General features: G+C 36.0%; 7 protein-coding genes across 9 annotated transcripts; 4 read left to right on the top strand and 3 right to left on the bottom strand.

The window, feature by feature from the left end:
• The first annotated feature begins 5,036 nt into the window (after window positions 1–5,036).
• LOC144439255 (monocarboxylate transporter 13-like) lies at window positions 5,037–8,662 on the top strand. Its single transcript, XM_078128530.1, has 4 exons — window positions 5,037–5,304; window positions 6,132–6,275; window positions 7,505–8,368; window positions 8,499–8,662. The coding sequence occupies exons 1-4, from the start codon at window positions 5,037–5,039 to the stop codon at window positions 8,660–8,662; spliced, it is 1,440 nt and encodes a 479-aa protein (XP_077984656.1).
• Window positions 8,663–12,888: 4,226 nt separating this feature from the next.
• Window positions 12,889–19,742, top strand: LOC144439254 (hyalin-like). Its single transcript, XM_078128529.1, has 7 exons — window positions 12,889–12,991; window positions 14,491–14,613; window positions 15,104–15,349; window positions 16,105–16,350; window positions 17,345–17,590; window positions 18,262–18,507; window positions 19,738–19,742. The coding sequence occupies exons 1-7, from the start codon at window positions 12,889–12,891 to the stop codon at window positions 19,740–19,742; spliced, it is 1,215 nt and encodes a 404-aa protein (XP_077984655.1).
• A 44-nt stretch (window positions 19,743–19,786) lies between these two features.
• Window positions 19,787–20,731, bottom strand: LOC144439253 (QRFP-like peptide receptor). The gene has a single exon (XM_078128528.1). It carries the CDS (start codon window positions 20,729–20,731, stop codon window positions 19,787–19,789), a length of 945 nt encoding a protein of 314 aa, XP_077984654.1.
• Window positions 20,732–21,053: 322 nt separating this feature from the next.
• Window positions 21,054–30,431, top strand: LOC144439252 (hyalin-like). The gene is made up of 12 exons (XM_078128527.1): window positions 21,054–21,078; window positions 22,640–22,882; window positions 23,357–23,599; window positions 24,148–24,390; window positions 25,059–25,301; window positions 25,678–25,920; window positions 26,535–26,777; window positions 27,256–27,498; window positions 27,903–28,145; window positions 28,617–28,850; window positions 29,268–29,370; window positions 29,768–30,431. The coding sequence occupies exons 1-12, from the start codon at window positions 21,054–21,056 to the stop codon at window positions 30,429–30,431; spliced, it is 2,970 nt and encodes a 989-aa protein (XP_077984653.1).
• Window positions 30,432–33,899: 3,468 nt separating this feature from the next.
• On the bottom strand, window positions 33,900–36,665 carry LOC144439089 (uncharacterized). The gene is made up of 3 exons (XM_078128346.1): window positions 36,553–36,665; window positions 35,418–35,600; window positions 33,900–34,612 (listed from the first exon to the last, which is right to left on the bottom strand). The coding sequence occupies exons 2-3, from the start codon at window positions 35,563–35,565 to the stop codon at window positions 33,900–33,902; spliced, it is 861 nt and encodes a 286-aa protein (XP_077984472.1). The 5' UTR covers window positions 35,566–35,600; window positions 36,553–36,665.
• A 2,618-nt stretch (window positions 36,666–39,283) lies between these two features.
• LOC144439543 (uncharacterized protein SYNPCC7002_A1628-like) lies at window positions 39,284–43,793 on the bottom strand. The gene is made up of 6 exons (XM_078128851.1): window positions 43,688–43,793; window positions 42,802–43,117; window positions 42,230–42,423; window positions 41,073–41,340; window positions 40,663–40,805; window positions 39,284–39,391 (listed from the first exon to the last, which is right to left on the bottom strand). Exons 1-6 carry the CDS (start codon window positions 43,775–43,777, stop codon window positions 39,368–39,370), a joined length of 1,035 nt encoding a protein of 344 aa, XP_077984977.1. The 5' UTR covers window positions 43,778–43,793; the 3' UTR covers window positions 39,284–39,367.
• Window positions 43,794–43,854: 61 nt separating this feature from the next.
• LOC144439545 (phosphoglycerate kinase-like) lies at window positions 43,855–53,778 on the top strand. 3 transcript variants are annotated; one of them, XR_013481113.1, is made up of 13 exons: window positions 43,855–44,052; window positions 44,685–44,735; window positions 45,684–45,836; window positions 46,504–46,648; window positions 47,084–47,187; window positions 47,630–47,749; window positions 48,208–48,322; window positions 49,405–49,584; window positions 49,838–49,914; window positions 50,318–50,418; window positions 51,331–51,429; window positions 52,115–52,221; window positions 52,491–53,778. XR_013481113.1 is itself a non-coding variant. In XM_078128853.1 (12 exons), exons 1-12 carry the CDS (start codon window positions 43,991–43,993, stop codon window positions 52,153–52,155), a joined length of 1,248 nt encoding a protein of 415 aa, XP_077984979.1. In that variant the 5' UTR covers window positions 43,855–43,990; the 3' UTR covers window positions 52,156–53,778. The 3 variants fall into 3 exon arrangements, 2 of the variants coding, with proteins under 2 accessions (XP_077984979.1, XP_077984981.1); XM_078128853.1 differs by having other exon boundaries at window positions 52,115–53,778; XM_078128855.1 differs by lacking the exons at window positions 51,331–51,429; window positions 52,115–52,221; window positions 52,491–53,778 and having other exon boundaries at window positions 49,838–49,925; window positions 50,318–50,408.
• Window positions 53,779–61,566: the final 7,788 nt, after the last annotated feature.

Raw genomic sequence — 61,566 nt, 5'->3', positions numbered from 1 at the left:
TATTTAATTACAGCCAACAATTAAATGTCCATCTGACTAAGTCAGATAATAGGCACCATTTTCTATTGTTGTAGACAAATACACAGCCATTGATATTCCAGTTTATCATGTCAATACATAGCATGTAATATTAATTTCCATTTCTACCAGACATATGGCAAACGAATAGTGGTCTGAATCATGTCCAGCGACATGTTAGAGGAATACCATATCGATAAACATGCATGAACACGTGTACATACGCATGCACCACTAGCTATTAATTTCAAAGAGCTCCACCAACGAACCATTGTGAATGTAAATTAATCTACATGACGATTCACCTCCAAATATGGATTGGTTATTCAAAAGCTTACAACTACTTCAACCAATTAATATGTTCTCTATGGTCACATTTTGGTAGTTTTACCAACTAAGTTCTAACATTACTATCAAGAACCTCCTTTATCAAACCTCACAAACCTCTCAGCATCGAAGTAAGTGATTATTTTAACTACTTTATTTTAGGGTAGTAATCCTTCGAACTCAAAGTTGAATTTTTCAATCGTTTTGTTCATGGTACATACTTGACATGAATTACGTTATTTTGAATAAAAAAAGGCGTCGTTAAGGTTTGAAAATTGAAATATATATTCATAAGACAGAAATTTCTTCAAATCTGCTGTGCGACTCCTCTCAATGAGTGATTTGCGTTCGACCTCTAGACAATGCGCGATTGTCATGTTTTGAATCTGTTTACAAGTACACGTAAATTAATCGATTACAAAAGTGTTGTATATGATTACAAATACTGTCATAACTCAATGACACAAGTTCCATAGGTTTGCGCCTCCGCGAATCTTACATTGCGTCGAACTCGCCGAAAGTCTAGCCAACTTAAATCTTATTTTGTACTCCTACAAGCCCTACACGGGATGATTTTTCCACTCATATTTGTCTACGTGACAAAATCATGGTGATATTACAATGTAAAAGATCTTGCATTTAAAAATTATAAAATCTTGTCTTTACTCGATTCGGTTTGTAAATTTTGAGCAATTATAGTTTTGTTTTCCAAAATAAGGTAAATTTTGTATTTGATGGAGACGCTGTATTTCTTACAAGTGTTCGTGTCGCTGTGTTCGTTCTGTTTAGTGCCATGTAGCAAACACTACACAAAGTCGAACATATGAATTCTTCGTACAATGGCCTGAACGATGACGCCCCCTCTAGATCTAGGAGGATAAACTCAATAGTTATATATGGCATTGTTAAACCTGATAGCGATCGCTAATAGGCGTATAAAAGACTAGTGAAATTTATCGAAACAAATTGTATCAAACAAATCAGTGACCACAATTACATTTTCACCAAGAGCGTTGATCTGTACGTTGTATAAATGGTAGTTTTATGATAGCCACGGTGACCGTGTCGGTGACAAAACACTGCATTGTCTACATAACCTTCAAATTGTCCACCATCTTAATGGTCAACACTACAATTTTATAAATGTGTATGTGGTCAACTACTTACACTATGGCTCGCATTATAGTAGGGAGTGTTAATGATAGACATGGCATTTAACCATAGAACCTGGAGTTAAGAATTCCACCAAAGTACATGCAATACTCCCCCCCCCCCCAACTAAATTCGTTACATAACTCGAAAATGCCAACCATATTTTACAGAATCTATATTTAGACCTGTGTATTTACACCAATTTGGTTATATATGAACGACGGTTGTTTGAAATATTATCTGTTTTGGTCGACACTGCACTCTGATGACGCCAGGAGCCATGACACGTGTCGTTCAGTTATGATTGGTGAACAGTTACGATTGATGTAGTCTGCTCTAATTTTCATATATGGCAAAGGGCGAATACATTTGTCAAATTCTTGTCCAAATTATTCACATGACAGTAATGTAACTGATGGATAAAGATTAAAAAATGCTCAAAATGCATTTGGGGGAGGATCAAAATGATATTAGTCATTTTAGTGCCCAATATGGTCCCTGAATACTTTATTAACACTATTGAAAATATAAGATTGTCAATTTCCTTGACAACAAGACGGTGAACCCAAAAATCTTCTTTTCTTATTCCTCCAAGATATAAACAAGATTCATAAGACTAAGTTTAGAAAGACTTTGAAGAACTTTGATTTTTGGAGAATTTAATATTGGCCGTCTAAGAGAGTTCTACCTTAACATATTTTGAGACACTCTAACTTCATTGAATAGTGTATTTAATACCACGTCACGTTGCCCCTGACAACGAGTTATGACATGGATGTGAATGTGGGTGTGTATATGAAAGTAAGAGATTAGAATGGAGTTGTATGATAAATATCATCAAGTCATCACCACAAAAAAAACCGCGGTAGTTATATTTGCATTAACTACATTTGTCCATGATTGCGTTGAAATATTCAATTATATATATAGTTCTCTCGTGAAGGAAGGTCGTAGATGTAACCATATTTGTAAGTTAAAACTACCTGCATCTATTCCTGATGAAGGTCCTCTATGGAGGACTAAAACGAAGAATTAAATCTAAATTCAATTTAAAGTGGGAACACGACCTTGTCGTATCGAACTCATAGACTTTCTCACAAGTTCTAGCTACCAGACGCAATATGCAATCTCTGATCTCCGTATGTATTCAGCAAACTCATATTTGTAAATGTGTACTTTCCAAGCGCACTTTGGACATTCATATCACATACCTGTGATACAGAAATCGTTTTGGTTTTCTTATACTCTGTACATGTTTTGTCTCGGTGAAAGAAATGTAGATTTTAAAACATTGATTGCAGACAAAATGACCGAACAGAATTTACAGCAAGGAGGCCGAGGATAAAATATTTAATTAAAAAATGTCATTGCCCACATGTTCCATATCAATAAACATTCCATGAAAACATGCATGCGCATGTGTTGGATCACCTGTGGGTAAACGTATTTGTGTAGCTGTATACACGATAAATCAAGTCAAATTGATTTTTGGGCCCGCACCCAAAAATCAGTGCCCTCATGATGATCTGGATTTCAACCTGTTTCTGTTCTGCGTATGGATAATATCGACCACTGATTAACATATAAATGTCTAATTATTTGTAATTTAAAAATTTTCAGTGAATATCAGGGACGTATAAATATGCTGTGGTCGTCTGATCGAAGCTAAGTGCAGTTTAAACATGGTGCTAGATTCAAAATCAAACTTTGAACTCGTCACTACACTACCTACGGATAATATTGACCACTAATTAATAGATGCAATGTCTGTAACTGACCAATTTGTAGTGAATATAGCTTTGGTCGTTTGATGAACAAAATGTCCCAGTTGCAACTGGTGCAGGTTTTACTACAAACATCCCGACTTCATGATGACTGTACCAGGTTAAACCTAGTTTATGGTATCTTAAGTTTGATTTATTTAATCTACAATTGTAGGTAATTAATCAAGAGAAAATCAACATTGTTGGAAGACGCATTGTGACCGCCACTTGATAACAGCACTGACAGAATTTTAACAGTATAGTTCCTTCGTTACATTCCCGATATAGATGTGACGCCGTCGTGTAAGTGTGGGTGGATTCTCGCACGCCCTTCAACAACCTTCAACGGCTATTAAAGATGAATGCCACATTCCTTACCGCTAAAAAGAACAATAGAAAGGCGTTTTTAAGCTAATGTTTCAGTCCCAGGTTCTCGTATTAGTGCATCTTATAAGTTGAATACTGAGGATTACATATGATCATTTTCTAGTTCTGGACCAACTTTCCCCACTGTTCTTCTTGATAAGTTCTTTTCCCCAGATGTTAATCCAAATCCGAACTTGGACTGTGGGAAAACACGAGCTTACACGGTCACTCTCAATTAAACAAGGCGTCGTAACTGTGACAACAACTATCATCCATTTTCAGACATTCCAAGCCCCCCCCCCCTCCCCGCATATGTTTAAAATGTGTGTCGTCCCTCCACCTCGCCAAATGCGAAATAAGTATAACTGCATTCAACAATGATAATACCGTACAGCGAAAATCATTTTGACACCCTGTGTTTAATATGATTGATGTGAAATCCTAGTGCAAAAGATATAGGTAATACAAACCCTAACAACTTTACAATCATCGATGTTTCGAATCAGAATTCTTTAACGACAGGGGGAAAGGGCAAGATCAGTAAACATGCTAAACGAACACTTGTCAGAGGACAAGTGCTTAAGTGACATTCCATTGTATGATAATACAATCTCAAAAATAAATCAACGATAGAAGTTCTCACTATTTGATCAGGTTTTGTAAACACTTGTGGGGTTTTGTAATACTCAAATCACACAAACTTGTCACCGTATATCACCTCGATGAGACACCGTGTATTGTACTGACTTATAATTTATAACTTTTAATAACCAGACTACGGTGAACTAACATTGGTTTATAACATGTCTGGGAGCATTCTGTCGCCGCGCTGGTCGCATAATTACACGGCGACAGAGTGAAGTAGGTATTTCGTACTAGGTTTCACTTTAGAACGGTGGGCTAGGCTAACGACACTAGAATGTCCAAATTGTCGTCAAAATTGAAAAGGATACGATAAATACTTTTCTCCACAATGATCAAAAATCGTCCCGGCTGAAAATTATGAAATGTGCGCTCCACTTGTACCGAACAACAAATACAACAATTATCATTTACGAGTTACAGCTAACAATAAAACTTGTAATCACAAGTAATCAAATTATTAATACATGCCTTGGTAATGTTATGGGAAGGGACAGATGCATGCTCAGACAGGCTGGATATACATACTGATGGTTATGTTTACCCAGTTTTTACTTCCTTATGCACAATAACACACTTTTTTTTTTTTTTTTTTTTTTTTTTTTACATATTTGTATAGTGTGGTTTTTGCAATTAAAGAGTTACTGTAATAAAAATGGACTGTTCGCGGGGTTTTTTTCAAGTATAAATAATAATAATTTATTCCCAAAAATGAATACCCATTTCTCCACTTTAAGATCAATCCTGATTGGTTACCACCGTAGGAAAATGGAACAGTACAACGAGCTCGAGAGGATGGAAATTCAAACTAGTTCCACATACAGATCTAGACCACGTGCACGTAGCCTTCTGCAGATTATTCGTGGTGGAGGTTGGGGTTTGATGATCGTTCTGTCGGCTGGCACAACCGATGCTCTCATTTCAACATTTGGATATGGGATGAGTCCTCTTTTCCTGGAACTTAGAAGTCAGTTCAAGTCAACAGCAGAGGAAACGTCATGGGTTTTATCATTGCAGTATATATCCTTCGTTTTCGGTAAAACATAGCTATTATATTCTAATACATATTACGCAATTGATATTATATAGTATTTACATCATGAAAATTATAACAAACAAATAAATAAATAAATAAATAAATAAATAAATAAATAAATAAATAAATAAATAAATAAATAAATAAATAAATAAATAAATAAATAAAACAAAAATAAAACAATCAAATTACTCTAGGAAATATCCTAAAGTGACCCTCTAGAAAGATGCACGTTTCACATTAGGAAAAAGGGAATTATTGTCGCCTCAGACATAAAATAGACGTTCAGGATGAACAAGGTATAAATTAAATACCCCTTAGCCCCAGAGAGTAAGCTATTTTGATAACAACATGGAACCGAACGATACTGATTGAAAGAAACCATTCTTACTACCAAACCAGAGAGACTGTAGAGTTTCAAAATACAGGCACTGATAGCTCACACGCACATGAAATGTCACGTTTTATCTCACTGTGAACACAAATAAACAGTTCTGTGTTTGAATATTCCCTGTTCCACAGGACGACATGATGTTGAGTTGTGTTCACAATGAGATAAAATGTATCTAAATACATATCTATTTACTTATTTTTTTAATGTGAGAAGTTAAACAAACATCATGATTTGTAACTGAAACTCTATAGTCACTCTGGTCTGGTAGTAATTTTGATATGCCCTAAGTTCACTATTCGTCAGGCAGGTCACATATCGATAATTAATTGCTTGGTCATCACAATCTCAACTTACAAGTGCAAAATTCTGTTGTAATATTGCGTGTGTTTTAAACTGTTGTGTTATTTTTTCTTTCTTTTGATTTTCATTTTAGCGTTTATTGGCACATTTTTAGCTCGTGCTATTGGAGCTCGTAAAACAGTGATGATATCTGGAGCTGTGGCAGCCATTGGAACATTCGTTAGTTCGTTTGCTACAAGTATATACTTTCTTTATGTAACTCTCGGGCTGGTAACAGGTATGTATCTTTAAAAAAAACACGATGAGTTGATGATTATTCTGTAATTTTGAATAACATAGCATGGAGTCATATCTGAAATGAGAACGATCATAGAAGCAAACAAGTGTTCACCCTCAAAACAGAGGGCAGTCAGTAGGGCAGTCAGTAGGGCAGTTCGTAGGGCACATGCCTTTGCCAACGCTAAGTAGTTTTTTCTAATAAAGAAGTTATACCTTAAAAATGGCGCCCCCAATAGTTGGACCTCGATGGCTAATGTTAGTTATGCAAATTCATGGTACCATATTTCATAACAAATTGCCTTGTTTACTAACATTGGCACAATGGACATCTCCATTCACAATTTTGATTTACGCTACTGACAACTGCAATGGCTTTATTTATGAGCAAGAAGAAACATAAATTTCGGCAGAAGTAATACTTAGGTTGATATAGTAACCATAGATTTTTGGAGATGCTATTGGATTCTTCACTCACAAAAACAGTGGATGCGTTTAATTTTGATAACATTTTGGCGAAAAGACGTGATTTTTTTCTTTGATGTTTTGTTTGCCATGGTAATCTTGTTATACAAATCTTAATGATACCATTGCATTGGATCTGACATCTTGTGTAACTGTGACATAGTTTGACAAAGAGGTCGAATTTCATATTGTCTTCATACATTGTCACCATGACAACAATAAAACTCATTACTGGTTATGCATGTGAACCTGCTATTATGAGTAACGTAGACTCGTTTATACACGTCAGTCACTTGACTCATTCTGACATGTTTATTTTTTGTTGTTAATTTGCCATCATGGTAAACGTGGGTCTCTACCAAAATCCATTGAATTTATTAATGCCAGGCAATCATTCCACAAAGTGTCATCTAAATCGAAAATATTTTGTAATTAACAGGAAACGTTCAACTTTACTTCTTTTTAGTTGCCACTATAGCCATGGATCTCCACCAAAATCTGATTAATTCGTCATTGTTTCATGGACCATTTTTCCACTATGAGTCTATGTTTCATTAAAATCCATCTACATTTACAATTTTTGAGTCATCTTGCTGGCAAAACAGACAGACATACTGGCAGACAGACAGACAGACAGACAGACAGACAGACAGACAGACAGACCCCCACCGTCCACCCCATCCCCATCCCCACCCCCTTGGCTGAGGTACGTGCTTTAACACATAATTAATCGGCTCATGACGTCATGTGCACCTCTTTCAACAGGACTGGGTTTTGCAGGCAGTTACTCACCAGCCCAAGTCACCAATAAGAAGTATTTTCCGAAGGAGAAAGAGTTTGACCTAGTCAACCGAATCGCCATGTTAGTGCCTGGTGTAGCACTTTTTATATTTCCACCAATAACACAAGCCTGTGTTGACCAGTTTGGTTGGCGTGGAGCTTTACTAGTTGAGTCTGCAGTCATCGCCAATCTGTGTGTGTGTGGAGCCCTCTTGAGGCCCGTTAGTAAGAACTTGAGATCAAGGGAAGAAGAAATTGAATTAAGAGAAACAGCGACTAATGTCCCAGAAAGTCGCAGAGAGCAAAAACAGTCGTTGAGTAAACGCTTTTCTGCATTATGCTGCTCACCGATATTTGTCATGTACCTCATTTCTGTACTGTTTGTTGCACTCACCGTCAGTGGAGCGACGATGCATTTACAATCACGGGCAACTGAAGCTCAAGTTGGCACTTTGCAGCAAACTGCATTTCTTGTGTCTATAAGTGGAATATGTAGCTTAGTTGGCAGATTTTTTAGTATTTTCCTCGGGAATTGGTTGAAATTTTCCTGCATCACGACGTATATATTGAGTGTTTTCGTTATTGGCATTGCTTGTTTTATACCCCAACTTGCATATACGTACACAGGCTTTGCTATTTTGAGTGGGCTCCTTGGTTTAGGTTCAGGGATGTGTTTTTCTGTGTTCTTTTCTTGTGCTTCCTATCTGGTTAGCCCTGAGAAACAAACTACTAATCAGCAACTCGACGCTGAAGTTGATCAAGTTGAAGCTAAGGCTGAAGTTGATGATTCTTTCGCTATGGTGATGCTTTTCTTTGGGATTGGTTTGGTCATCGGGGCACCCGTTGCAGGTGAGTAGCATTAACTAGTCAGAGCTTGCATTCTCTGTGTTCAAATCTTTTACAAATGCTGTATTAGTGTAATAGTGCTTCTAAACTGAAGACAATACTTAATTACATGAAATTACACTGTTTTTTACAGGACGAGTTTATGACGCCACCAACAACTATGACTACGCCTATTTCGTATTTGGAGCATTTGGTCTGCTGAGTGGAGTCATCCTCGTTCCGGGATATATTTGGACCAAAGTAAATAAGAAAAGGAAAGGGAAAGAAGACGAGACACAAAATGTTGAAGAAGAATAAACAACGTTGATGGATTAACGCAGATTCTGAATCAAGAAACAGTAGTATTTTTGCTGGCAGATCCAAGCCTTAAATTATTTTATACCAACTTCTAATTCTACAGTACTATCATAAGCTGTATACAGATTTTGGAGATTTGATATATAACAACTCCATTTTTGCTGATTTTTCATTTGTAAGAATCGAATTTCAAGTCTGTTCCTATTCTGAAGGTTTTGTCAACTATAAGTATGCGAAAAAACTATCAAAACGTAGTGCCCTCTGTGTTCATGTTCTCATATTAGTTTTTAGGCTGTCTTTATTTCATTCTGTAGGCCTTCTGTGTTGTTATTTGTTGAATAGTGTTTTCAATGTGTAGTTTCAGTTTATTATACGTAACATATTAACATGAATTTGTCAAAAGAAAATATGAAGAGCTGAGTATATAGGCATAGTATGTGTTAGCGGTTGCATGTATGTGTATGTGTGTATGTATGTATGTATGTATGTATGTATGTATGTATGTATGTATGTATGTGTATGTATGTATGTATGTATGTGTGTGTGTGTGTATGTATGTATGTATGTATGTATGTATGTATGTATGTATGTATGTATATTTATTATGTTAGTGTAAAGATTCCATTCCCTATTCACAATTACTTCGTTTGCATCGTATTTGTACTAGTAGTAGTGATTTGGATTTCAGAGAAAGGTCTGCTGAATTTTGCACGTACTTCCATCAACGTGGTTATCCAGTGTCGGTTACCAATGCGGCTTTACATAAGGTGTCATCTTTGTCTAGGGAAGCTTGTATCAAATGACATGATCAGAAGAGTAACAACAATCGTCCCATATTGGCTCTAACACACCATCCCTTTTCCACTAGAGTTAAGAACATTATATACAAGCATGTTAATATCTTACGTTCTAATAGGGTAACCAATTCGTTATTGGCTAAATGTGAGATCAAAATATTTTCAAAGCTCTGTTTCATTAGAATGCCCAATATAAAGGCTTACACACTAAAAATACTTGTTAGAAACTGAAAAAGCTAGGTAACATGATTATCAAATAGCGCCCCTATGGTGGGAGCATAATAATATTTGTTTTCAAGAATGTACTCCTATATTCTAGAAGAAGAAGAAGAAGAAGAAGAAGAAGAAGAAGAAGAAGAAGAAGAAGAAGAAGAAGAAGAAGAAGAAGAAGAAGAAGAAGAAGAAGAAGAAGAAGAAGAAGAAGAAGAAGAAGAAGAAGATGATGATGATGATGATGATGACAATGATGATGACAATGATGATGACAATGATGTATGCATGCGCACGCACGCACACTCACACACACACACACACACACAGATATATAATTTTGTTAAAGTGCATTATAGAAAACATAGACAAATCATATAGCGTATTCACACTGACCAATTGTAGCATTTGTCCTTCAACAGTACTTATGTACTTATAACAACAGTCTTGTCTGTTGGTGATAACGACTTTGTAGATATCACGTGACTCGCTTTATTTCATCAACCACCATGGTTGGAATTCCTTGTTGGTCTGAGTACAAGATTTCCGGCCTCTTCTCATATTACTGTTCTTATTTCCATCAACTGCCTTGTCAGCAGTGCCACCAACCTCAGCCCTTGTAGAACTTTGCCTTACAGTCACGCCCTCAGTGACGGGTTTGATAAATGATGGGAATTCACAGGCTTTGAAGTAAAGGAAAAAACAATGTTATTATTTATGATTATTTACAGATTCGTTCAAAATCGACCAAGATATAGTTATAGAAGTTCATTAAGATTCAATATTTTCCAGTACATTACACAACCAGCCTCGATCGATGATAAACGGCTTCTATCGCACCGCTACCACCATATCAATAATCTGGTTGTTTCCCACTACTAACACCAAATTGAATATACGTGAGGGTCATGCACGTGCTTGGATCTAATACTTGGCGGAGATAGAGCTGAAGGCTATACCCCAAAGACTAAACGGGTGCTCTACTGATATTACCTTGACTAAGACCATCATTCCCGCTCCACCACATCTAACCTCACCTTCATTACACCGACCCAACGGTTTTAATGATGATCATCACAGGTGTCTTTGAAATATCACGAACGCCCTATTACATGTAACATCCATTAGTTCTATTCGACCTTACAAATTCATAAAATACTTAAATTACTCGCATAACCGTTATTAGCCAGCTTCGATGTCGATGGTGGGTGTAACTTCACTTTGTACAAATTACACGTACGGGAAAACTGAAATATCACACTGTTCCCGAATCACTTTTATATTTCACGCACGGTTCTATTACCGTGATTTGAATATTGCCATGGACACACAATAAATATACAATTAATTTACTATTCCTATGGCCAAATCATTTATCGCATTCAAGTAATGATCAAGTGATAATGTTTGTAACTGAACTTAAGAAATCTATACTGGTTAACAGTCACAAAGGTGATTCAATCAATGAACGGGTCGCATAACAACAACAGAACACACACTACTGTAGCATTGTTGCCTAAAGTCTACAATACCGTATTCAGGCAAAGTTTGTTTCCCGCCTTAGTTACTCCGAGATCTTGAAGAAAATGTCTTTTGTGTGTTCCGTGCTCTAACCCCCTTTTCTAGTGTACAAAGAATGCACAAATGAGAAACTGTAATAAAGGCTGCAGTTTTTTGGGAGTCGCCTTCGCAACTGTGACGCGTCCCCGTGAACGCTTTTGTATCAATGTTTACAGAACTTTCACATTACCGATTCTTTCTAATTTCATTAATTTGTCTAATACGATAGGTCGGTAAACAAATAAACAACAGGGTACATATTTCTTTATTTTCAAGTTTTTAAAAGACCTTCATAAATTCAATGATGGAATGCCTAGTGTCATTGCAATGAAAACAACGTTAAACAAACATATCAAGAAAGAATCTCCCTGTAACCATGATATCCATGTGTGCGTACATCGACCAAACTTGAGTTTCACAAACTTACGTTTTCACCAAGAACTCTAACACTTGTATCTAGCCAGTGAGGCTAAAAAGTCGCAATATAGTGCCGTAACATCGGACAATTACTTTGTTTGGATATTAGGCGAGGAATACTCAATGCTTTCGCGACGGAAAATAGTTTTACGTTGGTATTTGTGTGGTATCGATGATTAGCGGTCAACAAGATCTAGAGATCAACCGACCAGACTAGCAGTGATCGATTTGTGACATTACATGGTACAAACGAAGCAGTGGTCATTTTCCAAATTTGACTTTTATATTTATTCAAGTACTTATTCATCACTTCAATTTCTCCACAAATCGAAATATACTAAGACACGGACATCGTTTACTGTCTATTCCTAGGCCTTGAGGCAAAGAAAAAACCCTGTTTTACACTTAAAGCAAATCTATCTGTCAGTATGTTCTGTAGGAACGAAGTGATATCACTATTTTTCTTTAGTTTGTGGATTAATTTCGATTGCTTACTGGGTGCATTAAATCCATCAGGGTAAGTTTACTTTTCCATTATGTTGTCTTGACAACGAGTTAATGTTGTATATCTCTTGTGTATGAGATTATTTGCGTACATATGTATAAGTAAAAACACCAAGTTTAATCATCCTGATTTTTATATGCTAAATGTGGGTTCTAGCAGGATATTTTTACATCATTCACAACTTTGGAAGTTTATTGTCAACCGTTACGGTAACAGTTATCTACATAGTTCACAACTTTGCAAGTTCCGACAACCTTTACGGTAACAGTTAACAACAGCAAGTGAAAATAACGGTGATTCCTTCTCTCGTTGCGGGATCTGTCATTTTCCTCACGGTCACAGTTCGTATTATTTTCTGAATCTCTCTGCCAAATCGCAGAAGTATTTTAGATTTCAATGTTAGAGGTAACCGCCGGTCATGAGTGCATTGCGTCAGTCACTTAATAGTTTCTTGAGTTGCCCTTGGGAGGTAATAACGGGAGGGCGAGACAATTTTCCCGCCAGAATAAATACTGATAACAAGAGGACGACACAATTTTCCCGCTCAAATTATTTGAACACGTTTTGCCATGATTTTTTGGCCACTATAGTTTAATTGTCAAAGGACTGATAATTATTTACAAAAAAATTCAAAACTGTAGTTTAAAATGAAAGCAATCACTAAATTATGTATAAAAGTGTTGCCTTGGAAGTCTTTGGAATATTTTTTGGCTATTAAATACTTAAAGACATCAACCATGATTTCAAAATACAGGACGAATGTGTGTGATGCTGGTGGAGGGTTATACGAATGTTGTACTGGATGGGACGAAACTCCAGGCGGAGACGACTGTACGCTTGGTAAGTATAGAAGGCCATTTTGAAGTACCAGAGAATCATAGGTATAATGAAAGTTTAAAAATGACAAGGGGACCTTTCATTAATTTTGTTCTTGAGTGGACGGAACGTTTTAAACAACCGCTTACGACAATACACAGTTACAGGACTAACTGCTAACATAAATAATACTGAATTAACCTACAAGTCCTTCGGGCGGATAAACATTATACATATAGCAGTGTTTGAACTCGTAGTCACGGCATCTTCAAAACTAGCAACACAGAGCACTTAGTCTCATTCTTTCAAATGAACGTGAAATGCAAAGTGTTATTGTAAACTTTTAAATTACCCTTCATTATCGTATTGGGGCACAATGCTTTACGATCAAAGTTATAAAAATGTTTGGGTCGTCATAGTCCCTTCACATCTAACGCACATATACTGACCATTGGTGGCCCTGGTATGGAACCTGTCGACAACCCGGAACGAAGAAAAGTAAGGTCCCCATTCACAGTGAACAACAGTTTATCGTGTCGGACAGTCATATCAATATGTCAGATGTGCAATCTATGCTGTGTAAATAAGGGAAGTTATGACGTTTGGTTTTCATGACATGCAATGTACCTATCGATGGAGGAATACAAAATACGAGACAAAAACAGAGAACATGCTAAGGGCAACGATTAACAACGTTCGTTATATATCATAGTGGTGGTTCTACTGTACGTATGTTTCATGTACAAAATAACAAGCTTGGTTGGCTAGCTAATAGCAGACTGAGTGCTCAAATAACTTTAAAGGGACACAGACAGGTTAAACCTCCAGTGAACTTCATTCAACTTTTACATAAGAAAATAAATTTTCTCATTTTGTATTTCTCATTTTTTTTTGTTATTTTTTTTATTAGAGTGATTCGATGATAAGAAGTAATATTTTAGAGCATGACAATCAGTTATGGTGTTAAATATTTGTCCTGTTTTCGTTTAATCAGCTGTTAATATTTACTTTGAAAAAATCAACAAATTGCTAACTGTAAGATGCAGTCGTTGGTGGCGCTTTACTTATGAAAAAATGAAGGGCAAAGACAGATCATAGGCCGTTATACGGTTTACGAAATGATGACATTATTGAGCCACGGGTGACAGTGAACTCTGTTGGCAGAAGCTAACTGCTAGCAACAACAATGATTAATTTAGATTGCAAAAATGATGAATTGACTTTTGGTATTTGATGCCCAATACCCACAATGCATAGTGCGCTTGTCAACTGAGTCGCAGTGCATGTGACAAACTACACAATACAATGTACAAATACGAAAACTCACGTCATAATTTTCGCCTTCGAAATTCATTTTTGTTGTTTGGTTGCAGTTAATAGTTTCTGACATCAAAACCCACCGTTGCCTAAGATTGAACCTTCTCAACTGTGTGATTCAAAGTTATTTCAGGTTATCCAAAACCAAACAGTTGTAAAGTTATTTTCTTTAAGAGTTCAAGATATTATTTTTTTTGCATTCGCAGACATTGATGAATGTAGCCTCTACACATCAGGGTGTGTCCAAGTGTGTACCAACAACCCGGGAAGTTTTACATGTTCTTCAGTGTGTGGTACAGGATACATGGAATTCTCATCCATTTGTTTTGGTAAGTTGTCTTAAAGTAAGTCTTTTCTCAGAACATATTTGAATGTCCAGCACCCTGAATCATTTATTTGTGAATACTTTGTACAATTTCCGTCTGTACTATACGTGGTACATGTGATATATAAGTTTCTGTACTTTCATCAAATCAAGTCAAGTTTTTGACTCGGAGAGAAGGCCTTAACTGTCACATATATTGCCACCATATCGCTTTTTGTTTTCTTCTGGAAATCGAGTGACTACACTTAACTAGTTCGTTTGAAATATTATCCATTGTATTGTTTTGCTAGTTTGGGAAAACGGAATGCAATTCAATTCAATGTTAATATTCAGGTTCAAAATTGCAGTGTCGATGTTGTTGTATTCATTGTACTTGACAAGTGTTCTGTATAGGGCTACACAATATAAATCACCACGGCAACGACAACTTAACAACAGAACCAAAGAAAAGAACAAGCCCCAAATATTCGCTCTTTTTCATTCGAATTTTACAGACGTAGAAGTTCCTGTGATCAGCCCAAACTGCCCCACGGATATAGACACAGTAAACGACCCAGGTCTGCCGTATGGTACTGTAACGTACACCCCTCCAAGTGCCACCGATAATTCGGGTTATGTATTCGAGTCAAGTTCTCATAACTCGGGGGACACTTTCACTATTGGTTCGACAACCGTAAGCTACGCGTTTTTGGACAACGATGGTTTGGCGTCGAACTGTGACTTTGCAATAACAGTTTGGGGTAAGTGATCTTTCGACTATATTAAAGTGTATCATGGGAGAGGAGCCTCATAGAACTCGAAACCAACGCATCAAACCGCATTTTACGAAAAAAAGGAGATCATTCTGTCTCAAACCAAAGTCTAATGTCTTTGTATTTATATTGGTTGTGCTTTGTAGGACCCTGCTTAACATGAATTGCAAAAAAATGGTTACAATTACCTTATAAGATTACTCATAGCATATATGAGTGTACTGAGCAACTTTTAATCGGGGAGGGGGGACCCAGGGTTAATATTTAAACTAACGTTGATGAGAAAACCGTAAAATGTATACTATTTCTCAAATCTGAGGTCAGGAAAAAGGACTGCTTCCACGTACACCTGCTCCATTTTGCCGTGTGTTGCCCCCCCCCCCCCTCCCAACTCACGATGTGGCCGCCATGGCGATCTAGTCGCCGCCGTGTCCCTTATTCAAATTCGTGAATGTTTTGATTTAGTGCAAACTTAACTGAACAAAAATGCTTCGCTTAAAAGAACGGCTTACTGAGTTACGGTTTATATTGTATTAATGTTATATGTAATACAGAGTATGTTTGTACACCAAAAGGAGATTTTGGGATGTTCATGACATTTTACTACTCTAGGGAGATGTTCTTCATCAAGACTTGTACTAAGTTGTACTATACTATTACAACATTATTTGTTTCTTATTGAAACTTGAACAGTTAATGACTATTATAAGAAATTCACACGTTATTCTGACTGATTTTCTCAGATATCGAAGCACCAGTGATTGGTACACCTTGTCCAAGTGATATAATGACAGTGACAGACGCAGGGGTAGCTTATGCTACACAGACCTACACACCTCCTGATGCAACGGATAATTCTGGCACCGTGTACACAACCAGTACTCATAATTCGGGAGATACTTTTAATATTGGGACTACAACAGTGACGTACACCTTTACCGATGATAGCGGAATGTTTGCAGACTGTAGTTTTGACGTTAACGTCTTTGGTAAGGAATTCTACTTATTTGATTAATTTACACTCGACTGGACGTAACAATACACTACACTACAATAATACATTACAATACTACACTACACTGTAACGTTAACGCACAACTGCATTATACCGCATTGCACTACACTACACTACACTACACTACATGCATTGCGCTGTATACATTGCACTGCACTGCATGGCATAGCACCGCACTAAACTACAACACTGCACTACCCATTACTACATTATACACTACACTACACTGCACTACACTGCACTGCACTGCACTACACTACACTACACTACACTGCACTACACTACACTGCACTGCACTGCACTACACTACACTACACTACACTACACTACACTACACTACACTACACTACACTACACTACATGCACTGCTGCAGTAGATGACACTACTCTATAGCTACTCAAAGCAAGATTACATCACATCACCACGACGCGCTATACTAAACGCCACTACATTCCAAATACAGTTGTATGATGTAAAAGTACTCTTGTCTCAACATAGCAGCCATGAGAGAAAACATTAATCAACTATGAAAAGAAAAATATATTTAAAAGAGGACTACTATATGTCCCACGTGATAAGTGAAAAGTGTCAAACAGGACTTGAATAGTTTTTATATCCAAAGCGATATAAAAACTATGTGTTTCTTGATTGGATACCATACATTGACGCTCTCTTCAAACAACCCTAGTTGTGTCATTTGTATAGTTCAAGTTTATGGCTCACCTATAAGAAAAAAAAACTACTTGTACCGTATTCCATGCAAGTGCATTCAAATTGCGGCCAATGGGATCAGTGGACGTGGAACATTTCTAGGAGACGAATGCACTAATTGTAATGCTTGCAAGTGACTATAAACATACTGTGGAAATCTACGAATGTTACAAAATTATTTTCGCGCATTTACTTCTTACAATTTGAAAAATAACAATATCCCCAACCCATATAATTTGTTTCGTTTTATTTCCAGATATCGAAGCACCAGTGATTGGTACACCTTGTCCAAGTGATATAATGACAGTGACAGACGCAGGGGTAGCTTATGCTACACAGACCTACACACCTCCTGATGCAACGGATAATTCTGGCACCGTGTACACAACCAGTACTCATAATTCGGGAGATACTTTTAATATTGGGACTACAACAGTGACGTACACCTTTACCGATGATAGTGGAATATTTGCAGACTGTAGTTTTGACGTTAACGTCTTTGGTAAGGAATTCTACTAACTTGATTAATTTACACTAGAATACACTACAGTACACTAATCTGCATTGCACTGTTCTGTGCTGAGTTGCATTACACTGCACTGAAGTACACCACACTACACTATACTACACTGCACTGCGCCGTTGTGTTGTGTTGCATTACACTGCACTGCATTACGTACACTGCACTACACAACGCTTCAGATCACTCGTAACAGTAGTCCGAGATTATACTACCCTACACTGTACTGTACTGTACAGCACTACACTACACTGCACTGCACTGCACTGCACTGCACTACACTACACTACACTACACTACACTACACTACACTACACTACACTACACTACACTAGCTACAATGCACTAGTATTACACTGCGTTGCACTCAACCCTACAATATCACACCACATCACACCACACCACACTGCACTGTACAACACTACACCATGTTGCAGAGAGTGGGATTGGATTATTAGCAACAATTTCCGGATGATGTAATTTGTAAACTACGGTCGTACACGTACACTTGGATAACATCAAAATTCTTTGTATTGTTCTTTTTACGCCTAAAAACACACCACACGCTCATCTTTACGTTTTGTTGAACTTTGAAGAGTTTAGAGATTCGTCGAAAAGTTTCGTTAAACCGATAATTTTCCATAACTTTCCAGACTCCGAAGCACCAGTAATTGGTACATCTTGTCCAAGTGATATAATGACAGTGACAGACGCAGGGGTAGCTTATGCTACACAGACCTACACACCTCCTGATGCAACGGATAATTCTGGCACCGTGTACACAACCAGTACTCATAATTCGGGAGATACTTTTAATATTGGGACTACAACAGTGACGTACACCTTTACCGATGATAGCGGAATGTTTGCAGACTGTAGTTTTGACGTTAACGTCTTTGGTAAGGAAACTCAACTTTTGTGTTTGTGTTTGTGTTTGTGTTTGTGTTTGTGTTTGTTTGTGTTTGTTTGTTTGTTTGTTTGTTTATTTGTTTGTTTGTTTGTTTAGTTTGTTTTGCTGTTGTTTGTTAGTCTATATGTGTGTGTATGTGTCTGCGTTTGTGGCTGTCTGTCTGTCTGTCTGTCTGTCTGTCTGTCTGTCTCTAACTGACGGTCGGTCGGTTGGATCGACTGAAATAATAAAAGGTGTTATTTTAACCACTATCACTGAGTTGTCTATCATGGACGGCATTTTGTATAATATTATGTTGAATTTCGAAAAATGAGAGATAAGCTTGCCAGATGACCAGTTTGTAGTTTTATGAAATGTGTTCCTTTCCCACATCACCTTGCGGGGTTTTTTTTATGTCACGGTGTCTTTAATTTGTTGTCAATCTTTAATTGACAACTTAATGTAAAGGAATATATATATATATATATATATATATATATATATATATATATATATATATATATATATATATATATCTGTGTATATATATCTGTGTGTGTGCGTGTGTGTGCGCGCGCATACCTAGGGAGCTAAATTTAGACAAACTGAGGATAGATTGGTTTAATTGGTTTATTGTGATAACATGACATGACATCACAGAAAGACAAATCCTCTATTAAATTCAAAAAGTTTCAAACGTATCATGTTTTTAAAATTTACACCCATTTCAATGTAACAAAAAGTAAAAAAAAAAAACTTATTATCTTAAATCGTTATGACATGTTTGTTTTGAGTAATTATAGTCTAAAATTATCTTGCAATCTATATTATATATATATATATATATATATATATATATATATATAATATATATATAAACTCAGTATATGTAATATGTCTATACGTACTGGAGTAAACAGTGTTCGATATATATGCATGTAGAGCGGTATAAATAACACAGTATCAAGTAAGATACACATGAGCCGTTACACGGGGTTTCGTGTATCACTGCGTAACGGCTCCTGTGTATATATAACACCCAACCTGTCTTGAAATATCCCGGTATGTAAATAAGCAAATATAAATGTTTTTTCTCTCTCTTTAGAAGATAATGCAGTTTGTACATTTCTTGAACAAAATGAAACACAAATACATGTATGTTTTAAAGATAAGTTACGTAGATGGTGAAGAATCACAGTTTCAGTAAATTACACATCTTAAACATCGTGCTGTTTTGCAGTGTGACACGGGACTCAATATAAATCTACATTTCAAGCAAGTTGTGCTTACTATCCAGGGTGAACTAAATTACGTTTCATCCGGACAAGTTGAATAAAAGCGCGACGAAAATCCTTCCTCAGAATGGTATAAATGAGAGGATTGGTGGCACTCGCCAAATAATAAGTCAATGACGACACACTACATACAAAACGTGTATCAGGGTCCATTAAGGGTTTATACTGCAATATTTTAAATATCTTGGTGACGCAGAAAGGTGTCATACAAAGGAAGAAGACCACAGAAATAACCAAGATACTGACAATAGTACGAACTTCTCTCTTCCGTTTAAATTGATTGGAGATAAAAGACTTGCTTTTCCATACATGGTAACATATGCGAGAGTAGGCAAACACTAATATCATACCAGGAATAAAGAAGCATATCACAAATGCACATATAACGTACGTTATTGGTCCACTGTTCCCCGCTGACCAATCCAAGGCGCATGTGAATTCTCTAGAGTTATACAAAACCCAAGAACCTATGATTGGGATAGTTCCAATCACTATACCCTGTATCCAAGTGTAGGCAATCATGGTGTGAGCTACTCGGAATGTCATCAACGTATTGTACCGGAGTGGATAGGTGACAGCAATGTAGCGATCAATGCTGATCATTGTCATTGTTAACATGGAGACGGTAATAAAAGAATAGTTGAACGCACATTGTAACCCACACAACACTGGTCCGAACTTCCAGTCGTCCAGGATTATTGAAATTAAACTATACGGGATGACCAGTACACTGCTTAGTAAATCTGTGGCAGCCAAATTGATAATCAACCGATTTGAAACATCGCACCGTAGTTTGGAGCAATTTGATAGGGCAATGATAACAATAATGTTGCCAATCAATGCTGAGGCAAATATCAGGAATAAAAATATAGCTTCCAGTGATTTCTCAAGCGCCGATCGAAGCATAAGAATCTGGCCGGTGTTATTCAGCCCCGTCATATTTACTTCAAATTCGGGGTCGTTCGTTATAGAGTCATTCATATTTGATCACTCAAGTTAGACTGGGCTAGGAAAAAAACACATTAAGTACTCAAAAGTTCTTGCCTTCTAGCATGCCCATTTTCATTCATTCCCGGGTATTGTTCACGAGTTGACTCACGTCTCACCCAATCCAGTTTACGTCAAACGCACAGAAACAACCTCAAGCACCACAGTTGTTGGAGGTCAATGTTTTCTTCCGTAGTTGACACCCTAGATAGTTGATGATGTTGGGGTGGATCTACACCACTCACAAGTTTATCAAATCCAAGGTATTTTAGCGATGAAGTCAACAGTGATGAATTCCAGTGAGGGTCATCGGAAAAATTGTACATGTTGCTGATCAGTTTCACTTTTATCTTGGAGCCTCAATTTACATTGTTTCCGTAACGACATATATCTTTGTTCAATATTCAGCGTGAAGTAATTGCCATGAAGTTAATTGTTCCATGGAAGTATCACCGTGGGTGATAATTTCATGGTTCTATTTTGGTTTAATGACATTCACTCTATTGAGATAAAAATAGACTTCACTGACAAGTACAATTGCAAGCAATTGTTGCGTGTCAAGTCTAGTATAAAAAGCTTTCAAAACTGTCATATCTAAAAACAATCAACCTCTCTCCATTGTCTATGATGTAACCATGGATGTATATCCCATAATACATCCATGACGTAACCTCAGCTAGACCACTAAAGTAAGTATAATTGTCTGAGCCGTAACCAAGTGACGTCAAATATAATTTGTCAGTGACAAGTCACAAGACTTCGTTTACTTTACTAAAACAGAGATTTTATTTTGTCGAATCACCTCAACATTTTGGTGTGACGTAAAGAGTCCGAACTTGCGCCATTCCTAATTATCCGGACGAGAATAATACGTAATTACAAGTTATCACACTTTCTTGACACTGTAACGTACGCACGTGCACATGGTCTCAACAAACACTTACGATAAACTTGTCACGTGGTAAAGTGATCTTTTCTGGGTCTTAAAGTAATGGTGTGTTTTTCTAAATCAATTTTAACTTGTTGTTTTGTTGGTTTTAATAAATCAGCTCAGTTACTATGACTACCTTATTAATTACCCCTGACCCTTCCTCGTCCCCACTCGGTACATGGTAAGTGGGGACGAGGAAAGGTCAACGGTCGAGGACGTTCAGTAAAACAAACTCATATATAAAACACAAAAAATGAGGTCACCATATTAAACACAGAGAGCAAGGAGAAGTAGCCTGTACTGTGGCGTAGCGTGACAGAGCACGCAGAATTTACTGCGGATGGGGGGGGGGGGTAGTGAGCGGGCCACAAGGTCCAGATGTCAAACAATTTACTTTATTTCACACAATAAATAAACTTGTACAGGGTTTGATGTACTGTCTAGAGAGAAATCATTCTTGTTATTAAATATATAAGCATGGAGATACAGAACAAGTATTGATCGTTACTGCAGTCTGTAATCTATTTATAATCGATGGCAGACATTAGATCAAAACATTCTGTACATCTCAACCTGAGACCAGACCGTTCAATGTTTTTTTCAAGGAACCTGAATTTTCGATTTGTAAATTAGTTCATTTCGTATCAATATACAACACACGTTATAGCAAATACCCCTTTTTAAAACCATAGATGTCGCTCCCCAACGTCTATGTTTATGCATATCATTGTCTTTTTTTACAGATGAGGACCACCTTACAAAATCTTATCACGGCTGACATGATAGCGTGCGAATTACAGTCTTCATATCAAAACTACACGAGTTCAACGATTGGTTGAATTTATATTTGGAAAAATAAAGTATATTAAAAATATTTAATATTATATCCCTGTTTTATAAATGGATTTCGCTATGTTTTAACAATGCAGATACTCAGCCACCAGTACCAACGTGCCCCAGTGACGTCACACAGAATACTGATGCTGGACTAGCTACTGCTAGTGTTACATGGACTGCTGCTACAGCAACTGATAATTTAGGAGTGACACCAACTTCAACTGTAACTCATAGTTCTGGGGATAACTTTGGTATCGGTTCTACAACTGTTACTTACACTTTCCTAGATGGAAGTAGTAACACAGCTGATTGTTCATTTACAGTTACTGTTAATGGTAGGTGTGATTACAAATTTATTGCTGTATGTAGGAAAATCCGACATATAATCTTGCTTGTTGTGACCGTTAAGTACATGGTCAATAGTGACGATGAAACACTGTGTGTTATTTTGTATTAACAGAAGCCACGTATCTTTCTATGCAATTTGTGAGTGTTCATTTCTCCAGTGTATCTTATAGAGGTCACTTGAACCTGGCTAAACTTACCACTGGAGTTCCTCACAAGTTTAATTCCTGAGCCGAGGTGAACTAGAGGGATCCGGGGGTAGTGCATATTTCTGCTTTTCCCCCATTATCATTCGTGAATTGTGAGTTCATCCCTTCCTTATTATCACTACATGGACCCCCCCCCCCCAATTTAATTTATATACTGTAACATTGATTTACAACAGATTCGACAATTGAGTGAAGAAAGTGCATTGCATGTCTCTGTTTCTTGGAAATAATGATAGTTTATTTCATGGAAAACAGATGTTGAGGCACCAGTACCAACGTGCCCCAGTGACATCACACAGAATACTGATGCTGGATTAGCCACTGCTAGTGTTACATGGACTGCTGCTACAGCAACTGATAATTCAGGAGTGACACCAACTTCAACTGTAACTCACAGTTCTGGGGATAACTTTGCTATAGGTTCTACAACTGTTACTTATACCTTTCAAGATGGAAGTAGTAACACAGCTGATTGTTCATTTACAGTTACAGTTAATGGTAGGTGTGATTACAATAAGTGCTGTATACACAAAAACTACAGCATAATGTTGAACAGGTCGAAGTATTAATTTGGTTTTTTTAAAGGTAACTGTATTGCCAATATTTACTGTTCAACACCCTGTGTTATTTTGTATTTCTGAAGCCTTGTATATCTACAGGTGTATACCATGTGTATGCAGCCAGTTCCCTACTGCCTGCATAGGGATCACTTGAACCTTGCTCAACCTACAACTGCCATGGAGTTCCTCACAAGCTTAATTTTTGAACCAAGGTGCACTAGAGGGATCAGGAGTAGTGCTCACATTCACCTTTTCCATTCTCATCCCTGAACTAATGAGTTGCTCTCTTCTTTGTTATCACTACATGTACTTCAATTTCTCTCTCCTTTTATTATCAAGTATTGACAGCATCTCTCCTAACATTTACATAACATATTGGATTGACTACTAATATCATTCCATATCACGAGTGAAAGAAAATGTATTGCTATGTTTTTGTTTTCTGGAAATTTAAATACACTTTAAGTTTTATTTCATTCAAAATAGATATTGAACCACCAGTACCAACATGCCCCAGTGACGTCACACAGAATACTGACGCTGGACTAGCTACTGCTAGTGTTACGTGGACTGCTGCTACAGCAACTGATAATTCAGGAGTGACACCAACTTCAACAGTAAATCACAGTTCTGGGGATAACTTTGCTATAGGTTCTACAACTGTTACTTATACTTTCCAAGATGGAAGTAGTAACACAGCTGATTGTTCATTTACAGTTACAATTAATGGTAGGTGTTGCTATGCATGTCAGTCTCTGTACAGAAATTCTAATTTGAGAATCATGGTTGAAAAAACCACCGTATAAATTTGGTGGAGCATTCATGTTGGAAACACCTATACATACATGGCTAATAATTACTGTTCAGCTAGTGTGTTATTTTTTATTTCTGAAGCCTCATATACCTTTCTATAGTATGTCGGGTATTTGACAGCATCTTTACCATTTCTCTGTAGTTGTCTTTAGTATGTATTGTATGCCGTATTCCTGAGCCTCTAGGCCATGTGGCCTTTCATGCAACAAACCGACCTGTATAATGACTATGCCATTTGGGTGTCACTAGATCTCTCATGCCTATTGTAGAGATCACAGACATCTTGCTAAACTTACAAATGAAGTTTGCCGCAAGCTCAAATCGTAATCTCAGGTAAACTAGAGGGATCAGGACACATCTACCTTTTTTCCATTTCCATCCTTGAACTAATGAGTGTTCTCTTCTGTTTTATCACTACATGTACTTCGATTTCTCTCTCCTGTCATTTAAAAGCTGTAACATTTACATGAAATATTGGATTGAATACTAATATTATCCATATCACAAGTGAGTGAAAGAAAGTGTATTGCCTGTATTGCCATGTTTTAGTTTTCTTGAAATAAAGTTTACTTCATTCAAAATAGATGTTGAGCCACCAGTACCAACATGCCCCAGTGACATCACACAGAATACTGACGCTGGACTAGCTACTGCTAGCATTACATGGACTGCTGCTACAGCATCTGATAATTCAGGAGTGACACCAACTTCAACTGTAACTCACAGTTCTGGGGATAATTTTGCGATTGGTTCTACAACTGTTACTTACACTTTTCAAGACGGAAGTAGTAACACAGCTGATTGTTCACTTATAGTTACAGTTAATGGTAAGTGCTAACATAAATGATGCATAATTTTATTCAACAAACCAGGTATAGGAGTCAATCTTTGAAAATCTTCTGTCCAGACATTATCACACTGCTTGACATAGTGTAAGCAATAAATGATGTTGAAATAAGTTCAAGGCATTTGCAATGTTAGTTTTTTGAAAAGGTCAGCTGTCATCAATATCAACTGTTTTGATATAATATCCTGTCCAGTGAGTAATTTGAACTTATATTGAAACCATGAGTAGACACACTTCAAAACTGATAGGCTAATCACATATAAGTGTGATTCCCAACCAATTCCCCTCTATTACTTATCAGTTTAATTGTACATATACGAGTACTATGTGTATATAACACCTCTCATACAAAATAGATGTTGAACTACCAGTACCAACATGCCCCAGTGACATCACACAGAATACTGATGCTGGACTAGCTACTGCTAGTGTTACATGGACTGCTGCTACAGCAACTGATAATTCAGGAGTGACACCAACTTCAACTGTAACTCACAGTTCTGGGGATAACTTTGCTATAGGTTCTACAACTGTTACTTATACTTTCCAAGATGGAAGTAGTAACACAGCTGATTGTTCATTTACAGTTACTGTTAATGGTAGGTGTCATTAAACATGTCAGGCTCTGTACAGTAATTCTAATTTGAGCATCGTGGTTCAAAAGACCACCTGGTTTGTTGGAGCATACATGTTGGAAATACCGGTACATGCATGGCTAATAGTTATTGTTCAGCTAGACTAAGTGTGTTATTTTCTATTTCTGAAGCCTCATATATCCTTCTATACTATGTCAGGTATTAATTGACAGCATCTTTACCATTTCTCTGTAGTTTTCTTTTAGTATGTATTGTATGCTCCCCGAGTCTCTTGGCCCTGTGTCCTTTCATCCAACAAATTTAAACCGACCTGTATAATTGCTATACCATTTGGGTGTCACTAGATCTCTAGCGCCTATTGTAGAGATCACAGACATCTGCTAAACTTACAACAAAGGTTTGCCACAAGTTCAAATCGTAATCTCATGTACACTAGAGGGATCAGGACACATCTGCTTATATTGATGAACGCAAGAGTGGACACTCTTCAAAGCTGAGAGGCTAATCACATATAAGTGTGCTTCCCAACCAATCCCCCTCTATTACTGATAAGTTTAATTTTACATATACTAGTACTATGTGTAATATAATAAAATAAAACCTCTCATATAAAATAGATATTGAACTACCAGTACCAACATGCCCCAGTGACATCACACAGAATACTGATGCTGGACTAGCTACTGCTAGTGTTACATGGACTGCTGCTACAGCAACAGATAATTCAGGAGTGACACCAACTTCAACTGTAACTCACAGTTCTGGGGATAACTTTGCTATAGGTTCTACAACTGTTACTTACACCTTTCAAGATGGAAGTGGTAATACAGCTGATTGTTCATTTACAGTTACTGTTAATGGTATGTAGGAATGCATATTCTGACCATTTCCAGTAGCATATTATTGCATTTTTAATCGATAGGTCAAATAAAATGACATACCTTCCATCATAATCCATCATGAGGTAGATGTAGTGTCAATTTTGTTATAAATGTTACCCCTAATAGTTCATCTATTCTACGGCAAAGCTTAAATGGCCACAACAACGTTGTTATATATTCCAGTGAAACTATTGCATCAACTTAAAACGTTAATTTTTGTAACATTTTGATATGCTGTTAAAATGTAATATTAGGTCAAATGGAAAAGTTTATGGATGAAGTTATGTAAATATGATTGTAAATTGATTTGAGACTGTCTGGATATCAAATTACATTCAATAATTACGTCATTAATATTTACAACATATTCCTTATGAGTGACACCTAAATATAAATCATTCAAGCATTTAAATGTAGTTTATCATTAAATGGAATATATGATTTGGCATACCATCAGATGTTGAACCACCAGTAACAACATGCTTCGGTGACGTCACACAGAATACTGATGCTGGATTAGCCACTGCTAGTGTTACATGGACTGCTGCTATAGCAACAGATAATTCAGGAGTGACACCAACTTCAACTGTAACTCACAGTTCTGGGGATAACTTTGCGATTGGTTCTACAACTATTACTTACACTTTTCAAGATGGAAGTAGTAACACAGCTGATTGTTCATTTACAGTTACTGTTAATGGTAGGTGTTAACAGTTAATGATGCATAATTTTATGCAGGTTTTTATCTGCACGTAGAAGTCAATCATTGAAATTCTTCTGTCTAAACATTGACTGATATTACTAATGGGGTATAAGTGATGTATGAAATAGATTAAAGACATTTATAGGTATTCGTGGGCTTTATGAATAGATCGTATGTCCACATTAAGAGTCATTCTTTTGTCATAATAATAGATATTTGAACATTTTAAAATCAAAAGTGTACTACTTAAAAGCAAGTTGTACTTTTTCCCCTTTTAAAATTTAAAACAATAACTACTTATATCTTTCGATCAGTTTACATGTAGTAATCATTCATTTTATCACAATTTACATCATGTACATGTATAATGAAATATATGTAACACATTTCATATAAAATAGACATGGAATCCCCAGTACCAACGTGCCCCATTGACGTCACACAGAATACTGGTGCTGGACTAGCTACTGCTAGCGTTACATGGACTGCTGCCACAGCAACTGATAATTCAGGAGTGACACCAACTTCAACTGTAACTCACAGTTCTGGGGATAACTTTGGTATCGGTTCTACAACAGTTACTTACACTTTCCAAGATGGAAGTGGTAACACAGCTGATTGTAAACTAACAGTTATGGTTAATGGTATGTTTGAGCAAGTACTTTACTTTCCTCGATGATATGACAACACTGTTTTTATACTGTATATAAATACAAACTTTAATATTTGATAACCAAGTCCTTCTGCAATGTTATGGTATCTACAGCGCTATGTCAAATCAGAATGGGTGATACAAAATATATTGGAAATGTTGGAGTATGCAAAAAATTGCTGAATTATGAGTTATCTTTATCACCATGTATGATATTTGGATTTCAATAATTTCTCACCATTTTCAAAATTTGTTATTATCTGAAAATTGAGTCATTAATCATACAAAGATGCATCAAATCAGCATAATGTAACAGTTCAGATCTGTTACAATCACAGAGGAATTGTTTATGAATATTGATATACAAGTGTCACTCCAAAAGTGGCAACATTCAGAAACATCTTAATATAACCTTTTTTTCTAAGTTTAAAAACCTATGTGTATGACTTACTACTTTTGGTAGATGCTGAACCACCAACTGTCAAGTGTCCTGCAGATATTCACGTGGGAAATGATGTAAGTAATATAACCTGGGCCATTCCTACAACAACTGATAATTCAGGTATAGCCCCAACATTGATATCTTCATCTCATAGCCCAGGTGACAGCTTTACTTTAGGACCTACTAAAGTTACTTATAACTATCAAGATTCAAGCAGTAATGTTGGTGGCTGTGATTTTGCTGTCACAGTTTATGGTAAGTATATCTATGTCGTGGTACTTTATAGTTACTTACAATTGTCATGATGCAATAATACTTTCAGAATACTACAGTACTTACTAATGGTTATCATTTACATACAAGTCAAAAATGTTGGTCACTTTTATAATTATATGCATGATTCATTGACTTTGTATCAAGTCAAAATGTAAATTAAAAAAATTGCAAAAACTAAATAATAATATTTCATTCAATCGTTATTTGTTACTTTAATTTCCAAAGATAACTTGATAGCATAAATATAACACACAATCACATAACACCCAAAACAAGTATATTTTAATACATTCACCAACAAAAACACTGGAAAAGATATCAAAAATATTGAAAACACGTTGGTTTTGTTAGCATAGACATGACAAAGTGATTTTCTTTCTCTTTTTTTTGTATCAGCCACATCAGGGGGTCCTAATATTGCTATGATTGCAGGCATAGCTGCAGGAGCTGCAGTGGCACTAGTAGTTGCAGCTGTAGCAGGAGCATTACTATATAGGAGGTGAGATTGAGTTATAAAGTTGTGTCAAATGCCTGTACTGTGAGCAGTGTGCCTCATATCAATCATGTCACAAAGACTGTCTATTTTTCCAGTAACATATGTGGTTCCAATGTAATTTGTTGATCTTTTAAATACTAAGATTTTAATGTGATCTATATGTCTAAACATTAAAATGCTGACTTTGTATGATGAGGTGACTGCTAGAAGAAGGGGAGACATTTGACTTTTAGTAACTGCAAACATTAAAACATGACAATTTGTAGCATTTATTACTTCTTTGTATCTGATAAAAGATAAGTTGTCTTTTTGGGCAGAGTCATTCATTACTTTGTACCCAGAAGACGTGGTGACCATGGTTATGAAATTAATGTTATGTTTCCGCATTCTCTACTTGTAGATGTACAATGAGAGAAGGAATATACAAAAGACAAGACAATTCTCCTTTCTCCAGTAAGAGCAGTATTGACAACAATGATACAGCTACAACAGAGATAGAGGATGGATCTTCAAACCCTTCACAAGAAGACAAGATAGAATCAGAAAACACAGCTGAAGATGCAAAAACTAAAAGTGACCATGGAGACTTTGATCCTGATGACTGGAGTCGTGGTATTGATAATCCTCAAGATAACAACATGCAGCTACAATTAGCTCTCCTTAAACAGAAACTAGCTGTAGGGGAGACAGGGGCAGAGCTGGCACTGCTACAGTCCCAGCTAGCTCTCCTCAAAGGTAAAATGGCTGCAAAGCATGGCTTACCTCTGGCTGAAGATCTAGGGTTGATTAAAAAGGCAGCAGCTGATAAACTATCTCAGTCTAAACCAGGTGGTTCAGAGCTGAAACCAACACCATCTGTGTTTGAACCAATCAAAATGTCTCCTCGAGCCAGTCCACATCCACACAAAGCGTCATATGTAGAAGTACAGCCGTATAACCCGAACACTCTAAAAACCCATAATGACACTATGCTGAGTGTTCGACATTCACCAGAACCACCAACAATGCCCTCTGGTGTTCAAGTTGTAAATGATGCCGACATACCGGTCGATATCCACATCTAATAGCAAACATGTACGGTTTATTTAACACATGCAATGAAGAATACCTGAATATATTAGTATCCAGAATTTTGTTATATTTTGTTATATTTCCAGGATAACCAACTGGAGCAAGTCCCATATACTTAGGCTGATTAAAATTATATTATGAAAGTTGTATCACTTTTTTTGAAATTGAATTGCAATTGTATAAGGCCTATGATACATTCATTCCTTTTTTTATTTGTGGAATCCTTTACTTTTATAAATTGTCTTTGTTATTTCCAATCATGTTTCTTTTTCACTGAAATTGCCCCCATACCAGTGTGAATACTAAAATGTAAACATACTATAAATGCACCTTAGATTAGTTTTGATAAGATAAACGACATGGATGTTTTCATTTAAGGAGTAATCCATAGAAAGATATCATACATTCAACATGTGTTTGAATCCAAGTAGAAATGATTGTGATTTGTCATAAATTTACCTGTGTACATATATTTGATGTTATGTATTATATTAAAATGGTTCTATGACAGAGTACAACAACCTCATATCTTATGATTATTAATGTATAATTCTTACATATTTCATATATTATATTTAATGTACATTGTACCATTATTTACAGAGTTTGAGAAAATTCATACATGCATTGCAATTCAATAAGCAGTGTAAAATTCAAATAAGATTATTTATAATTTTGAATGTTATCATGATATATGGCACTGTTCAAATATACAATTTGTTACTCAGACTCAGGGCATAACACAGACCATCAGTATATAAATAGTCTAAGAATAGTTCTACAAAGAATACTTTGTGTGTTTACTTTGACGAGGGCTTCAGGAAAAACGCCTTGAGATTTTAATTTATAGATTAGATGAAAAGTATTTTGTGTGAATTTGGTTCTTTTATGCAATGTCTATTTAAAAGATAGTATTTACATGTATGACCAAGGTTTTGCATCATTTACAATGATTTATTATCAGGGACTAACAAAAACACGACGAAAAAGAGCTGGGCCAATGGCAATTCATTATATGACTAAATGTTAACACATTGTACATGTTTATTGCAGGTCAATCAATAAATCAATCAATCAATCAATCAATCAATCAATCAATCATCATATGGTATTTATATTATTTTTGAGTAGACATGATTTTCATTAATCATCTTAAAAATACTCAGATATGATGATAGCCATGTGTCGAATGATAAGGAATTCCAGAGTCTGGGAGCATAATGCATGGTCACCATATCCTGTTCAGATGTATACACTTACATATGCTAAGTACACATCATGTCCTTGGGTCCAACTTGTTTAAAGTCTGTACTTGTGTAAATGACTCATTGTTATTTTTCTGTTTGTGCTTTTGTATTTATACTACAGCAGTTGTTTATATTGTATTTATACTACACTATTATATTAAATTGTTTGTATTTTTGTAATAGTATTTCATTTACATTTTAATATTGTGTATGTATGACCTGTATAGATGGAAGAAAGGTCAATACATATTATGACACTATAAATGCATTTGTAGCGGTTTAGCTAATATGAGTGACTCGTTAGGCCTTCAATTTTTTTTTGAGAGCTTATTATCATGCATATGCATCTCACAGATAATGTTTTCAATATCATTTGCACTTCCGTGCCATTGGCATGGTCTTTTAAACCATGACACATACATACATACATACATACATACATACATACATACATAAATACATAAATACATACATGCACACATACATACATACATACATACATACATACATACATACATACATACATTATCTATATACACATGCACAAACAAAAATTCACGCCAACACCACTTATTTTGTAAAGCATTCTGCAGTTGTACTCAAAATAACAACTATTAAACACTGTAATTTGTCCATGTGTCAATCAAATTTTATTCAAAAACTTTTTTTTTAAATCTATTTATTTTAACTTTACTTTTTACAATTTTTGGTATTTGATAATATCAGTGATACTTATGATAATGATTCGATCTTCAATTTTCTACTTTGATCTAACATACTAAGAACAAACTGAATCATTCTCCTTTTAAAAAATAACAAAATTGACAATAACAAACTACAATCATAAGCTTTAAATAATAACATTTGAAATCATTATGGCCAACAAAGGGCATCAGGCAACAATTCTGGTGCATGTCAAGAGTGGAATAACATTAATAAGGACAATAGTCGCCAATGTACTTAGTGTTTTCTGACACAATATTACAAAGAATTATTATATCCTAGCTATGTTACTTCGCTTCTGAAGTTCAGAATAACACTTCGATTGGGCTTGGCATCTCAAATAATGTGCTGTTTCCGTTGTAATGTCCCATAAACTCCACAATGTACTGCAACATGCAAAACACATTATATCACAACAACAGGGCAACAGGTGATAATGAGAATTAAGCGTCCTGCTGATTGGTTTATTCAATGCAGTGTCGTACCACTCTGTATACTATAGATGTATAGCGCTAGCACATCAGCTGATATCGATCGTTCAAGCGAGAGCGCACTATGTGTATCGACTTTGTGCCTTGATTATGTTCAATAATCTTGGCTACAGATAAGCATTACAAAAAGACTGAATCCATTAGTATACTGCATTGTTGTTTTTTAGAGTCTGTCATATTATAAACTAATATTCTGTGATTAAAATGTTTTCATTATTTTTTACGACCAGAAAGTGTACATGTACATCATCCAGTTTATTTATATGTTTTCATATTGTATTTCTGGCTTTATCCATAATCCTGAATATGTTAGCATGTTATAAAGTTTATAGGAACAAGGAACAAGTACGATGTAACTGTGACTCATACATATTCATATGCTTTGGGCCTTTATGATAATCATTTTCGGATTTCACCAGAATTGTTGCCTCATGCGCACCCCTGGGCCAACCTGACCAAGATCACAGAAAATATACAATGTTGATTCTTAAAAAGTAATAATCATTCATATTCCACTTACATGGGAATCCAATAGGTCAAATGACACTAAGGTCCAATACATATACAAGTACATTTTAACTACAAATACATTGTTGATATAATTCAGTCATAAAATCAGTGAAAAAAAGTATGTTTGTTATGTGTATCTGACTGTCTGGGATTGAGTGAGTGTATGTAATATGTATGTATGTATGTATGTATGTATGTCTGTATGTATGTGTGTACGTGTGTATGCACATATGTACGTATGTATGTATGTATGTATGTATGTATGTATGTATCATCATTATAGTATGTATGTATGTGTATAATGACACATGCTTTGACTCACAATTCGTATCATTTTTTTCATAACATAATTAAATATCATTTCTTAATGCTAAGTTTACATCAACAGTATCTCTAAAGCTACATAACTGGTAAAGAAGAAGCCCCCCCCCCCCCCCCCCCCCCCCCCCCGCCCCCAATACAGTTTATTCATGATCCTGATGGTCTTTCTTTATTCTGCATTTGAATATAGCAGGTAACCAGCAAAGGTTGTGTATTCATCATGATCACTGTACAAAGCATAACCATCGCCAAGTCTAGCCCAGATTTCATCTCCTTGTTGTATGTCTATGATGACACTGTTAGATGAAGCACCATTAGCCCAGCCACTATTTGCACTTATCCATATACAGGGCAATTTTGTATTATTCTTCATCAAACATACATAGATGCCATTGCTGCCACGTCGCATTGCAGATATCATAAAGTAATACATACCACTGACAGGGCATGTAAATTTACCAGTAGATGCATCATACCCATTTCCATCATTAGAATACACTTTATTATAAACAATCACTATATGACTAGACACAGGTCCAAGGGATGTTGTCTTGGAAACTGAGAATGCTACTCTAGTTTGTTGTTCTCGTTGCCCAGTTTCACCCTTGTCTCCTTTAGGTCCTTGGATACCTTGTGTACCTGCTGTTCCTGTGTCACCCTTGTTACCCATTAGACCTTGGACACCATCCGTTCCATTTTGCCCCTCTTCACCTTTCTTCCCTTTTGGTCCTGGTTTACCTGTGGTTCCTTTCTGACCAGGCTGACCTTCTGACCCAAGTTCTCCTTTATCACCCTTTTCACCATGCAACCCATCCAACCCTGGCAACCCACTCTCTCCCTTTGCACCTACAGTGCCTGGTGAACCAGCAGTACCAGGAATTCCTGGAAGATTCAAATAAACACATATATAAAGTTCAGTGACAACAACATTCAAATACATGTAAAAAAAAAAAAAAAAGAGTTAACAATGATCACAAACTACATAACTATACATTTTGAAGTTGTGAGTGATAATGATAATCACATCAATGGAAATCAAGCTATATGCAAACTAAAACTATTGTTGCAATGTGTGGTAGATTATACAAGTCTTCATAGAAGATACATTTCCCCCAACCCCCATATCCTTTGGCTGGATTTGACAATTTACCCTGAAGGTCAAGGTCAATGGTCAAAGGTCTTGGAAAAAAGCTTACTCCAAATTATATGGAATGGAATCTCTATGTATTCATTACAAGTTTTTTGTGCTAATAGGTAAATCATGATTATTCATTTTAAATATGGTCACTATTCAATACAAGTGACATGAGCACCAAAAGTATCCAAATGGGAACTATAGGATTTATTTATGACACACACATTTCTGTCCGTCTGTATACAGCCATAACTAAACACACACAGGTCGATTTCAACCAAACCTGGTACAACTGGCAAAAAAGAACAAACGACAATAAAAGTAAGGAACAGAGGTAATAAAGAAATCATGCCCAGTTCACTACATCAGATTATAATCTGATTTCCTGAAATGATGTTGAATGGGCGGCAAATTGAGGAAAATTGATCTAAGAGAGGCCACCCTACTGTGAGTGTAATTCCATCAACATCCATTGATAGCACATGTCACATCATAGTTTCAGTTTGTATCTATCTTAGTTTGCCTATAGCTTGATCTCTGTAATAGTATTACCTGGTATGCCAGGGATTCCATTTCCACAGCGTTGAGATACATCAGTCTGGACATCTTCATTTTGTTGCTGTGCAGCCGCCTGGGATATTCCCACAACAATAATAGCAATCCAGCAGTTCATAACCAATTTGAAACTATTGGTCATCATTGTTGATTTTCCACTATATATATATACTTTCGGTACTGAAAATGAACGAAAGGTATTTGAGTCTAAGTATGGCTGAGAATTATTTATACTATTATCATTTATACATGTGTGTTGGTGAGTTTTACTGTATACACAGTGGGAGTGTAATTAACAAGGGATACTTGTTTAAGGTTTGGCAGGAAGCTCACAACAGGCTGTACTGAGAACAAGAATGTGTTAGGTGTACCTTCACAAACTAGTGAAGTGGGTGTCTTAAAAAATAGTACGTCTTAAAAGCAGATTACATAAATGTTTGTCTTGAAATAGATGGATTAGTGATTATCCATCACCTTGGGTATTTTTGTTCTCTGTGCAGTGTGTAGAAAAGAGCTCAAGCTGTCTGTCTCAACAAACACAGATATCTACTCAATGTAAACAAGACTCCAAAATCAACTGTATATTTCCCATTGTGGTCTGCTAGACATATGACACACATACACCCAGGCAGTAAACTTGAAGTGTCTGATGCATAAATTAAATACAATTACAAGTGTGCCATGTAATCTGTATAGACCACCACCTAGCCTTGTCCTTATCAACAATTTGTTTCCATTTAAACAGGAGGGCGTGAAAGATTACACTTGTGATCAATAGGAAAAACTTACTGTTAGTAGGTAGTTTTAGCACAGCTTGAGACAGGCTCCAAGCTTCATTCGATCAAATTTCACTATAGATTTGTTTATTACATAGCATACATGGCAATCAAATATCACTATAATACTGGGAAGGCATAAATACTGAAGCAGGAAATTTAGCTTAGTTTGTAATACAGAGTATCATCAACTTTCTGGAGAAATTCTTTCATACACATGATATAAACTTTTAGCTAAAGTACTGAGGAATTTTTATATTGACAAATCTACTGAGGAACTTTATATTGACAAACCTGAGGAACTTCATAACATTGACACTTGAAGGATTGCAAAGGGATAAGAATATTAATCATACCTGTATTGAACTTGAAGATTGATGAAGATATCAGAATTTGTCAACCACTTTACCAGAGTTGTCAACATGAAGAAGAACTCCAACGTCTACTGTATATGCTAGGTGGTGCAATCAGACCCTGGTGTAGAACAGTGCCTGGATGTACAGCTCATGCGTACTGTATCCTCTCCCTCTATTTATACATTCCATCAATAAAATCTAATGATGTTTGTGGTGTGATTCACCAAATAGACTTCTTGATGACCGTATATAGTCACAAAGAAGCACTGGGCAACCTATTTTGACATTACTACTTTCCCAGGGACCGTTTTTAATTGTTCCAGGGTCTTGGATATCGTGGGAAATGTACGTACAAAGTTGACTCATGCACTGCACCTACAAGTCATGATATGATGTATATCTTATGAGCTGTCATGACATCATAAAGTTAAAAACAGAACGATACATGGCTCTCAAAATAAATGCAGTGATTGGTTGATACAGATCATTTGACCTCTGTATTTGGTTGTTGACATGGTGACAGATTTGTAGATCACTTGGATTGAATTGGGCAAGTCTAACTATTACTGTATACCAGTAAGGAAATATGTTTTCACATGCTAATGAATTTTATACATTGCAGGGTATAAAAATGAACTATTTTGTATCTATCCATTGTACATATTACGATATTAATTTTAATAATTAACAGTGAGCATATTCTTTTACTTGTTCTGATTGACAGGTGTTGAATGGTGGTGAGGTGAGCTGAAGTAAATGATCCCCAAATGCTCATTGAAGTAGCCCTTGTGCTTGATTTGAAAAATAAATTGCTAAAAAAGGTTTGATTTTCATATATAAAGACTATGTATATTTCTTTCATAATATAATGAGGGACTGCGACATATGTAAATTGTATATTATTAATTCACTACACTGTAGAACAACACAACATGACACCATCTCACTTAATTCATATCACACCACGCCACAATACATGAAATACCTCACACTACATGTATGTATCCTCTAACAAGTTGTGAAACAAAACACTGCATTGCAACATCGATCCTTTCCATTGTGGTGAATGAGTTTTAAGTTTCATTAAATTTATATGAGTTACGACGCAGTGTGCCTGCTAAGCCAATTTGACGCACCACTCATGCACACAATTTCTAGTGATGTACCAAAATTTGGTATTCCGTATCTCTTACTATGTGGTGACTCACAAGAAATCCCAGTTTTTCTCATTTGACTCACACCACCAAAATTTAGCAATCATTAGAGGGCACACTGGTTATGAGATAAAGACAAATGAAATCAAATCTTGACAAAACCATAATGACTGATGATTGAAGCAGCTTGTCTTACAAACATACATATGCCGTGGAGTATTTTTGTTATAAAACTGATACCCATTAACGACTTTAATGGTAATACCTTCTGTAGATCTATGTAGTTACACCCTACATATAGGGTGTCCGGCTTTTAAGGCTTAATTTCTACAGTATATACTACAGTGGATTATCATATACTTCTAAATCATGTATCTGCTCCATTCTGGTAATGACTATTTATATATGAAAGGGCTAGTGCCATACAAACAACTCCAAAAATGTTATTTTGACAAAAATGTCAACAAAATATTTTCATCACTAGGCTTATGATGTGAAGTCAATTTTAAATTACAATTTTTCTTCCATTATCTGTCTTCACCCACAACAAAAGAAACGGTAAACTATCAGAAAATATCATTAATATTTAAGAAATATGGCTTTTTTTCACTAGGCCCTCTGAGCCCTCTAAATAATGTTTTGGCCCAGTTATCTTTCAGAATAAAGGTTGGCTTTTTGTTAGATTAGAAACCACGTATGAACCAAATCAAAACTGTTACAAGTGGAGAATCACACAAAAATGGTGTCACCCTTATGGCTTAGTTTAACACACGTCTGCTAGGATTTAAAGATGGTAGTGATCTTAAGCTTGTACTTGAGCTTAATTTGCGTGACAGTGAACTTATAAATTAAAATGTGTCAAAACATGTGATAATTGGAATGCGAGCAAATTCTTGTATCATGTACAAAATGCATTTTATTATCGAATTGAGATTTAGCTCATTCATGAATTACTATTCACATTATTCTATTCCTGTTCATCTGCAAAATCACAATTCAAAAGTCATTGTGCTCATATCACATACGTGTAGAGTGTCTCTCTGGTATATACAATATAATAGGTAAGTAAAGTACATGGTACATTGCACAATAAAAACAGTCCACTGTGCCAAGTTGTTGTTTACTGCAAATTCATCTATCATCACACCCTAAAAAATGACATTTTTAAAAACCTCGTAATTTCAGATTTCATGAATATTTAATTGGCAGCCACTAACGAATATCAATGAGTAACCAGCAACCTTGATTTAGGAAGATGAGGACCTAGATAAAATAAGATATCGGTATTTTTCTTTGGAACGTGTATATATTTCCCCTTCTAAATCTTTGTATCTCTTGGACTAGAATTGTTTATAATAACTTGCATATATTATATATGCTTAAAATTTTAGTGTACATGTGTAAATATCAATGTCATCCAAACAAAATGAAATAAGATTTTGTTTAAAGCTGGTGTAGTTTCACTTATTCACAACAGAAACAATAAAAAACTAAAAACCCTGAAAGTCAATGTGACCTTTGACCTTCTAAGCTACTCAAACAGACAGATATTACATCATTAAGTTATACAGAATAGAAGCCAAACAGCGACCATTTTGTGTTATGATGTGATGATGTAGTTGGGTATAACAGTCAACCAGTAATATTCTGATGGCATGTATTTACATACTTCTGTCTTGCCACACCTAGAAACGTAACACAGAGAAATGAAAAACATTAAGGACTGGTGAAAGAGTTTAAAGCAGCAACGGGAAACTGAAAAATATAACAAATTTGCTGTGTAATTTGATATGTAGCAAATTTGATCTTTTGGATGAGACCAACTTGTCACTGATAGATTGCTTGATGATTCCCCCCTTTCCCCCAACTAAAAAAGTAAAACAATATGAAATAAAGTAAAACATGTGTTTTCAATATTGAGGTCACGTAGGGCCTAAATGTAATTTCTTGAAGATATTTATCCACACACAATCCAGATGCAGCACTAACAATGTAAGGGTGTTGCATATTGTGACAGAACAAACAACTTAGATTGTACACATCATATGCTTAGACTGTGATAGAAGATGTATCATGAAGCACATGTAGAAGATTTTATTATTAAGATATAATATCTCATTTCTGACAAATTATTGATATGCTAACAATATCAGTGATCTTGCTTGGCTAACCAATGTCATATCAAACAAACAAACAAACAAACAAACAAAACAAGAAGAAACATAAATGGTTGTCAATCCGATGATAATAAATTGGGCATTTCCAAATCAATTCCACCCCTACCCCCATGCTCCAAGGATCATGTAGACCACATCATTGTGTCGGCAATTTAGGAACTATCCTGATTAAATTCAAAATTCTTTACATACAAGTTCTTATATATTATGTACATGTTTTTGAATACCACACGTGTATTCTATGTCCGGTACACCATAGACTGTCGACAGTCGCTTGTGCCTTTTTTCCCTACGTTTTATCTAAACTTATGTCATTGCGGCACTACGATCCGGTGCAATACTACTATAATCGCATACTGATATTGAGGGCTGAAGGCCTGATCCTTCGGCCCTCGATGTCAGTATGCGATTATAGTAGTGTTGCGTCGGATCGGAGTGAGGTGACGACCTAAGTTTAAATAAAACATAGGAAAAAAAGGCGCGAGCGACTGTCGACAGTCTAGGTACACCACTGATGTGCGAAATTAGCAAATGATAGGTACACCACTGATGTGCGAAATAAACAAAATCAAATGATTGAGTTATCATGTCTGAAACCTACATTGTGTTTTTCTGAGACAAAATTATATTTATTCCAGTCAGACCTAGAGATGTCAGTGTTTTATAGGAAGTGGGGTCATTGTCTAACATTAATCAAATAGAAAATAAAGTAAGTGTCAGAAAATAATTATGTCCATCGACCATGACGCACTGAATTATCACACAAATCATTCACCAACCTTGGTAGCAGCTCTGTGCAGTATACTGTGTCTTAATGCCAGTACATCTAAATCCTTGGAATAGCCACCACCAATAACACAAGCACATGGAATTCCCTGAGATACTAGTTTGTCGATGACCCAATAATCCCTAGCAAATAAACCTATTATAAAGAAAAAAACAATGAAACAACACGATAATGGTAGTCAAGATTATTACCTTGAATAAAACGAAACAAGTCTTATACAATGTAACTAAATTTGACAAGGATTTTAATATTTTCTGAAAAATTGATAATCATATATACATTTACTAATAACTGATATCATAAAGGAACCTCGGATAGCAGTATCATGTTTGTTAACAACAAATGTGTTTAAAACAATGTCCATAAAAAGATTAAAATATCACAGTTAATAATCTTTCCCACCTTCATCCGTAAGTTTCAGTTTCCCCAAGAAATCCTTGTGATGTGGATCGACTCCGGCATCATAGATAACCAAATCTGGACGGAACATTTGAATTATCCATGGTAAATGTTGTTTTATGATGTCTAGGTATTCTTGGTCTCCAAGGCCAACATCCAAACTAATATCTAAATCACTCTGTTGTTTACGTAGCGGAAAGTTTTTACCACAGTGTACAGAAAATGTAAAAACACTGGTATTGTCCTTAAATATGAAGGCTGTACCATCACCCTGTTTGATGAAAGATAAACAAATTGTAATGAAACATCAGTATGACGTCATTTTAATTTAGAATAGATAGATAGATAGATAGATAGATAGATAGACAGACAGACAGACAGACAGACAGACAGACAGACAGACAGACAGACAGACAGACATGCAGGCAGGCAGGCAGACAGACAGACAGACAGACAGACAGACAGACAGACAGACAGACAGACAGACAGACAGACAGACAGACAGACAGACAGACAGATAGATAGATAGATAGATAGATAGATAGATAGATAGATAGATAGATAGATAGATAGATAGATAGATACAATGATAATGGCTATAATTTGTTGTGACACTGTAGGCCACAGGTCATAAAGTATACTGTACAAATGTGAAATGAGATACTTAAAGTGAAATAAAATCATAAATGGGAGGACATATGAATCAAAATTAGCTGTTCACATCTGGTACTGTAGCATCACACTTTTTCATTGCACTGAAAATGTATTTTGATAGACTTCTTAAAATCAGAGTGTTGTTGGTTATGAAGTAAAACTAAAGATAGGTAGGTAGGTAGGTAGGTAGGTAGGTGGGTGGGTGGGTGGGTGGGTGGGTGGGTGGGTGGGTTGGTTAGGTAGGTAGGTAGGTAGGTAGGTAGGTAGGTAGGTAGGTAGATAGGTAGGTAGATAGATAGATAGATAGATAGATAGATAGATAGATAGATAGATAGATAGATAGATAGAGAGATAGATAGATAGATAGATAGATAGATAGACAGGCAGACAGCAATCACATTGATGCCAGACCCCCCTTACATCCCCCACCCCCCACCACCCGGCCCACAAATGAAATAGTAATATGTCTTCCTAGTAAACTAGTGTATGAATAATCATGCCCATACCTGATGAACATCCAGATCCACAATCAATACTTGTGAAACTTTTTTCCTGAGAATGAAATGTTTGGCAGCAACAGCCATGTCATTCAGAAGACAGAATCCAGAACCATACGATGGGAAAGCATGGTGTGTGCCACCCCCTGTACTGCATGCGAGACCATGTTGTAAGGCTGCTTCCACAGCTAGTATTGTACCTCCTGTAACATAGAAACCAGAATGAGGTTGATAGAACAACCAAGATTGAATTGAAATCTAAAATAAATTGTCATTATGTATTCATATTTTGGGATTATTCTGAAATTTAAAATTTCTCTGGCAGAGTTCACGTATAATAAGGTAAGATCTGTGCCAAAAATTTGAAAATCTGCAGAGTATTTAAAAAAATAAATTTTTAAGTTTTAATAAGTTAGATTTTTTAATTTGAAAGAACAAAACAAACATTTTTTTCACTCTATTTTATCCAAACCTAACCTAAATGTACCCATAAGTATAAACTTAAAGACATATATGCTTCTATTGTCCATCCACTGTTCTGTATTCTTGCTGCCACGACTGTTTCCATTTCAACAACTCACCTGTCTCATACCTACATCGACTGACAAGTCCCTCACTCCACTCAAAGCCTGTTCTTCTCTGTTCCTTATCACTAGTTCTGCCATTAAAAAACTTGTCTATGTATTCTTCTGTGTGGACAGTGTCTATCAGAACTTGTTTGCTAACCCTTTCTGGTCTCCAGACTTGTTCTTTGCATATTACGCCGTCTTTTATTAGGTAATGATAGAGTCTCTCAAACTTTCTCATTTGAAATCGGTGACCTGGTGGTAGATAGCAAACATATCCCTCATGGTGAATAATGGGAAGTCCTTTAGATTTGCCTCCATGTCTGGCTTCCTGTTTCAAATAGTAAATCAAATAATTATGTCAGTCAGATAGTGCATAGCTCTTGTACTTGTGGTGGCCATGGGGGTGGGGGCTTTGATTGATATGTGCTGCCCTTTTATAGTACTGTTAGAAACAAGATGCACATAGTGTTATCACTTGACACTCATGTTGAAAAAAAATCATAATTTTTGTTGTCTACAAACTGTACAAAGTGTTATTATTTGAAACTAAAACCTGCATGTCGAGTCTAATTAATAAACAATAGAATTTGAAAGAAACATTGTTCCGTCGTAGAGGGCGATATACGATCAAGCGCCAAACGTAAACACACTTTAAGTTTACACGGTTTTAATTAATAACAAACTAAATAACGAAATAATATTCTAACTAATGTGACATGGAAAATGTATACTTGACACGATTTATATGAAAATGTTAAATGCTGTGAAACATTTAAGTCGCTGATTACGTCACATGTTAAATCCTCTCCACAATTTAAAAACACTGGATTGTGAATACCATGGAGGTATAATGTACTATGAAATCGCATATAATTCTAGTAACAAACTTGATCATTACCTGACTAAATCTCCGTAATACAAACAACTTTCTATTGATTAATCTAGTAATACAGACGGTGATGTTCTGATGGAAACATGCTGCTGACATACTGGGTCAATGCCCTTTCAACTTTGTGCTTGGGTCAAATTAAACTGCGCACATAGTCTGCGCAGCTCACCCGAAGCCGACGACCTTGTTGCAGCCGACAGAAGAGAATCCAACACGTATTTCTGTCTGCCGGAAATCTTGCCCTAAGATTTGACATTTGTAAGCTTAGAGAAGAGTTTTTCCGAAAGGGGATTTCACCAGAAGAGCTCTATCATGGCACTGAACAAGCTTAGCATCGATGCGGTGGACTGCAAAGACAAACGTGTGATTATGAGGTAAAATGACCCTGAGTCTGACACAAGGTCATTTATCGGTCACAATAAAATCTCACCCGGCAACTTAGCAGGCAGTTCGATCAAGTCCAACATATCATGTTGTTGTACAGTTATGTTTTATGATGAAACTTCACAACTGTAGCAATAAATTGCAAGGAAATATTTTCTAAATTTTCGCTTTTCCGTCTAATATTTGCACTTGCTCTGTGTAAGAGTATATCGTTATCACGTGTCACAAACTCCATTTACATGATTTAGAAACTTTCATTTTCAAATGTACATGGAAAAAGTTGTTATATTGTAAATTTTTCGTTGTTTGCGACTGCGCATGTTCTTTCTATTCAAAACCGTATTTCCATTACATTGTATGCAGTGTATACTGTTACTCATAACTTCCAAGATGAAGGAGGATCAATCATTGAAATACATTTCGGTGCACACTACAGAATCAGATGCCAATGTGATTCTGAAAGGATTATAATGATATATTTATGATACGTACGATGACGTAATGTCCAGCTGCTTAAAATACCTATTAGTAAGTTTTTTGCTACCCCAGCTACTCTATTTGATATGAAACTCAAGTGATAGTGTGGCCATTCTCTTATTCAAACTTAATTTTGTATTCACAGGGTGGATTTCAATGTTCCTATCAAAGATGGCAAGATTACTAACACTCAGAGGTAGGTACTCACCTATTTTAGTAATAGCAATAAAGCTTATTTACATATGCCTGTCCTTCAGAGAACTTCAGGTGCTAACAGTTATTACCTCTGGCACGGATCTATAGCGGTACAGCTGTCCTTTATACTCCATGGGGACCTTACAGTCCACTGCAGCCACTGTAAGCAGATAGGATTAACACATTCACATTGCAACCTATATGATCCTACCAGGTCCACAATTATACAGCTGGGTTGACTGGGGCACAGTGATCATGGTTCAAATATTGTCTTAAGATTTAACCATTCAGAAACAAGTGGCAGTCACAAGACTCAAACCCAGGGGTGAACAAATCATTTTGTGAACTGGTGGTCCCCGGACCAGTGCCTTAAAAAATCCAGTGGTCCTGCTGAAAGAATTAGTGGTCCCAGGTCCCGCTAACGTGAAACATTAAATCTTACCTATGAATCTGTATATTCAGATGACTTTTTAACATAGTTATTAACAGTAAGGTACTGGTCTGACGGACCAGACAAGGTAAAATTTGTGTGGTCCGCCCAAAAAAATCGCTAGTCCCGGACCCAGGACCAGTGGATTTGTTCACCCCTGAAACCTGTAGATTACAACTTGCTGGGCACTCTAATCATTCAACCATCATGACTATTTTTTTTTATTTAACAAATAAAAATCAAACGAACAATTGAAATTTATCTACTAGCACCAAAAACACTGGATTGCTTTCTAAGCTGATATGGTATACTTTTTTCAATTATAGAATAATGTAAACTAGTCCAATGAGTTACTTTGTGATCAAATGACCATAATTTTTGAAAAACCAAACCACCTGTGCATTATCTTAGTACACCTGCTACGTATTATGTGTACTTCAGTACAACAGGCAGCCAATGACATGTACGGTATAGAGTCTTGAATGTTATAAGTACATGTACCTTTGTTTATTTGATTAGAATTGTTGCAGCTCTACCAACCATCAAACATTGTATTGATAGCGGTGCCAAGTCAGTGGTACTTATGAGTCATCTTGGTAGGCCTGATGGTAGAAAACAAGACAAATTCTCTCTCGCTCCAGTTGCAGAAGAACTGAAGAAGTTACTGAACAGGTAATAGCATTTAACCACTGATGTGACAATTCCAGTGTAATGATATAACAGCTCAGTATACTGTTATGTTGTCATATCTTTGGCATGTCTGGGTCTCACTCAGAGCCATATTTGGAGCAGTGTTACTCAGAATTAATTCATGATGCACACACACACACACACACACACACACACACACACACACAAAATAGCATGATTACTTTAGGCTCTAACCACCCTGAATGAAAATAAAACTGTAAAATAGAAACATTAGAAATGTCTTCTAATGAAGTTATGTAAATATCATACTGTGACATGCCAATGACTGTTGACATTCAAAAACAATTTCAAAAAATATCTTAGATGGCTACCTAATTGGAACTGATTTGTCAGCCATTGAAGGAGGACTGATATGTTTTTGAAGAGATTAGCAAAAATAGTTTGAGTGCTGCATGTGTTATGGCATGCGTGCAGTGTTTTCAGTTTGTTCTCTGTAGAAAAGAACTTTGAGTCATTGTGAAGTCGTACTGCAGTAGTGTAATAAAGATGTTGCCATTCAGTGTAGTGTGGTTACTGTTATCTTCTTGTATTTAAATTGGATAGAGTCTAAAGCAAGGCCCTTAGTGACACCTCACAGTTGTCCCAAGTTTAGATGATTTACTGTGAACTGTTATTTGTCACTTTACAGGGACATAACTTTCTTACCTGACTGTGTTGGAGCTGAAGTAGAAGCAGCCTGTGCTAGTCCTGCTGCAGGGTCAGTCATTTTGTTGGAAAATCTTCGCTTCCACGTGGAGGAAGAAGGAAAGGGGAAAGATGAAGCTGGGCAAAAGGTACATGTATAGGCATAATGAATTATGTAGATATTGTGAGACTTGAAGGCAGAAGCAATGATGATTGAAGAGTTCAACTTTGCACTGCTCACATATACTGTACTGTATCAGATTGCCCCATACCATACTGTACTGCACTGTACTATACCGTACCGTACCATACTAGTATCTGCACAGTATATAAATTTTAGTTACAAACTACTCTATGAATTCATGTGAGTAAATGATATAGATGGAACCAACAAGATGTCTATCAGAATAGTATAACATGTTACTACTCTCTAAAATTGTTGAGGTTGTATAAAATATATTCTCTCAATATTTTATGAATAGTACACAGTAAGCTTATTTGGGAGAAAACCGAACATAAATCAGGGACTGTATGCAATGATGGTGATAAGAGAATACCTTCTGTTTTGTTGATACACATTGTAGGTGACAGCCAGTAAAGAGTCTGTAGCAGCCTTCAGAGAGTCACTCTCCAAACTTGGTGATGTGTATGTAAATGATGCATTTGGTACTGCACACAGAGCTCATAGGTAAATATAACTTTGTTTGGTTTACTGTTAACTTGAGACAGTAGCTCTGTTTACAGATGTTGCTCCATGATCTTATGTTATATTGGACGGTTTTGTACTTACCGTGTATGTCACTTTAATCACTGTCAAAGAATAGTGACGTTTAAGAAGTATTTTTATACACTTGTGAATAAGGCTGGTGTCACACACGAGTTGACTGGTAATTAATACCAATGCATGAACTGTCATGTGTACTGGCTTTGTGAAGACATAATTTCAATCAAGAATTGTAGATTTTGGTGACTGACAACCATCTCCATCTGAGAATGGCTCCATTCCTAGATGATGAGGGCTGCCAGTAATCAAAACAGAGAGTCTAGATTCTCAGTTGTAGTAAATTACATCCATTTCATGTGCATGACTTGTAAGTTTATTCTCTGCGCATTCTTACGTTTATCTCCAGTTCCATGGTTGGAGTAGAGAAACCACAGAAAGCGTCAGGGTTCCTACTAAAGAAGGAGCTGACATACTTTGCCAAGGCACTGGATAAGCCAGCAAGGCCATTCCTTGCCATTCTTGGAGGGTAAGTTGTGATTAATTTAGAGTATATTGTGTTCATCAACAGTCTGTATGTTGGTAAGTATACTGCCCTCTAGTGGTAGAATTTGATAGAATGTATGAAAATTGTGAATATTGACTCTATATTCAGATTGATATTCAACACCAATTTTGGAATGAGTGGTACAAATAATTTGCCAGTGTATATGCCAGAGTATAACAAGTCTCAAAGTGGGGATGTGCATTTGGACAATGGTAATGAAATTTACATGATTTCAGGTCTATATTGTTGAATTTGGTCAAATACATGTATGACTCAAGTAGATTTTGGTAGATTTTGTCTACTTACCAAGTGCTCTAAACAATAATGTGTATTGTTCTTGTTCTTTCATTCTAATAATGTTTTGGTTACTTTGACCAAACAAAAGGCTAACCATCGATGCCTTGTACTTAGTTCATGTTCATTATCTTTCTATTGCCCAGAGCCAAAGTCAAAGATAAGATTCAGCTGATAGAAAACATGTTGGATAAAGTCAATGAAATGATTATTGGTGGTGGAATGGCATTTACTTTCCTGAAGGTTATCAATGGAATGGAGGTAAGTCAACATGTATTGTATGTGATATTGGTTAAAAGCTATGCGCAGTCAAAATATAGCTTAAATATGTACATTTTAGCTTAATTGAAACCAGAGTAAAATTTGATTAGTGAACAAGACACACCAAAATGTTGTGTAAGGATCATTATCTGTGAGATATTGCATGTGCTGACTATGATCTTGGAGGTAGAAATGTGATGACCAACATACACATTGCATGAAAAAAATATGCTCCAAAACAGGAAATCCTCCAAAAGTATAATGGGACCATCCCAAACATGTTTTGATTGTATACTGTAAACTGTTTTGCGCAACAAAATAAAATTCTACAAAACGGAATTCACAGTATGTCTCTTTTATCTGATTAGAATTGACAATGCAGGCAGACTTTAAAAGTGATATTGTTGAAACCGAAATCTTCAAAACACTACCTTATCCATGTAAGCTTTATCAATAGAACTAATACCACAATGCATATGATAACCCAAACAGCTCTTTGATACACTGGTTATTATAATATGCTTAACCTGATACATGTGATTAGATTGGTTAGCAAGCTATGATATACTTTGCAACATATGCCACAAATACTGACGTAATAGCTTTTGCTTGGTCATTATTTTCATGGCATATAAGCAAATTTCCCTTTCCAAGTATATATGTACATGAAAAACTTTGCAATCAAACCCCATAGTCTGTATTATTCCACAATTTGCAACTTTCACTCATCTATTTGTTCCCAACTCCCAAAACACTACTTTTCAGTCTGCATAAAGTTGTTATTGGTATCTATATTTATATAAGGAGTGGTAAAACTTTGATATGAAGTATTTATTTTCATTAATACTTTTAAAAAATACAACAGCCAGTACATTTCTTTATTTCCAACACGGTACATGCCAACTGTCAAATCAAGGGGGAATCAGGAAATAAATTTTGTCTGTAACATTTTCTGTTAGATTGGAACCTCTCTGTATCAGTCTGTAACATTTTCTGTTAGATTGGAACCTCTCTGTATCAGTCTGTAACATTTTCTGTTAGATTGGAACCTCTCTGTATCAGTCTGTAACATTTTCTGTTAGATTGGAACCTCTCTGTATGATGAAGATGGTGCCAAGATCATTACCAAGTTAATGGAGAAGGCAGAAAAGAATGGAGTCAAAGTTCATTTACCATCTGACTTTGTGACTGCTGATAAATTTGATGAAAATGCTGCAACTGGAGCAGCAACTGTCGAATCTGGTATTCCAAAAGATTGGATGGTAAGTGGCAAATCAATTAATCCAAAAGAGTGCTTAAAGCAAGTACAGAATGATGTTCAAAGACAGTTTGTAAAGGCTTTGTTTTCATTCATTATGATGGCATTATTCTACAGGAATGACTCAAGCAGTTTAATTCCATGTACTGTATGGCTGTATGGCCCCTCTGGCCCTCTTGACCCCAACATTTTTACCCATTATCAGTAACATATATATGTACTAGTAGATACATTATACATCTCTGAATTCTCTAAAGGGTCTTGATTGTGGTCCCAAGAGTATAAAAGTTTTTGAGGAAGCCATTGGGAGAGCCAAGACCATTGTATGGAATGGGTAGGTCTAATGTATGTTAATTGAATACTTCTACAGTCAAGTATTTATCACACTCTAAAACAAAATTTCAAAATATTTCTACCAACCTTTCCTAAACCTGGTTAGGTGTACAACTCGTTGGAAAATTAAAAAAAAATTTGTAATGTACTCAATGATTGTTTGTGTGTGTGCACATGCCTGTGTGTGTGTGTGCACGTGTCTGTCTGTCTGTCTGTCTGTCTGTGTACAGAATATTTTCAATATATTTATGTCATCCATTGCACACATATTACACATATAGTATAGATGTGTATCGTGTTAAAAATTGACAGGGTGCTTCTTTCCAGAAATAGATATATCCTTCTAGTACATTGTACTGTCTCTGTAGCAGTAATAGTTGTAACATGTGATGTCTCTTTAACAGTCCACCTGGTGTGTTTGAGTTTGAAAAGTTTGCTACTGGAAGCAAAGCAGTCATGGATGCTGTTGTTGCTGTAACCGAGAAAGGAGCTGTCACTATTATCGGTATTGTTAACGTTTAATCTTTCAACCGCTTTGAATACTAACAGTTTCAGTTATTTTCAGAAGAGTTGTTAACACAGGAATTGGAAGTTAGTTTGGAATCTACAATGAGTTAATTTGGATATCATTTTGGCCGCTATTTTCATGGTCATTCATATTTCTTGATTTTTACTGAGAATGGGTTGGAGTTTTCCTGAACAAAGTATCAGCAAAAGTTTAAGACTTTTTTTAGTGAGGAGCATGTTACATTACGAAAGCCATGCTTAGTTGCCTGTAATCAACAGAACTGAGACACATGTCTACAACTTTATGTTTTGCTCAAGGTTTGTCCAAAGGCAACTGAGGAATTTTGTGTGCCATGAGACATTTGAATATTGTACTCTGTGTTCCAGTTTTGATTATGTTGCACCCATCTATTAGGATTTATTACTCAACTATTAAAGTGAACAAAACTGTTTATCCCAATTTCTGTTGAGATGATTCAGCTGAGTCTGGCTCATCTTTAAAAGTGCAACAACTTTCCCTATACTTATTGTAACAGATAGGATGAAATCTAGTATCGCATGCACAAGCCCATATCTGAAAATACTAAGTAAGAAAATGCTAGCAGATCGTATGAACATAGCAATTTGCATGAATAAAGTGGTGTAGCAGTGATATGAAACTGCAAAATACTAGAGATATTTGACTGAAGAGTATAAGAGATAAAAGTATTTATTGCAGTGTTATCTGAAACACGATCACGTGTGGCCAGTCAGACTATCATTGGCCATTTGTTTTCCAAAATTCTATTTCACCATCATGACATTTATTCTTGACATAGTGAGTGAAATAGAATGTTAGAAGACAAGTGTTTGATAAGAGAAAAGGGTCTGTATCTGTCAGATGAAGGTGACTTTGATTTGTTCTTTGCAGGTGGCGGTGATACAGCAACATGTGCAGCCAAGTGGAAGACTGAAGATAAAGTCAGTCATGTCAGCACTGGAGGTGGTGCCAGCTTGGAATTGCTTGAAGGTAAGCAATGATGCAATTTTATACTTGTATCATAGTTGTGCTGTAATGTTTAGAGTTTCATTAAACTCATAACCCTTCCTTGGTAAGGGTAGACTTGAACCATTGTATTAGGTTAAAGCAGTATGGCTTTACATATAGAATGTAGAACAAAGTTACAGGTCTTTCCCAACCATTAATTTCATTGTTCAACAGTAAAATAAAAATATCAAATGCTTTGAATATTTTGGCGACTGACAACCATCTTCATCTGAGAATGGCTTCATTCCCAGATGATGAGGGCTGTCAGTAATCAAAGTGTTGGAAGTCTGTGATATTTTTATTGCACTATTGATTGCAATGATGAAATTAACGTTTTTGAGAGTTCTACACACTGAATGAAAGTACATGAACATTAAGTAACAATAATATTCATAAGTGTGAAAGCATCATCTGCAAACATGTTCATCTTGTTTCATTTTAATATAAGCAGGCTGTTTACCAAAAGTGTTTTGGTGAGGAAAGAAGTAAAATTATGAAAAACTAAATCTGTATGAATGGTACACACCTGTCTTTGTTTTTGGAATAGTGGGTGAGAAAGTGTTCATCAGTATTTGAACCATCTTGTGAACATATCATGGAGAAAACATTGATGCATATTATTACATTTTTGTCAAAATACTAACTCCAAGTTTGTGTAATTTTTCAGGAAAAACTCTGCCAGGTGTGGCCGCATTGAGTGATGCATGACTGAGTGACCAAGACAACAGTAAGCTGTAAGATTACAAATTCTCTAAAAATAATCATGGATACAAGGTATTATAAAGTTTTCTTGGTAGCTGTTTGTCAAATTAATTCATTTGGAGTGTGATTGTCCTGTAGAATGTTGGTCTTTTATCTTTAAAAAAAACAGCATCCAGTTCCAAATAACTGCTACCAATATCAAGTACATGATTTAATTTTGAATTTTTGATATCACATATGCCAGTTATTACATGTTGATTATTCACCTATAATGAAAGAGGAAACAGGAAAATAAACACTCAGCTTATTAGCATTTTTGTCTTATTTCTATTTATCAATAGTTCTCTACAAAATATGTTTTAAAGGTTTGGCAAGCCTGAAGCATAATACACCCAAAACTATATGTCATCCACCACTACTAATTCCAGAACTCGAGAGACCGTAATACTTATGATTTCTACTGAGATAGGTGGATGATTAATCACAACTTGTGAAAAAACACTGTGGCAATCAGGAATGAGATGGGGTTCATGCAAACACATACAATTAACATAATTAGTGTCAGTAACTTGTCAAAGTGTAGATCCTGGATCCCATAATCCTGTTTACTGATTAGCACATTACTCTTTATAAGAACTAAGTGTCACTATTGCTGTTTAGTGTATTAATGGAAAGTCTTCTCTTATATGTAGCTCACTTCATTCAAGCTTTGAACCTCACTGGAGTTTGTTCACCAGTTGTAACTGCAAAAACTGGGTGTGGTTTGGAAGGTTTGGCCCAGTGTCTATTTGTTATGCCAAACTTTCAAAACTGACTTTCTTACAATTTCTGACTCTCTTTTTTTTTTATATCCGTCTATTTTGTGAGTTTTACAAACATTTGTATGACAACAGAAAAGGATGATATATCAACAGTGTAAGATAGAAAATATGTTTTACAAAAACAATCTCTCTTTATTTGTTGTAAAATAAGTAAATATTTTACTTGTAAAAGCCAGGGTATGGAAGGACAGAGGATACTGCAAACTTATTTCACATATAAGTTCAAGCACTTTGCATGGCCCCTGTAATGAACTTCTGATAGTAAGCATCTGAAATATCTTTTGGTATTGTAATGGGCTTTTGTAAGTAATGACCATAGTTATCAGAGAACAAGTATTTCTTACAAAAATGATCAATCAGTCTATTTGTTTTAAAGTCAGGTGAGATATTACCAGCTTAACACAGGATGTCAAGGAAAGATTAAAGACTCTTGTTTTACTTATGAAATCTTATATGGTACATCCTTCTATCATAAAACTCCTGAAATGCCATATCTGAAATATCATTTCATTTGATGAAATATGTTTTACAAAAATGAAGTGAAGTGAAATGAAGTATCAGTTGGATTGTTTTTGACTTGGAACTCTCAATCAGTAACTTATGTGTGGAAGAATCATTTGAATAGAAGCTTGTTTTTTTCACAAGATGATGTAGTATATCTGCTTGATTGTATACTATGAAGTAACATTTCATGGCATTGTGACTGTAAAATTTAAGATGTTGATGCAGTCCTGAGGAGTGTTATCTATCGTTGCACTCGAAAACTGTATATAGTATAGAGACATCGATTTAATAAAGAATACACCACGCCCCAAATCATGCCTCATATCTTTTCAATCTTTCAGCTGTAAAGCTGGTCAATTAGTAAGTGATTATAAGTGAGAGTAAGTGACTAAAGTGTAGCCTGAATGAACTACTGGTGCTTCATTTGCATATCTGGTTTCATTTCTTTTGTTACTTATTATGCTTTTGGAGCTTAATTTCCATATCTTTGTCTATAACAGTGCTCAACTGAATGCCATCAGCCCAAAAAAGGCCGAATGTACTATTTTTAAGAAAGAAAGACACACTGGCTAAAAACATAACATTTTTGTGGGCTTTAAAAATCTTTAATGTATTTATTTATTTAATTTCCCCATAAGGCCAAATAAAAAAAGCTGTTTGGTTCCGGTTACCGACCCCACCTAGTTTTTCACGCTGACCCTAAACTTTTTTTTACATATTCTAGAAAAATAATAATAAAATCGCAAATTTCGTCTCGCAAGAAATAGTGGGTGCAGAAACTGACATCAACTTAAAAAGACAATATAAAACTATTCTTCCAACCTGTAATGGCTGTACATCTGATAGGATGAAATAAACAACACAGAGATCATTTGGAAAACATTGGAAAACATGATGAACTAGACACTCACACATGAAAAAAAAATATAATAAAATGAAATAAAAAATCTACTTACCCCACCTATTTTATAGTTGAATGTAATCGGAACCACACATTTTCTTTTACGTCTAAGCATAAATACATGTCTTGAAAAACACTCTGGTACATGTAGAATTATTATGTTGTCGGTTATCTTCATAAGAGTTAGTTAAATACTATAGGTACTGATAATTGACATGTCAGTGATTGGCATAACCATTCCCTTGGAAGTGTTCTATGTCTCTTACTTAAGAAAGCACTTGAACACTAAAGAGATATGCAACCCACACTTCCAAGACATGTAAAAACAAATTTAGAATCTAGACATATCACGAAGTACAATTGTGTCCAGGAACAACTTCAAATTGTAGATTTATCTTGCAGCCAGTCTGTTACTCAGATGTTAGTCAAGTGCATGATTCAATTAGGCTCAACTTAAGAAGTTTGTTTTTAATGCGGTCAATTTTGGGTCAAATTTGCATACACAGACAAGGTTAACATAGAATTTAACAAGAAATGAAACCAACACATTCTAAATAATGCTCTTTGTCATCCAGGATATCCAGGATTAGTTGTTTGAAATTATGAATTTGAAAATGGTTTGCTGTGGTATTTCTGGCATCAAGATTAGGGCACATCTGTGCATGCATACATCATGAGAAGGTGCCACATGTAAATGTGAGTGACAAAAAGCTGGTGAAAATTTTAGTGATAAATGTATGATATTTGTGTGTAGTGATGATGTAATAAATTGTAAAATCATCAACAGATATACCTGGATTTTATAGTAGAATACAATGGCAAACACAAGAGCTCACATTGTGCCAAGTTTTGATGTAATCATTCTTTGAGGGGTTGAAGACAGAATACTATCTCTTTGCGTTTAGTTGTCTGACCACTCTCAAACGTCCAACTCTCGACCTGGCAACTTCCATATTTAAAAAGAAACCGACCTTTACCAAAAAAAAACAAAGACCACACAAGAAACAAAACCTTTAGATTTCGTTTCCTTTACTTTATTTTGCAAATGTATTCCACTTCTAATTCTGTTCTTATTGTCATCACCATACTATGTCTATCAAGTGCTGGACAGGTACTAATATACACATGTACAGCATCCACCCCGTACATAACCGTCATGTCCATTCATAGCTGTCAATTAAATATCACTTCTGATGAACTTTTTGTCAAATTATACCTATTGTTATACTTTGACCCTGATCACAATTTGATCCTCACGTTTTCATTCATTCCCTGTTTGGTATAGTTCTTTATATTGCTGACTTTCTCAATCTACCACCATCACCAACAATGTTTTATTCGGCGTCATAAAAGTTTGTTTGCCTATTGTGCATGTCTTTGATTAGCCTGTCTAGCAGCTGATACATAGCTATCATTTGGAGATCAGCTCACCTTACCCTTTTATTACCTTCCGTAAGGAAGGTTATAATATACTGATGAAGTCTGTGTGTCTGTGCGTGCGTGTGTGTGTGTGTGTGTGTGTGTGTGTGTGTGTGTGTCTGTATCACCATTTCCGAAAAACGGCTGCATCAATTCAAACGAAATTTCATAGACATGTTCCGTAGGGTAATGGCAAGAACTGATTAAGGTTTGGTAATAATCCGATGAATATTAATGACCAATTTGAGTCATTAATCGATCGAACAAGTATGAAGTTGGCTTCAGATTCAGGTTGCGTTATCTTATGAATGTTATATTGAGTGTCAGATGGCCTCAGATCCGAATCTGAATCTCACGCCAACTTTATACTCGTGCTCTACACTACTGAGAAAGACTCTGTTTTCAGGGGTTTCATGCCAACCTTATTTAGTGTTTCCCTTGGATCTGCACTCTGCATTGGCTGCACAAACACGAGAAAAAAGAAGACCGAGGCAGGATATTTAAGTGATTCAAACTCACCAGAAAAATTTTTTTTCTTGGCCTTAAAATAGGTTTACAATGAGTACGGAGTTCACAAACAGGTGAAATATTTATCATCATTTCAATTTCGTCAAATATGGACTTATCATTTTCAAATTTTACACACTGATGCGCAGATGAATAAAGAGAAATCTTGTTTTTTTAGATTTTCAATTAGAAGTTTAGGAAGTATTATATTGACCTCGAACCGTCTCCTTTTTACCGTGTTCTTTTCCGATTTCTCTCGATAACAAACTACCGCTGTTTGTTGGAAGGCTTGTACATAATCATTGATCTAGCTCTGTATCTCAGGATATAAATACACTCTCACATATTTATCAAGTGTAATAATCTATCATTTATACCCAAATGTGTGTGGTCAAAATATGGAAAATAGACCAAGCCTCGCCTAGCCTATGAAGAAAATTTCACGACAATGTATCAATAATGGTGACCTATACATTGACCTCTATATAATTAGTGTACAGTGAGGGCACGCCACTCAACAAAATCTTGAGAATGTGTAAACTCCTGGTGGGACAGAAGGAAGTTCAACACGCACATGCCATATCCCGGGTATGTAGGGGATCACGAAAGCCGAGTGAAGTCGAGGATGGCAAGCTTTCCTGTGCTGAGTATAGAAGGCGTGGCGGGCATTTGAACAACATTTTTGACAACTAACTGTCATTGGGACTTGACGAATCACAGATATAGAGCTAAATTTCTTGCATAAATCCTTACGGAAGGCATTCAGTTTAAATCTGTGTTTATCGATATCCTTTACCCTAGACCTTTTACAACAGTCTGCCAGTGATGTTGTCTAGACATTTCGGTAGGATGACATTGGAAAACATGAGCCCAATCCTCTACAAAACAGTACTGTGGCTATGATATTTCTGTATGTATCCCTCAGAAACAAACGTATCCTTCATAAGTCGTACCATCTCCGTCTCCATAATCAAGCTTAATTGAGTTGTTACGTTAGCATACTACGAAGAACCAAAGCATACTTATATAGGATCTTTCTTAAGTAAGTTGTCACGACTCCAGATTTTTTTATACATGTATTTTCATTTTTGTAAGTTATTAAAAGTCGTGTATTATTTCAACAATGATATAGGTAGGCTAGTCGATTGAAAAGACGGAAAGTCATTCCATTCCATACAAACCGAAACTGTTTATGAGAATTTTTCTTGGTTGGACGATGTGCTATCCTGTCCACGTATGTGAGTGCATGTTTGTGTTCGTTTATGCTATGCTGTCGATGACTGTGTGTGTGTGTGTGTGTGTGTGTGTGTGTGTGTGTGTGTGTGTGTGTCAGTATTCAGGTTGGATAAAGAGAGCGAGATTTATTTTTTTTAAACGAAACAAAACTGACAATAAAGAGCAACTGGCAAAAGCTGACTAAACATTGTGTATGTTAACCATGGATCGTTATCGCTCAGCCCTATTAGTGAACAACTTTATGCTGTAGATTTGTGTACGATACGCTCTGAGCAAGTGCAGCCAAATAATGATGCTGTTTTTGACACGTTCAAAGTTGAGTTTGACGTTCATTTCCTCAGGCATGTACCATAATGACACAACGGCCGTCCTCAACTCTCTTAGCTCTTGGGAGCATACTATTCATTACAGCCTCTGTAAGCACAGAGGGTGAGATCATATCGTATCAACTGCTATCTACCTGTTACCATATTCTACAGCCGGGTTAATCAAATGGGACACGGTCTCGTTCAAATCTTGTCAAATGACAAAGGCCAAGCGTATGCAACATTTTGTCATTTTTGTGAAAGACACTGCTCTTGTTTTATTTAATTGCAGAGTATGGTAATGGTTTCAAATTATTAAATGAATGAATGTATTAATTAAACTTGAATGTTACTATTTCAGTGTAACACTCTAATTTGTAAATACTTAAAAAAAATAAAAAGTATAGTTTGTAATTGAGAATTAGTTACAACAAATACCAGTCATAGGCTATTTATGCTAATATTTCATTATTTTGTACATCTGTGTACCTATACTAGTTTGACATTTCACAACCGTGATACAATGTTATGAATTCGTGTTTTGAATCGATTTGAATCACAAATCACGCCTTAAGGAGATAAGAGTAGCTTACACGGAGAGAGAAAACGTTACGCGTTCACCAGCTCAATATATTTGTCAGTGTCACTTCTCGTCAGTGTTAGAATCCGATTATACGTCATTGCAGTTAACATAGGATATAGCGGGTTAGTCATCATGTAATAGAAAGATTAGATTAATAAATGTACTGCCAGTAAATGTTGTAATGTTATATACATTTTGTAATAGCCACGTCTGTTCAGTGACTCATACAATTTACATCTTAGTTCGTCTTTTTGGAACTCACAGCGGGGAGGCATATTCTCTTTTTGTAAGTATTTTAGTGGTCGCGCACCTTATTCCATACTCCAAGGTCATCAGCCCATTATTCAATAGCTAGTTTACAGGGACACAGAGTTGCAGCACCAAAATAAATTGATTGTTAAAAATAAACAAAACATGACAAATTGTAACGATTGGATAGAATCCACTATAACACATCAGTTCCATCTAACTCAAGGGACTAGAATTTCTCTGAGAGGTAATCTGGATCGTATTGTACAAAGTGACACCACGAAGAGACACGATCCAGAGTTGATCTGGTTTTCTTGCATACAGACAGCAAGACACTCAAAGATACATCTTCTCAAAAAGTGAAAGTTTCCCTTGGAAACATTTTATTTCCAACCGAGACATTTATTTAATTATTTTTTTATTGAATTAATTTGATATTCTCTCGTCTCCTGTAAGCCAGAGGGCTGAAAGTAGCTTTTTCTTTGTAAATTGTATTTACGTATTTTACACTCCATAGGACAACTTAATAAACAATCATAACATTATAACATTCAATACGCTATCAAGGATTAACACTCCCATCCTCCTCGCTAGCGTGTCCGAAAAAACAGAAGCCAAAGTTACGTCCTAACGACCGTATGCACTCATCTGTAGGCATGACAGGAATCTGTAAAATACTTCATATTGTTAACTACATGAGAATCTTACTCGTCATTGCTCGGAAACACACTTGATTGGACCACAGATAAGTCTTCCTTGTCTGTGATTGGACGGAAGTTCTGGATGAAGTTATACATCTACATATATCGTAAGTAAAGATAAAATATACATTGCCATGTCAAAGGAAACCAAGCTAATGCAATAAGCATGCACTATACAGATGCTACCTCTCATTCTATTCAGTAGCATATTGATATATGAACAAAGACGACCCTGACATTGTTATAAGCTCAGACCATTTTAGTGGTCTGAGTTAGAAGTCACTTCATTACAGGGATGCAAACCACACGGAAGTTATCTTTTGTTTCAAGTCATTCAAAGTGTTTCCATCCATTGACTATTCCAACGTTATTTATAACTTCATTAATTGTACCTGGCTAAACCACAATCTTGACAAATTACCATTTAATTTCTGACACAATTCCATTGCACAAAGGTTAAAGAAGAAAACTAGTATTCAGTATAAAATCTATAGTGTGGTAGTCGAAACTTTCCACGTGCACGAAAGTTGTTCGACAAGTTTTTTCCATCAGAAAGTGGATCAGAGTAATACATACCAATATATAATTCTCTTATAAAAGATCTGTTTTTGAGATGATTAGATTCAGACTAGACTCATTATTGGCATATCTAAGAACTACAGGGTTAATCCCAAAAGCGCTTATAATAGATAAACCACAAACCACGGACACTATACGATATGAATCTTTATCATCAGCTAATCAATCAATATGATTGTACTATTTCTACCAGTAAATGACGATGCACATCAAGGTTTGACCCCAGAACAACCGGAAACACGATCTTATGGCCTTTGACGTCACCTAACATTAAAACCAGACGGATTCGTTCAGCATATGACTTAACATTACTTGATCCCAATTGACCTCTCCATTATTTACGATAAGCCTATCATTTCGACTTGTAAGAATTAACCCAACCGACCTATTACATCATCAGAGTCATCCATTCTATTTATCTTAAATGCCATCCTGTCCAAATAAAACTTTTTAAAAAAAATATTTTGCAGCTTTGCGAAATTTGATATCATTCATAGACAAAAAGTAAAAGCTGGTCATTAACCCAGCATAAGTCTAGTCTTCCTACCCTCTATATACATATGTTATGTTTCAGAACTTGCTATAACATGGAACAATGTTCGATCACTCCTTAAGACAGTCAAGGGATGTGCGGACCTTCGGGGAGTTGACTTTCAGGTGATTGTCTCGATGTATAGATTATAGGGGTTGTTATAAAAAGGGTCGCCCCAGTAAGTCCAACACCTACCTCAGTTCAAATAGTTTTTTGTGACACTAAATAAAAGACTTGAAACTCTAACATATATCCATTTGCAGAGATAACCATGCGGGTAGGTAGGCACCCTTTCACACTCCCTGGTTTGTGATTTAGTCTGAACGTTCGTGTAATTCTGCCTCACACCTTTGTTTAATACCGATGACAGAATAAAACTTTCATTAAAACTTGGGAACAAATGTTTGCATTTCGCGAATAGTATTCTTCTGAGATGACAACATTAAGTCATTAAAAGATCAACAGTGTCAAATAATGACTAATTACATGCAGCTGGAAGAGCAATGGCGCTATGACATTGCTTAGCTACTTTTCACTTTTTGGGTTATTCATTTATTGTGTTGATGATTTCATCAATCATTGAGTATTCTATAATTTATGCATAAGAATTTTAAATTGGAATAAAGTATGGATTCACTCTAGAGAAGCAAGCGAGCTGAAGGCGAGGCAAAATTACCTGCTCTCTGGCTACTTTTTAAATGATCCAAGTTAACCATGAATATTGTATGTAGTCTGAGTTAATTCCCTGAAGTCCAAGTGATCCCGTGTACAAATGGAGATATGGGAGTGATTCGAGTATACTTACATGATCTGCCAGCTGGGTACATAGAAAAGTAACACTGGTGATACAGAAAAAAGCAATACTGATGGAGAATTAACGTTAACATTAGAGGTTCACACACATTTGTTACACTTGTATCAAATGGGGGTCCGGCTTTCCAAGTACATCCGAAATGCAATATGCATCCTCTATCCACTCGTAATTTATTGATAGTACAAATATTGTAGGTAGCGATTTGGGACGTTTGAGCTACATAATGTTTTTCTAAACGTAAGCTAACGATATTAAAGAAAATCTGA

The sequence above is a fragment of the Glandiceps talaboti genome, chromosome 8 (genome assembly GCF_964340395.1).
Source record: "Glandiceps talaboti chromosome 8, keGlaTala1.1, whole genome shotgun sequence".
Taxonomy (NCBI): domain Eukaryota; kingdom Metazoa; phylum Hemichordata; class Enteropneusta; family Spengelidae; genus Glandiceps; species Glandiceps talaboti.
Note: the sequence above shows the minus strand (reverse complement) of the source record. Positions and strands in the feature narration are given on the sequence as shown.

What these genes read in the sequence shown, in the direction of transcription:
- LOC144439255 (XM_078128530.1), top strand. Translation starts at nt 5,037, where the DNA reads ATGGAACAGTACAACGAGCTCGAGAGGATGGAAATTCAAACTAGTTCC. An exon ending in GTATATATCCTTCGTTTTCG is followed by an intron (nt 5,305 to 6,131) that starts GTAAAACATAGC and finishes TTTTCATTTTAG; the next exon opens with CGTTTATTGGCACATTTTTA. An exon ending in CATCGGGGCACCCGTTGCAG is followed by an intron (nt 8,369 to 8,498) that starts GTGAGTAGCATT and finishes TGTTTTTTACAG; the next exon opens with GACGAGTTTATGACGCCACC.
- LOC144439254 (XM_078128529.1), top strand. Translation starts at nt 12,889, where the DNA reads ATGATTTCAAAATACAGGACGAATGTGTGTGATGCTGGTGGAGGGTTA. An exon ending in CGGAGACGACTGTACGCTTG is followed by an intron (nt 12,992 to 14,490) that starts GTAAGTATAGAA and finishes TTGCATTCGCAG; the next exon opens with ACATTGATGAATGTAGCCTC. An exon ending in CTTTGCAATAACAGTTTGGG is followed by an intron (nt 15,350 to 16,104) that starts GTAAGTGATCTT and finishes TGATTTTCTCAG; the next exon opens with ATATCGAAGCACCAGTGATT.
- LOC144439253 (XM_078128528.1), bottom strand. Translation starts at nt 20,731, where the DNA reads ATGACGGGGCTGAATAACACCGGCCAGATTCTTATGCTTCGATCGGCG.
- LOC144439252 (XM_078128527.1), top strand. Translation starts at nt 21,054, where the DNA reads ATGAAGTCAACAGTGATGAATTCCA. An exon ending in ATTTACAGTTACTGTTAATG is followed by an intron (nt 26,778 to 27,255) that starts GTATGTAGGAAT and finishes GCATACCATCAG; the next exon opens with ATGTTGAACCACCAGTAACA. An exon ending in ATTTACAGTTACTGTTAATG is followed by an intron (nt 27,499 to 27,902) that starts GTAGGTGTTAAC and finishes CATATAAAATAG; the next exon opens with ACATGGAATCCCCAGTACCA.
- LOC144439089 (XM_078128346.1), bottom strand. Translation starts at nt 35,565, where the DNA reads ATGATGACCAATAGTTTCAAATTGGTTATGAACTGCTGGATTGCTATT. An exon ending in TGGAATCCCTGGCATACCAG is followed by an intron (nt 34,613 to 35,417) that starts GTAATACTATTA and finishes TGAATCTTCCAG; the next exon opens with GAATTCCTGGTACTGCTGGT.
- LOC144439543 (XM_078128851.1), bottom strand. Translation starts at nt 43,777, where the DNA reads ATGTCAGCAGCATGTTTCCATCAGAACATCACCGTCTGTATTACTAGA. An exon ending in TATTACGGAGATTTAGTCAG is followed by an intron (nt 43,118 to 43,687) that starts GTAATGATCAAG and finishes TATTTGAAACAG; the next exon opens with GAAGCCAGACATGGAGGCAA. An exon ending in TGCACAGAGCTGCTACCAAG is followed by an intron (nt 39,392 to 40,662) that starts GTTGGTGAATGA and finishes TTACGTTTCTAG; the next exon opens with GTGTGGCAAGACAGAAGTAT.
- LOC144439545 (XM_078128853.1), top strand. Translation starts at nt 43,991, where the DNA reads ATGGCACTGAACAAGCTTAGCATCGATGCGGTGGACTGCAAAGACAAA. An exon ending in AAGACCATTGTATGGAATGG is followed by an intron (nt 49,915 to 50,317) that starts GTAGGTCTAATG and finishes TCTCTTTAACAG; the next exon opens with TCCACCTGGTGTGTTTGAGT. An exon ending in AGGAGCTGTCACTATTATCG is followed by an intron (nt 50,419 to 51,330) that starts GTATTGTTAACG and finishes TGTTCTTTGCAG; the next exon opens with GTGGCGGTGATACAGCAACA.